Raw genomic sequence first — 72,089 nt, 5'->3', positions numbered from 1 at the left:
AGACTAACCTGGCAGAGTTCCTAGCAATGGAGTAGTTGGCATTCTGATTTCTCTCATGCTGAGCAGCACAAATTTCAGGAACTCTTGCCTGCTCTGGCTCTTTGCTGTGGGTGCTGCTGGTAAGGAGGTACCAGGCATGGAGATGAGGCTTAGCCAGATGAGATGGGCTGGGAATCTGGGACTGCTTGGGGGAGGAAAGGAGACAGTGACCAGGGAGAAGGGTTCGGACTCACAGTTCTACCACAAGGGTCCTTCTGCTGGGTCAGGAGTGGGAAGGACAGTAAGCAAACAAGATCTCTCTGCTAAGGGAAGGGGGCAAAGAAGTAAACAGGGAAAAAAGAAAAGGAAGAAGGATCTATTTGCTTAACAATAAGAGAGGAGAATAATATAAGCAGGACTTGGGCAGCTTTTAGTGGGATGAATGTCCTAGGTTATATCATCCTAGATATGATTTTCAATTAGTCCTCATACAGCACCTATGATAATTTGAGTTTGAGGCTCTCGGTCTGTCCGTTATCATTCTTTGCTTCGGTGCCTGATCAAGAAGAAATGGGAATATTCTAAGGCAGAACTGTGTTCTGTTGGGGTCCAAATTTGGGGGATAATCCACATACTTTGACTTTCTCTGTATATGCTGTTCTTTTATTCTCTCCTCCCCCTCCCCCCATTCTTGTGGAGAAGAACCTTTAATGAACTTCTTGCTCCAATTTTCGGCAGAAATATTCCTGTATAGCTGTGTCATTCTGTTATTTGCACTACGTTGAAGCTTGTCCTAACTTCTTTGTGTTCCATTTCCCTTGACTCAGTTTTTAAAAAGTATCTGTCCATCCATCCACCTGTGCATATATAAAGATCTTTCCTCTCGTACCCATGTGCCTGTTCAGTTATTTTATAAGCAGTCCTACTATTACAGAGGGTCAATGCGTATTTTAGAGTGGACCAATTTCAGCGTCTCCCTGCTGCCCACTTCACCCATTTTATTTGTGCTGTAAAAAAGCAGCAAAGTCTCCTATCAATGGCTTAGAATTATGCAGAGATTATTTGATTAGGGCAACCAGTATGAATGCTATTATCCTTCTGGAAGTGCTGGCATGGTATAGTGATTAGAGTGTTGGATTTAGATTGGGGAGGCCTAATTTCAGTTCTCAGTCCTGAGGCTTACTGGAAGATCTTGTGCTCCTCATTATCTTTCAGCCTAACCTTACTCCACAGGGCTGCTGTAAGAATGAAATTGATGTTAACCCTGAGTTCCAGTTGAAGAAGTATGGAGTATGGGTTTGAAAAATAATGGACAGATGTTTCTTCATACCATTTGCCCTTTGGCTTCTAATTATGCTCCAGCTTTTCTCTTTCCTTAGCAAATGTTGGATAAAATCAAGGAGGAACAAACACTCGCACTTCAAATCCTGAAGGAGGAAAAGGAGGAAATAGAGCAAGAAAATCAGGTGCAGACTTTGTCTTGCGGGGAGTGGGGAGAGAACCTACTGTTGGATTGTTGTGTGTTGGGCAGTATTGTGCAGTTAGGGACAGTTAGAAGTTGCTTGGGACAGCTTTTTCCAACCTAGTAGCCTCCTTGTAGCTAAGAATTCTGGAAGTTTTAATCCCCAAACATCTCAAAGACAGATTGGGAAGGCAATGTACTGATAATGCCAAAATTCCTAGTTAAAAGCAGAGGAGAGCTATCTTCATATCCTATCTGTGGATCTCCCAAAAGTATCTTCCTGCCTGCCTTCAATGGGCAGGGCACCTGTGTTTTCAAGAGAGCTGTATTTGGGGAGAATATTATTAACTGTAAATATTACTGCCCTTGAAGGAAAGCTTGTACATAGCTGCTCATCTGTTTATCCTGTGAGGTAAGAAATGTTTTAAAACAAGGAAACTGTTATAACCTGAAAGAGTATGGTATTATCTTCCAACTTGTCTGAAAACAAGAATTACTGTTGAACAGTAATTCTCACATTGTAATTCCAGAAAGCACAATAGTAATTCACAAACTATACAATTTCCCTGCCACAATTTCAATATTTCTCTCTGATGCTACTAATTGGCCTATTCTGGTATTAAAAACCTATGTTTCAAACAGTTTTTCATAAAATGTGTGTTGATAGAACATTATGCTCTGTGAACAGTCTGCAAGTGTACTGCATGCATTCTTAAAAAATAATTCAACCTTGAGCACCAAGCCAAATCAGCTGCCATTACAGCATTGTGTATATATTGCTGTGCAGATCTTTTTAAGGTGATTTGACTCATTGTCTTGACCTGCACTGGTTCTTCGAGTAGGGGTTTCTTGGAAATGTTGTTTGTGGCTGCACAGAATTCCTCACCCAAGGTGCTGCAAAGCATAGGATTATTGGTCAGGGCAATGTTGTTGAATGACCTCTTCAGAGTTTTACACAGCTCCTGCAACTTCACTGAGTGAAGTGAAGGATGGCCAGGTAGAGGCCACTGCAGACTGCCGGTGGGATGAGCAGACAAAACACCTGGCACCTGCAGTCAACCATCAGGTAGCACAATCAGCCTAGTGGCCAAGTCTGCATCCAGTGCCTTCACTTGTAGAATGAAGCCTCCCAGCAAACTGCACTTACTAGCTAGGCCTATCCCAAATCCAGAGTCTGAAGCAGTGTTCTTCAGGCTTGGCACCTAGCTTGCCCTTGGATAATTCTCACACACTTTTTTTTTAGGAAGCACTATTTTGCTTGGTGTTCTGTGGCCTTGAAAAAAATTAACAGACATTAGTTTGAACACGAGAACCAGATTAACAGCTTTCCCAGCCCACTTTTGCTTTTTCATAAAAGCTTTACACTCTGAATTGTCTTTCAAAAATACTTATTTTCTCATAGATTGATACAGATTTTCCAATCTTGGGCACTTCTATACCAGATGGATTTTATTCCCCAATCCCCCACAAAGCAGGCTGGAGTTGACCTGTGATTGTTCTCTATTCTGTAGATCTTGAACTGCTGAGAACACAGGGAACCCTATCAGCCAATCAGTGCTGAACAAAAGAGAGGTTAAAAAAAAAGGTTCCCTACCCTTGAGCTAACCCAGTTCCTGGACTAAGAAAAACCCCTATGTTGATTGAATGGTGGAACTGCCAATCAAAGGATGCAGGGTACCTCCTTTCAGGTTATTTTCTAGCAAGATAATAAAAGAAAACACTCCCATGACAAGGAGGGTATGTGACATCCTCACCACACAAAAGAGAAATAAAATCAGTTATTAGTGTCTGTACACATTTTCAATATGTGTTGTGTCCATTTGATAATTTGCAAACAAAACTAAGTGGTTGTTATAAGGGGAAGTTCCTTTAGTACAAAGTGCTATTCTATTGCATTTAAGAGTCGTGTGCAAACTGTAAAAGGTCCAGTGGCGTTCAGCACTTTTGTAGGCAGAGACTTTACTCATAGTTATAACCATGGTTGCATGTTGCTTCAGTGGCAAGTGCATACTAAATTTTACCTGTGTCCTAGGAATAGGACACTGATGCTATATGATGGGAGAGGAAAGAGAAAGTAATGTGAGCTTTGATGCCAGGAGATGGGGATCAGCAAAAGTTTCCAGTGATGGGTAAACAGCCTGCCTACAAGCTCTGCAGTATTGCAAGGGAGAGAGGCACCCCACTTTGATCAAGTTTCAAGTAAATCAGTACAGAGCCAGAAATAAACTTTCCCAGCTCTCTACATCAACAATATGAAGTGAGAAAAATCTACAGCTGCTTCTGAACTGTTGCAAAACCTTTGTGTGGAGGTTCCCACTGTGAAACTGTATTGTGGGACTGATGAGAAACCAGTTTCCATACACATGTAGGGAATTTGTTCCTATATTTCAGATGCAAGCAACTGTTTCAGGGCCCAGCTACCTATAAATGGTAACTTTCAAAGTTACTGATTTTGTATTTTACTTTTTTTTTTTAATAGAAATTATGGCAGGAGAATGAAGAGTTGAGGGCACGCCTCCCTGAAAGAGGCAGTTCATCTGCTGGAATCCTATCCCCATCACCACCTAATTCAGTCCTCCTGTCTGGAAATCCATATTCTGGTGAGTGAGTTAGGAGGTTCAAACTAGCAGCAAAAGTATGTTAATTGATATCTCAATGCTCAGTTGTTTAAAAGCACATAACTATAGCCATAGTTCCAGATTTTGTGGTTAGAAAGTGCTACTTCTGCTTGTAGGATTACAGAAATAAACAAATTGCTGTAGTGTTTTCAACAATATTCTCATAGCGCTTTGGGGAGGGGGTTAAATAGCAGAAAAGTGATGGAAAGAATGGAGAGGCTGATTGATTGAATGGCATGTTAATGCTTGGATAATATTATCACACAACAGTGATCACAGGTGTTTTTATTTGTCTATAACTCCACAAATGGGAGCTAATTGCATTCCCTCAGGAGGAAATACAGTGGGGCAAAAAAGTATTTAGTCAGCCACCAATTGTGCAAGTTCTCCCACTTAAAAAGATGAGAGAGGCCTGTAATTTTTATCATAGGTATACCTCAACTATGAGAGACAAAATGAGGGGAAAAAATCCAGAAAATCACATTGTCTGATTTTTAAAGAATTTATTTGCAAATCATGGTAGAAAATAAGTATTTGGTCACCTACAAACAAGCAAGATGTCTGGCTCTCACAGACCTGTAACTACTTCTTTAAGAGGCTCCTCTGTCCTCCACTCGTTACCTGTAGTAATGGCACCTGTTTGACCTTGCTATCAGTATAAAAGACACCTGTTCACAACCTCAAGCAGTCACACTCCAAACTTCACTATGGCCAAGACCAAAGAGCTGTTGAAGGACACCAGAAACAAAATTGTAGACCTGCACCAGGCTGGGAAGACTGAATCTGCAATAGGGAAGCAGCTTGGTGTGAAGAAATCAACTGTGGGAGCAATAATTAGAAAATGGAAGACATACAAGACCACTGATAATCTCCCTCGATCTGGGGCTCCATGCAAGATCTCACCCTGTGGGGTCAAAATGATCACAAGAACGGTGAGCAAAAATCCCAGAACCACATGGGGGGACCTAGTGAATGACCTGCAGAGAGCTGGGACCAAAGTAACAAAGGCTACCCTTTGTTTTACGTAGTAAATAATACTACGCTGCCAGGGACTCAAATCCTGCAGTGCCAGACGTGTCCCCCTGCTTAAGCCAGTACATGTCTGGGCCTGTCTGAAGTTTGCTAGAGAGCATTTGGATGATCCAGAAGAGGATTGGGAGAATGTCATATGGTCAGATGAAACCAAAGTAGAACATTTTGGTCTAAACTCAACTTGTCGTGTTTGGAGGAGAGAGAATGCTGAGTTGCATCCAAAGAACACCATGCCTACTGTGAAGCATGGGGGTGGAAACATCATGCTTTGGGGCTGTTTTTCTGCAAAGGGACCAGGATGACTGATCTGTGTAAAGGAAAGAATGAATAGGGCCATGTATTGTGAGATTTTGAGTGAACACCTCCTTCCATCAGCAAGGGCATTGAAGATGAAACGTGGCTGGGTCTTTCAGCATGACAATGATCCCAAACATACTGCCCGGGCAACGAAGGAGTGGCTTCGTAAGAAGCATTTCAAGGTCCTGGAGTGGCCTAGCCAGTCTCCAGATCTCAACCCCATGGAAAACCTTTGGAGGGAGTTGAAAGTCCTTGTTGCCCAGCGACAGCCCCAAAACATCACTGCTCTAGAGGAGATCTGCATGGAGGAATGGGCCAAAATACCAGCAACAGTGTGTGAAAACCTTGTGAAGACTTACAGAAAATGTTTGACCTCTGTCATTGCCAACAAAGGATATATAACAAAGTATTGAGATGAACTTTTGATATTGACCAAATACTTATTTTCCACCATGATTTGCAAATAAATTCTTTAAAAATCAGACAATGTGATTTTCTGGATTTTTCCCCCCATTTTGTCTCTCATAGTTGAGGTATACCTATGATGAAAATTACAGGCCTCTCTCATCTTTTTAAGTGGGAGAACTTGCACAATTGGTGGCTAACTAAATACTTCTTTGCCCCACTGTAGCATTATTAGGTTATCAGCCTAACAAAGCCCCTTTCCAGCATATGCATGTTTCACCAGATATACCTGTTTTGATATGCTATTTTTTTCACTGAGAAATATTTTAAGACTGGTACTGGCAGGTTCTATGAGTCGTGTGCCCAAATAAGATGCAACAGATTATGTGTTGGCAGATTTTACAAATATACTGTTCAGATATAGATTCTAATTGATTTCTGCCACCACTGTTCACTACCACCATGCAGTATTTTAAAGGGTTACTGATGCTATATATTAACTAATGTCAAAGTGTTTTATTTTTCTTGCTATGGTTTGTCTTACAGCATCGCCAAAGATTCTCGAGACGAACCTGGTGAGTTTTCTCTTTTAATGTCTTTATTATTTAGCACAATACAAAAACATTGAAATCACACAATAAAGACAGCACTGCAGTGAAGTCAGGGACAACAAGGAGAGGATGTGTGATTGTTAAAGCTACAAATATTTAGGCTTGGTTACAATCACTATCCTTCTGTAATGGCTCTTCGGTGCCTTAAACCAGCATTGTTTGGGATTGAGGGAAAGGCAGATTAGTGCTTTGGGGCCCTTAGTTCCTTAATATTTTGCACTTGTTGCTTTGAAGTATCCATCTCCTTTTCCTCTGCTAGCTGCACTTCCACTTCATCACTTGTCAGAATGATACAAAACCAAAGATCACCCATTTCCTGTAACAGAAATCTGTATTGTATAAAAATTTGGACATTTTTGCTGCGTTCTTTTCTCTTCAGGTCTCCATGAAAAAATGTCCCATGTGCCAGGAAGTCTTCCCTAATGACATTGGAGAACAACAGTATTTGGATCATGTGCAAGATCACATTCTTGACTGTCCATTTTGCGATAAAACCTTTGACAGCTCCAACAAGCAAGTGTATGATGATCATGTCTTTTGCCATCGTTTAGACCAAGCTTAAGCCTGCTTGCACCACCTAAGCTACTACACTAATGCCTTTTTCTTTCTTTCCTTTTTTCCATTTCTTTCCTTTGTATGATCTGGCAGGGATAGACACTTGATATACTAAACTTGACATAACAGGCTGAAACTTGCTGTTGGGCCTGCAGTACTGATCACTTTAATTTCTTCTGATAACATATCTGTTAAATGTGCACTGTACTTCTGCTTTAGAAGCAAGATTTTCCATATTTAAATCTTATAGGATATTTAAAAATAAGATGCTGTTTTCCTCCACCCTAAACCTTCCATTAATAACAAATCATGTTTGTAAAGGAAGCTAGAGATTTCTAGCCATATTTATAGTGAAGAATAGAAATTCTATCTTTGTTTGCTTTGTATCTATTTTATGCTAAAAGAAAGATAATTGTGAAGCAAACAGCAAGTATAGTAACAGCCCTATCAGGATCTACCTTTGTATTGTTTAGTTGTAAGATTTAAATCTATGGTATCCATTAGGGTTGTGCAGTGCTTCACATTCAAAAGCAAAATGGTGTTGTAGAAAATATGAGGACACATGTAGCACTGTCTGCAATTCTTCAGCTGCAGAGAATGGCCATGTGATCCCAGGAAAAGAAATAGTATTTAGGATTTGCAAACATGCACTTTGTAAGCATCAGATCCTGCCCAGAGTCGCTGGGAGTCAGGTGGCGTATACGTTTAATAATTATTATTCTCTCTCTGCACTCCGAAGCACCCTTTTTTCTTGGAATTCAAAGCCCTGCTATTATCACATCTTGCAGCAGCAACAAAAAGCCTTTGTTATGAACTGTGAGGGAGGATAATTTAAAACCTCACTGGCAGGCTCCTTTTTCCAAATGTTCCTCAGTAAATGATAATTATAATAGGCTGCTGCCAATCAGACTGAATGTCCTGACACATACTCAGCTGTTTAATTAGGGAGTTTTTGGCCCTCAAGAATACTCTTCCTTCAATCCATTTTTAGGAAAACACATGCTTTGGATCTTCCAGCCCAAAACTCAGATATAACCTTGTGTTTTGCATGTGGGAAGGGTTTAATGAGAAAGTCTTTTAAACTGATGATGCCAAATTTCAGGATATAAGGAAGAGTTCACTACTGTGAATAGTTGGAAAGATCATTTGGGAATAATAATGGGATGCTGTTAAGCAGGCCTTCCTTGCTTCTGTGTTTTGTTTGAGCATTATCTTCAGTTTTATAGAATGTGGAGGATAACTGAGAAGCAGCCGTTTAGGCATAGCAACAGTTGTTCTTCCCATAAAAAATGTTCCATGTCTGTTGTCAGGGAGTTAGCTAACTAATATATCAGAAAATGATCTGAAGGCTGAACCCAATTTCTTAATGATACTGTCACTGATCAAGGTATTAACAAGTTTTCACCAGTCCTGTCACTGTATGGAAAGGATTAAGCAAAAAAAAAAAAAAAAAGGCTTTTTTTGGAAACAAAAGATTAATACTTTTCAAGACTTGCAGCGTAGAGTCAATTTATTGGATGCTTTAGATTGCACTGTAGTGTCATACCTCCAAAAATAAGAAGTTGTCACAATCTTATAACCGGGATCCCTCTGTTAGGTGCTGAAATGTGCCGCTTTGTTGAAATTTCTCTAAATATATGGCTGCACTGTCAAAAAGCCATGTTCATTATATAATCAGGATTACGGTACAAGAAAGAACACGTGTTTTTCTTGAAACATATTTTTCTTGAAATACAAGAAAAACCACTATTTTACCTTTCCGTTTCTGTGATATTGACTGTGCACTTTTTCCTGTATAGGACTGAATGCTGTAATAAGAGATCAGCTGTTTACCGACAGATTTTATACCATGTATTAGCTAGCTACATGGTTAATACTATATGTAGCAGAATCTATTTTAGTAGCATTTTTCTCTTCCATGTTTGTCTCTTTAAAAAATCTTGGTGAAAATGTTTTCTAGTGCAGAAAACGTAAAATTGTAATGATGGACTACTTACAGATATTTAATAAATTTTGGTTTATCTTTTTCAAGCACTTATTGATTACTTATTGAAAATATATCAAATTCTTTTCAGAATGGAAATGCATATGTATCTGGTGAATCCTGTAAGGGTGTGGTGAATTTTAGGTATTTACAGTTATGTAGTGAATTCTAAATATTTGCTTTCTAGTAGAGAAGTTAGTCTTTGGAAATGATTCTAAACTGAGACCATTTTATCACCTTAATGTGTCAAATCAGATAATTAAGCATAGCAGAAAAAACAGGTTTAGGCTATTTTCCAGAGCTAGATTCCAGTTTGCACTCAGGAATCAATAAAAGACCCTGTCTTATCAGTTGTAAAAGTAGCTTCATCCTCTATATTTCTGTTTGTATTATGTGGCATCTGTTTCTTTTGAAGAAGCTCTGTAGCTGCCTTGCAAGTTTATTTTGGCCCTCTTTACACTTGGCTCACTGTTTTTACCAAAATAAAATGATTGTCTGGATGCTCTCCAATTGTTGGTCTTCCTTGGTGAGATTTCTACCACAGGAGCTGCATAAAGATTGTAACAGATGTGCTATATAAGGCTGCTTTATGATGTTTTGCTGCCTGAAGTAATGCCCAAGACTTTATTTCCCTTGTTTCACATACAGAAGCTGAATGGATTCGCAGTTGAATCTTTCCTGAGTGGTGCACAGATGTAAAGTGGTGCACTATGCACAGTGGTGCACAAATGTAAAGCAGTAGACCAGCTGCCCGACACACCCAGCTCCAATTTTTAGCAGCTGGCCACTGCTCCCTAGTTCCAGGGTCTGTCTACTGATAGAGCCAACACTGCGGCATCCTGTTAGAAAACCATACCATGGTTTTAGGGATGGAGAAGGATGTAGATGAAAAAGAGGCAGTTGAGTATTCTGAAAGCTAGAAGATTGTATTTCTCAGTTCTTTCAGTGTAAACTGGGTAAATTTAACAGCTTTATTAAGTTGGTTTGTTACTACTGTAATTCAGTCTGTGAAACTCTGTAGCTATTAATGTGTTTCATGCTGTGTTTCAACTGTGTAAAGAAGAGCGCTAATACTGTAAGCAAGAGGTTCTTTAAAATGATAATTATTCCAATGTTATTTCTTTCACATTTAATTTTCTATTAAAACTAAGAATATTTTTTAGAATATCAGAAATGACAAAATATAGTCTCTTCTTTTTCAAAGATAAAAATATAATTATTTGAAATGAAGAAGAAAGGGTACAAAGCAATTTTAAACCTAGGCAAGTTTTAAGATATTTGCAATGATTTCCCCCTGCCCCCACAGGGTCAGGTTAATGGCAATGGCACTTTTTCAACAAAAAATCAGGATAGTTCTGAGGTTTTATAACAATTTAAAAAATACAATATAATGCAAGTTAAGGCAGAAAAGGTCTGTTTTAACAGGAATGAAATACTAGCACATATTTACCAATGTGAGACCACATCTGTGAAATAATTTGACTTCAAGAGGACTGATGGCTATTGTTCCATTCCAACTAAATTCTCTATGTTAAAACTGTATATCCCAATATACACAAGTCTAATAATTGAATTATTCTATAAATCATTACTGAAAGAACAGGAAAACAGAGAAAAGAGAAAATGTGTTCCACCATTTTTGTGCTGATTAGTTAGAGGAATGAAAAGTGAGAGCTTCATGAGGTATGCAGATTATTGCTGCTTATTTGGTACTGAACTTAGACCAGTAGATGTTAGCAAGTCTCTGAACTTGTGCAGGTACACAATGAAGGTGGTGCCACTTCAGAGCAGGATGTTTAGAAAACCTTAGGAGCATGCTGTAAGTGAATTTTATTTCCAGATATAAAATTAGTTGATTCTTACAGTCTCTATATATCTACCCAGAAATAAGCTGCATTGAGTTTAGTCGGACTTCGATACTTATCTTGAGGTATTTTACTCAGGCTATCAGAAATGGAATATCAAATCATTTCATGCAGAATTTAAATTCTCTGGTGTAGCCAATCTGAGTGAAAACAAACAAAACCCAGAAAGGAGCATTCAGAGAATGAAGAAGGCAGCACCCGAGAGGGGTTTTGCTGGCAGTTGAAGAGTAAACATCACTGTGAGACTTTCTTCACTATTGAATTAAAGTGCTCTCCACCATCTTAGAATCCTAACCAATGCCAGCATAACATTTGTTGCCCCATTGCCAATCCCTACCTTGCCTCTGTTCAGAGTGACTGCCTAATAAAGCTGTCTTGATTTGTTAGCATGTCAGTTGGTATAGGCAGGAGTCTAGTAATGTAGCACTTCTTTTGATTTAACAAATTTTATTAAAAGATAGAAGTTTTCATGGGATGCAACTCACTTTATCTTTCATCTTTTATGAGTTTAATCTCATTTCATTTAGCTAACTGCAGCTCATGAAAGCTTATGCCTTTTAATAAAATGTTAGTTGGAAAAGGTGCTTTAAGACTCCTGTTTTTTTGCCACCATTGACTAATAGAACTCTTCTCCTAAAATTATTACAGGTAAGATAATCTGTTTTTCTTCTCTAAGATTTGCTACTGTTCCCTTTCAGCAAATGACCAGCCAGAGGGAGTTGGGAACATACAAACACACCCAAAAAATCACGGCACTGAGACAGGATTGCAGAAGGTTTGATTTTAGGACTCAACCTGTCTTTTCTTTCCTACTTTATCTATCCTTCTCCCCACATCTCATTTGGGCCTTTTCCAAGCTACAATGATGTGATATATGGGAATATACATAATTAACTTTCTGGGGAACACCAGATATAAATAGTTTCTTCCAGAGAAAGGCAGATCCTGCCATTATTGTGCAACTAGCTGAACCACTGGTTCCCAAACTCTGAGCTGGGGGTCCCCAGAGTTATTGCCAAGAGGTCTATAATATGTATCAAACAAGGAGAACAAAACAAGCCACATGGTTCTGCTGGCACAGACACTTCACTGTTTGAAGTGAGGTATAGGGAAGATAAATACTAAAATGTCTTAGGGGGTAGATTAGCAACTGATTTAGACTGGTTCCTTTCTTCCTGCTGGCTAAGAGTAGTTTTTCCAGCCTAGTTGCAATCATGAACTGCCCATAATTTTTTTTGTCCTATTACCAACAACATACAGTAACTATCACCTCTGATCTCTGTGTTCCATTGTTTTGCATTCCCTGCCCCAAGAGCTACCATTACCCCACCATTACCCATCCCACATGTCACAATCCCCTCTTCTGTTTTTCTCCTTCCATAAGCTGAGACACACACACACACACCTTAGCCCCTGGGCCATACCAATGGCTTCCTTTAAGTCTCATTGGAGCCCCAACCTCACCAATACCCACCTCCACCAAAATATTTCCTTTTGTAGACTGAGGAAACTCTTTCATGTATATATAATACTTCTATTTCAATTACAATGTATTTAATAAAATTACATTTACAGCATTATTCATTGTTATTAAATTCATACTAGGTTTACATTATTTTTTTATTTCAGTCAACAGATACTGAAAGTACTGCTAGTATCATCTGGGGTCCCACAAATGTTTAGACATTAAAAAGGGTTCTTCATACAATTTGGGGAACCATTGAGCTAGATTATGGAGCTGAAGAAGTAAAAACTAAAATTATACTGAAAGTTTTTGTCCCTACACACCCACACACAAATGTGGTATAGTGGTGAAGGTGCTAGACTAGGAAGAGAGGGACACAGGTTTTGGTCCATCCTCCACAACAAAATCTCCCTGAGGGATCTGGAACCAGTCACTCTCAGCCTAATTTTACCACAGGGATTTTCTGGGGAAAAATTGGAGGAGGGCCACTATGTATGTCACTTTGAGCTCCTAAATGAAAGGCAGATATAAATCTAAAGTTTCTATGATAAATATGTTTAGCAATGTTTCTGTAGTCAAGGTGATAGAGCACAAATTGTGATCTTCCAGATTTACTGAACTACATCTAGCATATCTGAAGTTGTGCTGTCTGTTGCTGTTGGCAGATGTCCTTCAAAAGATCTGGAGAGCTACCCAATGAGGAAGTCTCATTGAACTCACACAGCTTGCTAAGCCATTATTTGCCAACCCCTGCAGCAACTCAAACTTATATCAGTGTGTGCCCACAGGCACTGAATCACCCACAACATTCCCAAAGAATGCCTAGGACCTTCCCCATCCATCATTTAAAATGCAGTTTTAAAAAATGCCTGAAAACTCATAAATTGTCAAATTTTGCACAATTTCAATATTCCTACCTGAAATCTCAAAAGTGTAAGAGAACATTAATCACTTGATATTTTGTCTGAGATTGCTGAGATATGGGGCATTTTAAAAATGATTTATTATTTTATAACCTGCCACCACACAAAAACCACAGAGCAGCAGCAGATTGCCAGCCTTCAATCTACAGCAGCTGTGGATCCTAGCATGTTAGGACGTGTCATATACCACTGTCCCCACCAAAGGGAATAACAATACTAGATTACCTACAGGACTAGCATGGCTAGCAGTCTCTGAGCTACTATCCTAGTTTTTGTAACAGGTATAACAGTGATGGGCTGTATCCCCATGCATTGGCAGAGTAACTTAGTTTAGAAACTCAGAAAGTAACTTAAAAATAAAACCTGACTTAGAAATATTAACCTCCTGTCCTTGCTCCCATCTAGTATATTGGTATTTAATTACAGTTATACATAATCCTGGGTTTCTGAATTATTTTAATGAGGCAACAATTACTTTTCACTATGGAATAGGGTTTTTTAAAAAAAAGATAATCTCCTTTTCAGACAATGGCTGAGTTCACATACCTTTAATTTGGTTACTAAAACCATAGCACATTGAACCATAAATTAACTAAACAGGCTGGGATTCACACAACAGACTAAATCACACCAAGGAGCCATGGTTCATATGCAAGAATGCAATCATTAGAACTTTAACTGATCAGGCTAAGTGTGTTGTGTAAACAACCAGTATGTGTATCAATCATTGCAAGCAGAGTTCATTCACTGGCCGCAAAAAAACCCCCTTTGCTCTAAGTGTGCAGAACAGAGACATGCTTTCCTTTTAGTTTCCAGAAACTCTTGCTACCCCTTGTGGATGCCATTTGTGTAAAATAAGAAAAATGCACCATCATAGAGAAGTAGTTATATCTGTTGTACCAAAATCATTGTATTTTCTTGGGATATCTTTATTTATTGACATAAGTCAGCATTCTAGAATCATTAAATAAAAAGTGGTGGCTCAAAATGAGCAGCTACCATCTTTGCTTATTTCTTTGGTGGATCTCTTTCACATAAATGTCTACCCATCTGACTGAAACAGGGAAATAAAATGTGTTCTTACAGAAATGTATTGTGTTGTTAGAGCAAACATGAAATTAAAGTTTGATCTGGGAAAAGGAGTTGGGTTAGGCAACTAACTAAATTGATCACTGTTCCCTTTTGCATCTAGAGAGTAGGCAAGCACAAGATTAAGTATAAAGAAATTACATTTCAGCTCATCTTGTCTTGTGGCAGCTATTCTACATGAATGTTTGCCTGTTTTGGCAGAAGCAAGGAAAATGTGTTCCCAAATGCAAGTGCTCTTTCAAAAAACTGATCTGTTACTAGCTCATGCCGAATTCAAACAAATTCATTTGAACTGTATTAATAAGTTGCCTTATAAAAGCTTGCACGTTCATTAATCAAAAAAGCTTGGATAATAGGTGATATTAAATGCTCCCAATTTCTACTTATGCTTCAAAAAACACCAGGAAATTGGTGTGTAGTGTAAGCATAGATGTTTGCAGGAGGTACAAGGAGAGAGAAGCAATGAAATACACAGCATGATGCCCTTAAATACTTGTGTCAGATGTCAGGATAGCGTGTGCATCATAACATCACTGCATGTCTATCATTTTGATGCAATCTCAATTTGCTGCAGATGCCTATAAATATAAGGTATGTATTTTAGCATTTATGTAAAGTAAGTTGCAAAAACGTGATCCCCTCCCATGCTATGATGATGTTACCAGTCACCATCTGCCTACTCACACTTGGCCTTACACTTTCAGGCTAACTTTGGAACTTTAGAGCAACATGCCCAGGCAGACATTCAACAAATGTAGTTTCCCCATCACTTAATACAAGAATGTATCCCGGATGCATCTCTACATGGAATGCTTCCCCCAAATTCTATCTACAGAAGAAATTCATCAGAAATAAATGCAACAATTCTAACAATACACAGACACTTCCTATACATGTAACAGATTTCTGTCTAATGCTCTGTGACTTTAAAACTGGAATAGTATGCGCTACAATGCAAGTATAAAAACAAGATTAAAGACCTTTATAGTTGATCACTAATGCCTTACACCTGAACCCTTTCTCCATAATTTACTAGAACATAATGATTACTGAATATAATATACTATTTCAGACTCTGGTGCTTTCTTTTGTTACCATTGTTTTGAGGAAGAATCAGGAATGAGGCTACTGAACCTCTTGGATATAAAAGGTTGGGGGAAAAAAATATGCAACCTAGTGAAAGATGATACAGAGTGAGTGGGGTTTCTTTGCTGAAATGGTTCTACCATAGTCAGTGTTCAGCCAGCACTGTCTTTTTTTAAAAAATGCATACTGTTTATTAGGGCTGTGCACACTTCAAAAATGTTCCGGAGGAAGCCTTTGGACCTTGCACAAATGCAGCACCTCACTTCTACTAATCAATCAATTTTCTCAGGTTTCCATGTAAGCTTGAAAAAAAGATGCTGATCCTCTAAGGAACCCATTAGGTAATGCAACTCTTAAAGCAATGATACTTTTTTTCAAGCTCACATAGAAGCCTAAAAAGGGGGGGGCTACTTTAAAAAATAGCAGGGAGGTTAATAAATTTTATTAACCAGAATAAAATAATCCCCCCCATTCAAGATAATCAGCATCTTTCAAGAACTCATGAGCTAAGAGAGGTGAGATTCCTAAGACCAAAGGAGCATGAAATAGGAGATAAGCTTTTTTTTTTCCACAAAAGAAACTAAACCTGGTAGCACTGTTCTTGGAATGCTCCAGTGCTTAAGAAAAGTGGGGAATGAATAGTACATTTGATCCAAACTCTGAAGAAGAAATACCAATTTTAATAAGCAATTTCTTTATCATTACATAAGTTATTTTTATATGACATGAAGCAAGGCATGGAATTTCTTAATACAACTAGAATTATCAGCAATACAGCAGAAGAATTAACATATATTACTGATTCAAAATAAAACTGGCATCTGATAACTAAAGATCCAATGTTAATACTTGAGGTCTGATTTATTCAAGTCTTGGGATTCTCAACTTGGTCTAGTACGAAGATGAAGACGGCAAACTCCATTTTTTAAAAGTCTGTATCTAGTCCAATAGGGCTTTGTAGCCTGTTCTATGTTCAAAAAGCAGTCCCAATGTTAGAAAATTGTTTTTTCATATGGTCCATACAGAGAAGCAGGAATGAATAGGATCCAAGCAGCCTTCTACAAATATCTGCAGCAAATAGGAAAGAGTTAAGCAGAATACCTTGTGTTCTCCATCAAAGACTGAAGCCTTCATGTATTGAACTCAGATGTTCCCTCTAGCTTTGCGATACATCTTGACCATCTCTGATAACTTCTCCATAGCCTCAGGGATCCCCTCTCCACTCTGAGCAGAGCAACCCTGAACATGCCATTTGTGTCCTGATAATTTCCTCAGTCCCATCTTTTCTGCCACTTCTGTGGGAGGCCATGCTCCAGGTAAATCTTGTTTGTTGGCTAGCAGCACCAAAGGCACCCCTCGCAAATCTTCACTATCCAGTAATGCCTCCAACTCCAACCTGGCTTCTTCAAAACGATAACAGTCCACGCTGTCCACCATGAAGATCAATCCATCTGTGTTGGTATGGTAGTATTTCCATAGGGCCCTGATGCGCTGTTGTCCACCAACATCCCACATGGTGAAAGTGACGTTGTTGAAGGGTTGCACTGTCTCCACATTGAAGCCCACAGTGGGGATGGTTGAAATTGTTTCATTCAACTTCAGCTTATAGAGAAGAGTTGTTTTGCCAGCTGCATCCAGACCCAGAAGGAGAATACGAGCCTCTATCCCATAGAAACTCTGCAAAGCATTGTAAATCCGACTGAGTAAAAGCCCCATGGCTAGTTTAAGCGTAGACAGAGTGTAGAACGGAAAGGAAACGTTTTCAATCTTATACTCAGCCAACCTTTATTTCATTGGCTGAACTCTAGGGGGAGTGGTATGGAAATTCCTATTATAGTACTGTCTTGTTGGTATCTGACATGCTGGAAGTTTTGTTGGCTAGCTATTTGACGCAACAGTTTGCTGGTGGTTAAAGCCCAGCCAAGTTATGACATTACTGTATGAATTGTTGTTTAGACTTTATCAACAAAAATGCTTCATTGTGATTGTTAAGATGCATTGGGGAAATATTTGGCAATTTGATACTCTTCACAATTTTTCACTACTAATACCTATACTCACAGAGAGACATTTTATGGCATATTATTGTTATCTGAGGGGTGGGAGTTCTATTTGGTGAGATTTCTTTCTTTCTAAAGATTTTTTTTATACTTTTGCAAACTTTGTTCTCTAAAGACCAGTGTCATATTTCTCTTTTCCATATGAATGAAGCTATTTTGGCTTCATAAGGAAAAGTACTAGGAAACTGATACAATAGCTTATCTAATATAGAGGCAAAATTCACAATGTAGCAATGTAAATAAAATATGTTTTAGAACAAATTTAAATTGTGCTGTATTATATTTTAAAATATTGGTTATATCAATAGTGCAATATTCCTATTTAGAATTAAATCTGAATTTCAATTAGATTTACTTCCAGGTAAGTTCGTATAGTAAATATCTCTTTTCTAAAATAGTATTTTTTAAAAAATAATAACCTGCTGTAATTGAGATTTTAAAACAAGTTGGTGGTGGGGAGTTTGTCCAATATGTGACAGTGCCACAGTTTCCCAGTTCAGTCAGATAGAAGCAGAGATAGGCAATATGTAGGTCTACAAATATTGTTGGTCCATCAGCTCTAACTTATCATGGTCAAAGGGAAAAGCTGATGGGAATTGAGGCATTTCACTGGTCACTGCTCATAACAGGATACAGTTTCTATTAACAAACCTATTAAGGGCTTCCTGTTTCTAAAGGTACCATATATTCCCTGAAATTATCTGTGAATGTTTTTCTAAACCTCCCACGCTTTTGTTGAGGAGGCCTAACTTCATTTTGAAGGGTAGGATCTATTTAAAACACACACACAAACTAATGTCTGTGGGATTTTCATTGTGGAATTGACTCGATGCATTATAATTTGGTAGTGAGTATTACAGTGCTAAGCTTGAGTTTTAAAAAATTATGGCAAATTAAGCAGAAAACAGGTGAAAATGAGAACATTTATTCAAGGCATTTAAATCACAATGCTAATTCTTGACATCTCCCAAGCATGTGTCCTTAGCAATAATTGGTCTGATGCTAAGAACTATTCAGTTGCTCATTTCCATGCATAATAAGAACAATTAGCACGCCTGTTGTGTGGTGTCATGGACAGTGGAGAAAAAAAAATTTACTGAGCACATGCATCCCAATTCCTAGCTTTCAAAGGCTTTAAGGATACCAGGATTTGGTTTGTTAGAATGTTTAGCAAAGGTAACAGCATTTTACAATGGGAGGAGTAGAAACACCATCTGTTTTTTCTTCTATTACCAAAGATAGTATCATGAGGACATGATAGCGCCTGTAGAGCTACCAAACTGGGCTGCAAAACTCTAGTCCACCACTATGCAAATTAGCATTTTCTGAGCAATGTCGCTGTCATTGTCATGGCTGGCTGGGGAATTGTGGGAGTTGAAGTCCACACATCTTAAAGATTCCAAGGTTGAGAAACACTGGTCTGGACATTTCCAGCCTAGATCTCATAAACCTATCACTAGTGAAGCAGAAATGCTTTCTCATCCATTACACGTCATCAAAGGTTTTAAGTCCTGGGTGCACTGTAAATTTCTGCAGTTGTGCCTTGTACACCTTCCCTCATTTCCATCACACTTTACTCCATGTGGAGCATGCCTCTACAACAAGTAGCAGACAATATAATTAGTAGGACACAGAGCAATATGGGTGGGAAGAGGGTCTTAGATATTGAAACAGCAATGGGAAAACTGCTGTTTATTACACCCTTCTTTACTTCAACCACCAAGGGGAATTTTAAAGAAAATAAAATTATCACAAGGATTGATGCAGAACTACTAATCTGCACTGTCACATTTCTGAAGGCTTTTCAACCCTTGCAACCACTTAGCTTTTTATACCAGAATTATTTAAGCGTTTCTCCTTTGCCCCGTCATATAAACATTGATGTTGTTTTCCAAGGCGCCTTTCTGATGGCTAAATGATGAGATATTACTATAATGACCAAAATGCAAAAGGCCTCAGGGGTCTACACGAGTTTGGACTATTGAGTGAGGGATCTGTTAAAATGCACGTTCAACTTGTTTTTCCTTTTCAACAGTAGACTCATCCGTCGAGTCATCAACTGATTTTAACTCCCCTCCGTTTCAAAAGAGTCAAAGTAAGTTGCTTACTTCTATGAGTAATATATCATTCTAAGCTGGGGCTGTTTTAAGTTAAGGAAATGACAAAACTACAGTACCAGCAGATTGTATTCCTCTCTCTCGGCGCCCGTGGGGACGTTGAGAATTTACAAATATTCAAATTAGCCAGTTCTCTGGTAGCCCTGATTGGCTACGTTTCCAACTGTGACTTGCTGAAAAGGGAAGAGAGGAGGCAACCGTTCGTCTCGCGCTAATTTTCTGCACGGGGAGGATGGGTAGGAAAAAACATTGGAGCAGATTCGGTTGGAACCACAAGTACGCATGTGCGGGATTGGGAACAGGGGCTTGATTGAGGGACTGATGGGAGTGAGAAAGCGAAAGACATAGAATGCGCGCGCCGCCGCGTTTGCTCTCGGGATTTGTATTCCCTACGGCAGCTCGAACCATCTCCATGACAACCCTCTCTGCTCCAGCCACCTTTCTCTCCGCATCCGCATTTCCGCTTTGATGTCACCTAATTAAAGCCAAGAAGGAAAGGCATCCCGGGATTTAATCTGGACCAATGAGAAAGCAGGATGTTTTGTTCCCCTCAAATGAATTTAAGCAGGCGGAGTTTTTCAGGCCTCGGATACAGTTAATCTCCTGGTTGAGTTGGAGCAGATAATAAGTAATAAATTCGGTTGCTTATGACTGGAATCGGTACAAATTGGGTTGAGATAGGGGAAAGAGAGGTGAAGGGGAGTCGGGGGCCGCGCGTAGAAATGGGCGGATACAAGAGTGGGCCTGGAGGTCACGCCCTTTATTGATCCAGACCATGCCTCTTTTGCACTCCCTCCGCCGTCCCCCCAGCAAAGGGCGCGGAAGGGCCTCGCTTCTGCCGCTTTAACTGGAGGCGGCTGCTCTCGCCGCAGCATATGGAAAGTCACCGGTTTTTGGTTCTTCATTGTATTCTCGACTCCTACCTCGTTTGCTCCCACAGACCCTGGAGTAGGTTACAATGAACATCAAGTACGCATTCACAAAGTGCTAAATAAGAAATCCTGTACTATGCACGCGTAGGCAACAGTGAGCTCATTCGTTTCTACCGGTCTACAGCCTGTAGTAATCAATTCATCCCAGGCTGTTCTCAGATGATAGAAATGCTCGCTCTTTGCAGACAACGTAATTTTTGGCCAGGCTGGCTGGGAATGGCGAGAGTTGTGGTCTCTTCCATCCAGAGTGCACCGGGATGGAGGAAACTGCTGTTTCCAGCTGCAAGTCTAAGCCTTTACCCCTTTTTCTTCTCCATTTCCACTGTCTTTCTTCAGTCCCCAAAGCAAAGTATTCTGCAACTGTTATTACTTAGTCCCTGCCAACAGAGTTGGTCTTTACTCATATTTCTTAGGCTTCTACTGAGAACAAGGGGCTTTCCCTTCATACAGCTTTCCACATAAGTAAACATACCACCTTTTCTGTCCCTAACTCACATACAGTATTTCTCTTTTACTGGGGATGAAATTGTATCATTTCCCAACAGTGTTTTCAGTGGGCTCACACTGAATTGTAGCTTAGCTAACCGCATTTTAGCCTAGCCTGCACAGAGCCCCATCATACAGCTGGTTTATGATTTGATCTATTATGCAAACTCTGGGAATAGATTAATTCAGTAAACCATATTTCAGTTAATCAAGGGTTAGTGTGCAGTGTAAACACTACTGTTCACTGCTCCTTAGCAACTTGGATTAAAAACTCCTCCTGATATTGTTTTCTTTATTCATTTTGCCAGTTCATGTTCATTCTTTCCAACGCAGCAACCCTTTATACTCTTTAATTTCCTACCAACATTCAGCATCAGTTTTCTTGAACAAAGTTGATTACAACCACTCTTCCCATTGTTGGAAAGCAGGGCATAAGAAAAACTCATTACACAAAATAACAAAAAAAAAGGTGGCTGATGTGATTACTGCTTTATCTAGAGCCAACATTATTACCATTGTTGCTTGCTGACATGAATTCATTTATTTAGTTGTATAGGTAACTATAGTTAACTATGTTTTAAATAATTAATTTATGTTCTGGAAATGTGCAGGGAAGTCTGTAAATATGAAGCAGCTGCAGAAACCATTCTAGCCTTTTTTTTGGCATTTGTGCATGGACAATACACCTCATAAGAGATGTTAAAACTTTTTATCAGTCCCCAAATCAATGTCAGATTTCTTATTTATTTTTTCATTAAAATTGTGAAATTAAACATCTGGTTTTGTACAACAGGTACACTTCACTTTAAAATTTTTGCATGGACAACCCTGGCATATTCTGTTAAAGGAACAGAATGTATTTGTTTATGTATTTACTAGGCTTATATGTCACTCCAGTCGTTGATGTCTCAGAGTGGCATGCCTATCTGACATACATGATGAAAAAAAAAAAATTACACAAAAATTGAAGTATACGCACACACACACCAGGAATGTCACTTACATTATACAAATACTCAAAAGACTAGGAAATAACATAAAAACTTTCCAACCTCCAAGGCCTGCTGGAACAGCTAAAAAACAATAGGGAGGAGCCATTCAAATTTCTGGAAGGATGCTGTTATACAGAAGGGGGCAGGAGAAGGCTGTGGATGACATTCTGCGAGAAGAGATACCAAAGGAATCTACACTAAAGCAAAAAGTAAATAAAGGATGAATGACTATAAGAAGAGCCTTCTGTTCCAGGAGGAGTCATAATTGGTACACAGGATGGAGCTGTGTCCTCCTAGCCAGCTCTTAGCCTAGAGGGAGCTATGAGTTAAGGAGGACTCTCAAATTACAAGTCAATTCCATACCAGAATCAAATATGGAGTCTCCTTGAAATTAGATGACCTTTGAATCCAAACCCTTTCATCTTGCTGGGATTGAGCCTAAACCTGTTCTTCGCATTCAGACAGGCACCAGAACAAAATTACTGTTCAACCTCAGGTTGAGATGTAAAGCTGAATATCATCTGCATGCTAGCAGTATTACTATGCAGGTCATCTGTCCATGTTGGTGGATGACCTTGCCTAAAGACTTCATTTAGATGTTAAATTGGAACCAAGAGTGTGGAGGCTTGCACCTTGCTGCAGAGGAAGAACCTGGGTCTTGATCTCCCCCACTGGAACTACCCATTTAGGAAGGAGAACCACTGCAAAACAATGTCCCCGATTCCCAACCTTTGTTGGTGATCCAACAGGATACCATGTTTAATGGTATCAAAGGCTGCTAAGAGGACAAGCAATACCAGGAGAGTCACATTTCCTCTATCCTGACCTTGCCAGAAGTCATCCACAAGAACTATCTAACTGGCATTGGATCAGATAGTCCATTTCATCTAGGGCTCTCTAACTGCAATCCCACAGCCTTCTCAAAAACTTAAATCTCTGTTGCAGGTGAGATCTTCTTGTGTATACTCCATCCTACCTGAGCTATGCTAACGCAACTCTCAGTGTGCCATGTTATGCCTCTAATGTGACAATGCACATTTGGTTAGTCACTCTCCTATATCATGTTCATTTGCCAATAGTGCAATCAGCTTAATGGAAATTACTAGGAAATGGCACAATCCATGTTAGAGAAAAAAATAACAGTTAAATAATCCAAAATCCCATTGTGTTTTTTGTAAGGTTACTGTAATAGTGAAGCCAAGAGCTCAGGTCACTCTTTTTAAAAAAAAAATTGGTGAGTGTCCATGTTTTGGGAGAGTTCACATTATAGAGTAGAATTAATGAATGTTAAATGTATACAATTTTTTCATTGTTATTTTAACTGTTTCATGCATTTATTTTTATAATATGGCAGCATTGGTGGAAAACCCACTACAAAAAAAATATGAATACACCTAAATTTTAAATTAAAAGCATATTTCTACTAAAGTATAATATACTTCAGGACTCAGGCTTTTAAAAAAAACTCTCCACATTTTTATCATTTGTAATTGTGTACACATACATAGAAAGACATGTTCAGACAACTGTGAATGAAACAAACAAACCTTTCCCTAGTAACAGAAAAACTGATTCCTTGTCATAACAGACTGTACTGATAATTACTCCAAAGTAACTTCTGATTTGTTCAAGAATCTGCTATGATTTTAATCCTATGGTGTAAATAGATCAAGTGTTTGAAGCATAGTTTAACATCTCTTCAGCTGAGATTTCACTGCACTGTGTTTGTTTCTTATTCTGCTTAGAGATCCCAAGATGACAACCACAACATACTCCTTCCATTACGAAGAGATCTGGGAAGAGCCTAAAAATCATTCTAAAGAATGGAGCCAGAATATCAGGTCAGTTTTAATAAATATAAAAATTAAATATACAAGAGAGGGCCCCAGAACTATATACAAAATATTTTTCTCTTTTTAAAATTAGAATTATATATTCTTAGGTGTTAAAAATGTCAGGGCTCTTTAAAATGGATTCTAAGGTTTCAGAAATCCAAATTAGTGTACCACTTCAATTATGAGTTCTTTAATTGTATACTTACTGTATATAGTGAGATACACATGCACAGACTCACATACACAACTGTATGTTTTTCTCAGTTTTTTTACTCTAACTTTTCTAAATGCCCTCTCAAAGTTGTCTTGATTTCACTGGCATTTGCTTCCAGGTAATTATGTCTTGGGTTCCATTCTGTATATGACTACTTAGAAGTAATTTCATCTGAGCCCAACAGGGTATTCTTCTGAGTGGAATGTAAAAGATTACATTGTGAGGTTGCCATTCTAAACATAAATACTTAAAAGTAAGCTGCACTGAACACAGTGGAGAATTGATTTTCTGGAATGTTTTCAGATGAGGGAAAACCTGTAAAGGACGCAGGGAGATTGCACAATAAAAATCTAATCTGGAAGCACCCTTGGAAGATGTGGGTTTTTAAAATGCAGTTAAATAAGCATTGCTTTCTCATCTAAAGCAAAACCCTATTGTTCCTACATAAAGCTCATTTGAGACACCTGTATATGTAGCTAATATTAATATAGTTTCTCAATAGATAGGGAGATACTGAATGCAAATATATTTATTTGTATTTAGTTCTTTCTGGCTTTTTTCCAGCAATTTTATTATTCAAACATTTATTAGAAAGTTCTTGTTAGTTAACTTGGATTCTACTTTTTTAATTCAATAGGGTCTAACTTTGTATCATGAGATAATATTTGATGGGTTTTAACAGATGTTAACCCATCTCAGGAAATGCAGAGACCACATATAAACATTTCTTTTATCTTAACTTTCCCTTCAACTGCATACTTACAGGAAAACCTGAGCCTTTTAGATTCAAGTTTCAATCCAAGTTCTCTCATTCTGCTTATCAGGTATCAGTACTGATATGGTATTCAAGAAAGGAGCATGTTCTTTTTGGGTATAGCTTTGTATTCCAGAATTTAAGGAGGGATAAACTATAAAAGAAGCACTACCTGTATAGAAATAGATACTTAAAGTTTAGATGTCCACAATGGATTAAATTTACAATATATTGACGTTAATAAAAGGATTGAGAATCAAAAGTGTTTTTCCCTTAGCAGAGGAGGATATCTGATCACTTAGATATAATTATTAATGAAAAGCGACTTTACAGATGGTGGCAATCCTTCTGACAGATGAAAAGAACTTGGAGAAATACATCCAATTAATAAGTTAGCAAAGGGGGAAGGCAGGTTATTTCATTTTGTAAGTTATTTAGTAAATTAATGCTCAGACTCACAGATAGATGGATATGAATATTCACAAATGGTGGATGAAATTTGCTTTCTTTTTCTGACAGAATGAGGGTATCAGATGAAACTCAAAGATACCCATTTCACAAAAAAAGACAAGAGCTGGAAGAGTTGGGTGAGAAGGATGTGTCTGAGCTGGACTTCTTTCCAGGTGGGCTGGAAATGGAGGAAAGTGCACTGGATGCCACTGACCAGGAAGCGGTGATGTATGAAGAAAAAAGTGGAACAGACTCCTGTCCCAGTGCTATTGCCAAGAAAAAGAAGAGGAAAAAGAGGTTAGAAATAAGCTCTGAAAGGCTTATAAAATCTGGTTTTATTTATTAAAAGAGGAAGAGAAAAGAGTGAGACTGATAATAAGCACTGAGAGGAAATTGTTGAACTAAATAGCTGATATTTCTAATCTCCCTTTCACTCTCCAACGTCCTCTTAATGTCTCCAACAGACAGGATACATCTCAATATATCCTGAATGTCTTTTTTTTTTTTTAATGTTTACTCTGAAATACATAGTTAGGATGAAAGATAGCAGATGGTTCACACACTATACTAAAACAGAATGTGTGATCTGTTTGTTTTGGCTTAGCATAACCAGTTGTTCTTTATAGAACCAACCACAGTTAAACAAGCATGGTTAATGCAGTGTGTGAACTGAGTCACTAACTTCACAGGACTTCCCTGTGAGATTCCTGGCAATTGAACATAAGAATTTAACATAAGTAGACCCGGGCAGAATCAGATAAAATGCCTATCTAGTCCAGCACTTTCTGCCTTCAACTAGGTCACAAGCAGACTATGAGGGCTATGGCCTTCTCCTGTCACTACTTTCCAGCACCTGGTATTCTGCATGCTTCTTTTGATTCTGGAGGTGTACTTTGGCACAGCATAATAAAAATTCAGCTGTTTTTCATCATTTTTATAAGCGTAGAACAAATATAAGCTATTGTGCACATAAGACAGCAATTTCTATTCTGCCTGGGATTGACGGTTGGCAATCTTGCTGCATGCCTTAAAGCCAGGCAGGTTCTGTGTCTCTCTCTGTCCAGTGAAGCATATTGTTTGCGGTCTAACTGACACCTCATCCAAAGCCACGAGAGTCTCACGCTCATTTTTCCTCTTGCTGATTCGCCAGCATGCACATTTGAAAGTTTCCTTGAACACGATATTCTTTTCAGCGATGGTAGATGAACCAAGCCATGATGCTGTACCTGTGCAGGAATGCAGAAGCATGGGACAAAAGACTGAATCTTGTTTAAGAGCAAGAGCAATGTTCTCAGTCTCTGAAAACATTTAATTCATTTCTGAATTTGGTTTTAAACCTCCTGAAGGTGCTATTCTTACTAAAATATCATAGATTTATGCTGCCCTTCCTTGAGTTCCATACAAAGTAAAGTGAAAATAAAATCTCTGTATTAACTTAAAACATGGCAGGATCCATATCCAAATGCTGATTTAATGTGTGATTTGTGTTGCTTAGAATTGAATTTTGGTTATTTTTTTCCAAATTACTTCTACTTATTACTGCTTTTGATTACACATTTTTTGCTAAAGAATCAGAACAAACTCAGATTAGGATTTGTATCTCTCACAATCTCTCTATATCCCCACCCTGGTGCCACCAAATAGTTTCTGCTTCTGTCATTGACCTGGGACCCTAATCATCAAATCATTAAACCTATGTAATGTCCAAACATGTTTGATTTTGTAGATATTAAATAATTAATAATATCTGTTAAATAATTATTTCTACCCCATTTATGTAGGGTAGGCTATCATTGTGTCTTGCACTTTAGGTAGCATGATGTGGCAGGGCCCTGTTTCCTATGAACTTATAATTTGAAACAATTTTCATGTATTAGAACTCCTATTAATGATTTATAGCAATTGCAGAATGTTAAATTCAGAATCCTAAACACATTGTAAATGTAGTCTCTCATTATTATAGCTAAAGATAATCAAAGCATGGATGATGAGTTTAATGCAGCTGCAGAGAACATATAAATACGAGTAGCATTAAACAAAGAAGTACTTAGTATGCATGTATACTGGAGCACAGCATTGTTTGGAGCATTAGTATGTGCTTTAGCCTATGAGTCATTCCTCCTGAACAAGCCCCTATTCAGCAACAAGGTGTAAAATTACCTCAATCTGTAAAGGATTCAGACAGGAGCTTGTAAAAAATTTACAGCTTTCAAACAGGAGACTGGTCTACTCATAACCAAAGATATCAGGACATATTCATTAGATTCTGATGTCACTTGTGAAGCTACATTGCATATTAGAACACATTTCTAATCAATGTCTTAAATTGGATATACTGTATCATTTTCTCAGTTGCAGACTATGCACCAGCAAGCTTATTTGTATGCTCCTTTTCCAGGTGCTTCTCAAAGGCATCTGAAAAGAAAAATCCATAAATTGTCAATATATAGGTATAACAAAATACACAGAATCATACCATATGAGTTTCAGCATAATGATATTGTATCTGTATTACATGCTAAAAAGACATTTAAAGCATTCAAATTTCAATAAACCCATCCATTTGATTGTTATATCAATGACTCCCATAGGATTCATGGCAATTTGTAGTGTGTATTAAAGCAATCCAACAGTAACAATAAAAAAATAAAGTAACACATTAAAATTACCACAGAATACCCCCTCCCATTACATGGTGTCTCCTCACCATGGTTCTGAGGAGCTTGATACAATAATTTGATCTTTACTATGTTCCTAAATATCAGGAGATACAAAACCACATTTCTTTCATAAACAATTATTACATAAATATCTTAGTTCACAACAATAAAAAAATTGACTAATTAAAATAATTGATCACCTTCCCCACCATGGCGTACTTCAGATGTGTTGAGATCATCTCCCATACTCCTGCAGTCTGACCTGATCTCTCAGGAAAGCAGAATAAGGTATGATAAAGGGATCTGGTGGGAAGTACCAAAATACAAATGAGAATTATTTAGAATAAATGAGTAATATCAGAAGAAAATCAATGGCTTGAATTAATCTGACACTGAAAAATGCATCAAGGTTTTTATATATGAAGGTTTCAGTAGTTTTGCTGACTGGATAACTTTATATGTTATGATCAATCTCATGTTTCTTTTACAACATATGGAAATGAAAGAGCATTTGGAGGGGAAGAAGTATTTACAAAGGTAGGCACAGGGTATGGGAAAAAGGGTTCAGAGGAAAGGGTGCAGATGAGAATCAGGAGCCATGGAAGAGACTAATCAGATCTTTTGCTTGCTGGTTTCCCCTTACAAATATTCTACCACATCTTTGTATTCCTGAACAAGTATAGGCTTGGGAATGTATACTAGCCCTCTTCAAAGTACAATTTAAAAAAGCATAATTATTATGCATAATTTAGGTAGTGTTTAATACTGATTTGGTAATCATTTTCTTGAGGTTGTATTATAAACTGAGATTCAGTCCTGGAAGCCCATAGCCAAGGTGGGATTTCAGTGAGCTCTCTCAGTTCTCCACAATAACACTCCATCCACAGTTGGAAGAGACGCAAAAACCAGAAAGTTCTTAAATGCTTTGCAGTAAACTATGAATTGGTTTTGCCTGTCTGCCTCTGTCTTTCTTCTTCTTTTTATGTTTTCCAGATGACCAGTGATAAATCTGACCAACTGTAAATATGAGAGTGGTAAGTGTAATCTACAGTTATGAGGCTGAGTGTATTTCTCAGTTGGTTCAGTGGGGAAAAAGCCCACAATTTTTATTAAAAAAGCAACTTCCAAATAACTCTAATGAGATTTTGAGAAGGCCAGCTTTTGTTTAAAAACATTCAAAAGATTTTTTTGAATGAACAATTGAAAGTATTGTTTGGAATCTAACATTCAACTTCAGTATTCACACATTCATCTCAGGTTTTTCTTTATTATAATTCCTAAATGTATGTGTTGGTGCTTTTCCAAAGCTGTCTTATATTATCCAATGTGAGAGTAGCAATTTAAAGATAAGATTGTAGAGGAATTCTAACAGGTTCACCAACAGGAGTTTGGCACATGCTCATTTTAAGCCAACAATAATCTGGTATATTTTTCCATATAATTAAAATACATAGCTTAGTTATTATAATTAACTTATGATGTATCCCTCTGAATGGAACCCGCTCCTCCATTTCCTCTCCCTAGTATTTCTACATGAAACTGATGCGATCATCTCTCTTCCTATCACACAGTACGTCGGGCTGCCAAGATGTGTGGGCTTCGGGAAGGAACTGAAATTGATGACTGGACCTTGTATTGGACGGATTATTCTGTCTCTCTGGATCGGGTAATGGAGATGAAAAGTTACCAGGTATTTACTGTCACCCCAAGATGGTGCTAAAGGATATGTGTTTTTATTTGTGTAAAAGATGTAAAGATTTAGGTTGCACTGAAGATTTACCTTTGATCTTGTTTTCTAGAAAATAAATCATTTCCCTGGGATGACAGAAATCTGTAGGAAGGACCTTCTAGCCAGGAATATGGGCAGAATGCTAAAGCTTTTTCCCAAGGAATTTAACTTCTTTCCCAGGACCTGGTGTCTTCCTGCTGAGTGAGTCTTCATAATACTCATATCCCATACTTTTCTTTTATTTAGCTTCTCTTTTTCATCACAAAGGTTTAGAAGATGAACATGGACATATGCAAATAAATTTGGGCCAAATGTTTTTAAAAAGTATACAAGTCTCTGAGAATCCCAGCCACTCTGTTATGGGCCCTAATTATTTTAAAACTTATCAGTTTTCTGTGACTTTCTGAGAATATTTTCCCCCACCCCCAGTGGAGTTGACTTTGAATATTAACCCTTATTAGATTTCAGTTCTCATAATTCCCTGGCACATAGCAAGATGTCTGATGGTTTTAGGGCTATTAGCCTGGCGTATTCTTAGGCTATTGTACATCTTTTAAATAACCTGTTTCTGCTTTCTTCTTTATTGTTCCCAGCTATGGTGAATTGCAGGCCTTTGGTAGAGCAAAAAAACATAAAACCTACATCTGTAAACCAGACTCTGGTTGTCAAGGCAAAGGCATTTTCATCACAAGAACTGTAAGAGATATCAAACCTGGAGAGGATATGATCTGCCAGCTCTATATCTCAAAGGTGATCCTCTTGTATTGAAACAGGCTGCCTGTGTTGCTGTGAGTCTTTCTAGCCATTTTTAACTAAAACTTGCAGATATTCAAAAGCAGTCTATTACTGAGGAATAAGATCAGTGTATCAAAAATCACTGACAATCAGTGAAGCTGTTCCATAAGAGAGAAGTACATGGACTAAAGTGTGGGAACTCCTAAACAGCATCTAGACATAGGAAGAACTTCATGCTGTCTGTGTGAAAGCATCTAGAAATCATGGGAAGGTGGGGAAGGAGGTGGGGAAATTTACTGGGTTTAGAGACACAAGAATGAAGACAGTTAAAGGGAGCCCAGTTAGGCAACAGACTGAGAGGGGCAGAATCCTGAAGGAAATCGGCCAAGACTTTGGTTACAAAGTTCCAGTCTAAATTAACTAGCAGATCATTAAAATACAAGCTGCATTATAAATCAGGTAAATTTAAAGCTCTTTAGAAAATTGGATTCAGATTGAATTCTTCATCAAGTACAAGTACCACTATCGTATCTTACAAACTAGAGTAACCACGGCTGAATTTGTATTATTTAAAATTTTAATCAATTACTTAGATGGAATTGTATATGTCATAATTTGGAGAAAAATAAGTAATACTTCCCAAGTAGGAAAATATTTAAAATTATTTTGATACAATAGAGAGTTACTAAAAGAAAATGAAAAAAGCAAATCACAGGTTACAAACAAAAAAACATGCATACATAGAAGAGGATGGGTTTTAGCCTGTTAGTAGTATATTTGAAAAGGATCTTAAGTTTTCAGTCTGTCACAGTCCAAACATGAGTTAATATAATGATGTGACTGGAAAAAAAAAGATGAATGAAATGTTAGATTGCAATAACAGAATCAGAGTTTCTGTATCATGTATCATTCAACTTTATTCCTTGTATATCCGATTATATCTGGAATGCTGTGCCTAGTCCTGGGCAGCGTAGCTTAAGAAGGGGACATAGATAAATTGGAATGTGTTCAGAGGAAGACAGTGAAGATGATCAGGGGAATGGACCACATGACAAGGAAATATATCAAATCTTTAAAAAATTGTGCATCAGATGCAGAAGATAATACCATCTCCAAGCTGTGCCTAGCTTTTTGCTCAAAAGATCCAGTTCTTGAGGAACTTAGATAAAGAATTTTAAAATTTTGGTGCAAGTCAATCATGACTGGAATATGTTCATGTATTTTTGCCTATTGCCCCCCACAATCACACAATGGAGAAAGTAGGAGTAACTTCAGTGTATTGGACACCCAACCCACATGAGCTCCCTGGTTGTCCAACATGAATAAAGCTCTGTCAGGGTGATATCACTCTGGTATGCTGGTGGCCTTTGGAACTTGGGGGGGTTCCATGAAGGAAAGGCAGAGTGGGGCTAGGAGTTGTTGGGGGTGATTTGAGCACAGTACAGACTGTGGTATGGCAGTGAATATTTGGCCTGGAGGAGTGAATATTTAGAGGGGTCATAAAGGTACTATTCAAATATCTGTTTGCTGCTACCCAGAAGTCAAATTTTAATTTAATGGACTTAAGTTACAGGAGATGGATTTTAATGAAACAATAAGAAGAACTTCATGTTGGCAAAGGCAAATCAACAATGGAAACTTCACTAAAGCAAGGGTGGGCAACTTTCTCTTTTAACTGAATGTTGCATATCCTTAGAAACAATCTCAAGGGGGCATCTTGTAGTCAGCTGAAATGAGTGGGTGGGGCCCAAGCTAAACATAGCTGAAGACACCTTTCTGTTTCTGGCACACTCTTTTTTTTCTTTCTGATACCATTTTCTTTTTCTCCAAAGCAATAGGCTATTGGGAAGGACAATATACCTTGTTGAATGAAATCTTGCAGACAGTTTCTGAAATTAAGCCAATGGCCTCATGCAGTCTTATGGCCATGGACTGTCCTCCCCAACTCAGAAGAATGGTAGGCCCTCTCTAACTCAAGGTCTTAAAGCACTGGTTTAGATAGCAATCGGTTGGGTATGCAGTTAAGGTTTATTATGCGCAGCATCATTCAAGAGGTTTGATTAGATGGCTTAAAAGGCCCTCTCTAGCTCTATGAATCTATGACTATTTAGCAGCCCCCACCCCCCAAGTTCTTCTGCTGTGCTTCTAGAAAAAACACAAAGAAGCTTTAATTAATATCAACAGAAGGAGCTTTTAAAGTTTAGGACAGTGTTTCTCAACCTTGGCAACTTAAAGATGTGTGGACTTCAAGCTGCCAAGGTTGAGAAGCACTGATTTAGGAAATCACTGAGAATGACCTTACATGTGTCCTTTTGAATACATATTGGTACTCAGTCCCATTACATGAATGGGACTGAGTACTAGACATTCTTAGTAATTTCACATAATAAAGAGCTTTTTGGCCTCTTTTGATCAAAAAATGCATGTGGATTAGTTTTCACTTGACTATAAGGAGTTAACAAAAACACAGAAGTATGTATAATGCCTGGTGTATGGTTTTCTAGAGGAAGTTGCATTTGTAGATATTTAATTGAAAATTAATCTTCTTTTCTCAAGCCATTTATTATTGATGGTTTCAAGTTTGATCTTCGGATTTATGTCTTGGTGACATCATGTGATCCACTACGGGTATTTGTTTATAAGGAGGGCCTTGCACGTTTTGCAACATCCATGTATTCAGACCCATCACAAAGCAATTTGGTAAGTCAAAAGGCAGAATTCTGTTGACATAAGTAGTCATACTAAAACATCAATGGATTTCAATTCAAGCCCCATCATTTTTTTAGTTTTCTCAATATTTCTCAATATTTTCCCAAAATTAATATTTAAATCTCACTAGATCAGAGGAACCTTTACTACTGAATTACACTGATATATGATTTTTCTCACACTGGTGTATTGACAAGTGTTGGCAATAGTCCCCTTAAATAAGAATGAGCTATACTTCTATTTTGAATGAAGATTAAATCTGCTGATTTCAGATGCACACACACCGCAATTGTCAACCATTTTTTCATGCTGCTATGTAAAGGGGCATCCAGACAGAGGGAGTGTCACCAGTGTTAAACTGTCAGGTGCAATGAGCAATTGAAACTGCTACTTTTTATATGTGTGCAATGCATGTGATGCATATTAAAATGGGACAGAGTTTTGATCACCCAGTCATGCCCACCATTTTGTATGCTGTTGTACCCCCTTGCAGATGCTTTTGACTGTGTGGTCCTCCATTTGTCCTCACCTTCCCCACCTGGAATAGCAAGTACTCTCTCTAGTTGTCCAGAGAAGAGGCATTGAAAACATCAGCTAGCTGGTGGTTCACCCCATCCTTGTTCTTACCTGGCCATATTTGCTTTTTGTGGTCATGATGATGATGATGATGATTAGCCAATGTGTGGGAGCACAGCAAAGCTGCCCTTCATAACAGCAAACAAACAAGTGGGAAAATTAGTGCCAAGCTGTTTTCATGTCTTTGTTGCAGGAGGGCAGGGGAAGCCCTCGGAGCCAACAGAAGGGACAAGGTAGAGATTCCCATCAATGGAGAGTGTGTCTTTGCTGTGCTTCTCTTGAACAGCAGCTGAGGAGCTAAAAGCCTGCAAAGTCATGGTCACATGCCATGGTGGTGCCAGTACTGATTAGCACAGCCATTGTGTATCAAAAGGCCTGTAATTTACTTGGCACTTTCTGCTTTTGAGCCTAGATAGCAATCTCTGTCTCAGGACTGATTTTTGTAAAAAAACAAACACTTGGGTAGGTTCAACTTAGAAGAGAGAAGCAATGCAGGGGAGATTGCTACCTGCAGATAAGGTAAGGCTGCAGAACATGTAACTCTTCAGATATCCCTGAACAACTACTCTCAATAACCTTTACTGTTGGCCAGGCTGCTGGAAACTGTAGTTCGCCAATACTTGGAGAATCACACAGGGTTAATAAAGCGTTTTATCTCCCTTTATTCATTTTGGTACAGACTATGGAATAGTCCAGAGTTAATAGTTATAGTTAACTATTAAATATAGTTAATATATATTTCTCATTTGTTTTAGTTGTGCTCTGAGTGTCTCACAAAAGTGCCTAGGTAGATTTAGGCTTATTTCAGATCTATGGTTATACAGACTTTTCCTAAACAATTCATTTTGATCAAGGAATTTAGAGCACAGAAGTTTCAGCTTCTTGCCACATACTCCAAAAGTAAAAGGGATTTCATTTTTATGTTCCTGAAATCCCATCATCAAAATAAATTAAGGAAAACTATGTAAGATAAATATAATTGCACATCTGAAAGGGGATTAAAGGCCAGGCACTTTAAGCTTCACTAGCATCTCACAAAGTATGGGTGTTTCACACACCATCCTCTGCCCCTCCAGTCCTGAGAAAAGAACATAATGAGAATTAAAATCTCTCTAGCCTCATAACCTGCTTGTTGTTTAATTATTTACAGGACAATGTCTGTATGCACCTGACTAATTATTCAATTAACAAGCACAGCGTTAATTTTGTACGAGATGAAGACTCTGGTAGTAAGAGGTACAGAACGTTTTCTAAAATAATCATTGCTGGGGGGATGCTGGGGGGGGGTCGCTCTCATGAATCTTTACAGCCATTTCAGACTTGTTTAGGAAACAGTTCTCCAAATTCAGCTGGCACGCGGCTCATTTTCTGTCATTAGGTGATGTAAATCATTTAAAAAGCTCAGATGAATAACAGTGGGAGTCTGGAGGAGGCGAGAGGAGCATGGATTTATCTCCCCTGAAGGAAGTACAAATGAATTTGTTGAAATGGAATTGCTGGGTTGCTGCCCCCTGTTTTATTATTTTTCCCTCTAAATCTTACACAGAACAGGTCAGTCTGATCTCATTATTGCCACCTCCATTTTTTTCTCCCCTTCTCCCATTGCTCCCAGGGTGGTTCTTGGATTTTCAGTTGATCACTAGCAACATTTTAGTCTGCTGGCTCCTATTCTTCTGTAGTGTTCTACCCACTGCGGCAAAAACGTGGCTTGCTTTGCATAGTTTTCCATAGTATCCTCATGATTTTCCAGTAATCGGGTCAAATACCAGCAGTGCAGTGCTGACTTCTGCAGTGCAGTGCTGCTGTCCAAAACTAGGATCTGCAGTGTGTCAGATCAGTAAACAAGAAGAGCAGATGTTCCTGTAACTCTAAGGCCAAGAAATCATTTCTAACTCCATATCCAAGAAGTTATTTGATTCTCAGTCAGATTAACAACCAGGCCAGAGAGTAGAAGAAGTTCCTGGCTTAGGAAAAAGGGAATGTTAAATTTGAACTATCAAACTTTTAGATCAGATATATGCAATGTATTTTTAAGGTAATGCCTGTTGGATTGGCATTCATCATCCAAAAGTGGAGGAAGGAATTAGGGGATCATCTATGCTGGACCTAATACTTATTAACAGGAAAAAATGGGTGAGGCAGTGGCAATTGGAGGAATTGCGACAGAGAGTGACCATGTAATCCTAGAATTTACCACATTGTTCTGCATTTCAAGAGTGCTGACTTCAATAAGCTAAGGAAAAAATTAGGAAAGATTCCATGGATGAAAATCCTAAAAGGAAAAACAGGAAGCTTGGGAAATTCTGAAAAATTAGATAACTAAGGCCAAAACAAATAATACCAAAGAGAAGGAAAAATGGGAAATGAAACCAGTGTGGTTGTATAAAAAACTTTCTGATAAAATTAGGAGAAAAAAAGGACATATTTTAAAAATGGAAAGAGGGGCATATAACAAAAGCAAAATATTAGGAAATACTACAAATCTGTAAGGGTGGAATGAGGAAGGCCAAGGCTCAGAATGAGCTGAGGCTTGCAGCGAATGCCAGAAATAACAAAAAAGGATTCTTTAGGTATATGAAGAACAGAAGCAAAGTCCAATAAATGTTTGGTCTAGTGGTGAAGGCCCCAGGCTAGAAAGCAGAAGACTATGAGTTCTAGTCCTGCCTTAGGCATGGAAGCTGTTTGGGTGACTTTCAGCCAGTCTCTCTCTCAGCCCAACTCACCTCACCGGGTGGTTGTTGTGGGGAAAAGAGGAGGAGGAAGGAGTATTAGGCATGTTTGCAGCCTTCAGTTATTTATAAAAATAATGAAGGCAAAATCAAGGCAGGCAGGCAGGCAAGCGGGCCCAGTGGTTGGAGAAGACAGCAAAATGGTGATAGACAACAGGGAGAAGGAAGAACTAATTAATTCCTATTTTGCATCTGTCTTTTCACAAAACGAAAAAGCCAAACCTGTCAAAAGCTACACCCTGGGTGGCAAAAGAGAAATGCAGGTAAAAATAGGCAAGGAAGTGGTGAGAGAACACCTAGCTGATTTGAATGAATTCAGATTGCCAGAGCCAGGTGGATTACATCGCAGGGTGCTAAAGAAACTGACAGATGTGATCTCAGAACCACTCATTATAATCTTTAAGAATTTCTGGAGTGCAGGGGAAATGTCAGAAGTTTGGAGAAGAGCTAACGTTCCAATATTTAAAAAAGGAAAAAAGTGGACCCAGGTAACTATAGACCAATCAACTTCATATCAATACCTGGGAAAATCCTAGGAAAGATAATCAAACAATGGGTTTGCAAGCACTTAGAAAGGAAAAAGGTGATTACTAGAAGCCAGCATGGATGTGTTAAAAATAGGTTGTGCCAGAAATCTTACTGCTTTTTTTTTTTTTTTTAAGCAAAGAGACTAGATTAATAGACTGCTGTGGGAGCGCTGTGGATGTAATGTATCTAGGCTTCAGAACTGCAGAATAGCGGAGATGGCGAAATTGACTACCTTGATTAAAGAAAAGACACTGATTGGCTTTGTTTCTGTTTGGAAACCACTTTTGGACTTTTTGCTTGAAACGGAAAGAAATGAAACTTTAATTTTGGGGTTTGATGACTGATACATTTTATAATTATAGAAATACTTTATTTTAGTTTTTTATAGCTTTTATTGATATAGATTTATTTTGTATCATTTTAAACATTAGAGCAAGAGGTGAATGTATTATACGTCTATGCCTGTACCAAACAAAGTTGGAAGTTATCTCTTTTTTTTCTCTTTCTACTTTTTCTTTTCTTGTATCTCTTTTCTGATCTCTTTTTCTGTTCTTTTCATTCTCTTAATTTTCTTATATTTTATTCTCTATTGAAATTTAATAAAGTTTATTTAAAAAAAGAATGGCATTTGATAAAGTTGACCATAGCCGCCTCCTTGATAAAATTGAATGATGTAGGGTGGATAATCCTATTGCTATATGGATTTGCTATTGGTTGAACAACCATACTCAACATGTGGTCCTTAATGGATCTATTTGATAGACTTGAACACTGGGCCTTTTCCAACAAAATGCAGTTTAGTGGCAAGAAATGTACCATTCTGCACTTAGATAGGAAAAATCAGATGTACAGGTACAAAATAGATGATACCTGGCTCAGCAATGGTATTTAAGAGAAGGATCTGGATGTCCTGGTAGACCATAGGCTAAGCATGAGCTAGCAGTGTGTTGTAGCTGCCAAAAGAGCTAATGTAATATTGGAGTGCATCAACCGAAGTATAATACAGAAGTCATGGGAATGTTAGTTCCTCTCTACAATGCACTGGTCAGACTGCACCAAGAATACTGTGCCCAGTTTTGGCTGCCGCAATACAAGAAGGATGCTGAGCAACTAGAAAGAATACAGAGATGAGCAATAAAGATGGTGAGAGGCTTGGAGACTAAATCCTGTGAAGAATGATTGAAAGAGCTGAGTATGGTGAGCCTAAAGAAGAGCAGACTATGGGGAGACATGATAGCAGGGCTGTCACAGGGAAAAGGGTCTGGATTTATTCTCTATAGTGCTTGAGGGTTGGGCAAGAACTACTGGGCAGAAGCTTTACAGAGAGAAATCCAAACTCAAAATAAAGAGAAATGGAGCATCCTGCCTCATGGAGTCAGGGGTGCTCCATCACTATAAGTTAAAATCACCAGAAGAAGAAAATCAAAGATTTTACAGATATTTGTCTGGGATAGTCTGAGAATTCCTTCTCTGAGCAGGGGATTGGATTAGAAGACCTCCAAGATCCCTTCTAACCCTATGATTCTAGGCTCTATCTCATCCATCTAATTTGTAATTTCAGCTGTGGGGTTGGTTTATATGCCAGACTACTCCTGAGGTTATGCTTAGCACTAAGCCATAATGTGGCTTGCTTGGTTTTAGTGTATAATCTGAATTCAGCCAAGTTATTCAGGAAACCATGGGTCATACAATATGTGAATCAGGTCATTTCTAAGTGTTAATTTGTATTTGTTTTATGTGAAATAAAAGAGTTTGCATGTGGTTTAGCAGATGGAGTTAATATGTGGCTGATTAAAAAGTGCAAGAGAGAAGTAAATCTCTCAAATACATTGTCTCGCTTGTGTTCCCATTCCACCCCTCTCCCCTTTTTTTAAGGAAGCTGTCCACCTTTAATAAGTACATGGAGCAAAATGGTTATGATACAGGACAGATATGGAAGGATATTGAAGATGTTGTTATTAAAACACTGATATCAGCCCATCCTATCATCAAGCATAATTATCTCACTTGCTTTCCCAACCACACCATGTGGAGTGCTTGTTTTGAGATCCTGGGATTTGATATCTTGCTAGATCGAAAACTCAAACCATGGTTGCTTGAGGTACGTTTCTTCCTTCAAAACAAATAGGTCTATCTTTGGCTGCTTCCCCAGAAAGCTTTTATTAAACAATTGCCCTGCCTTATTCATGGGATTTATGAAAATATTTGCAACTCTCTATTTTTTCCACCACTTCTGCTTAATTTTTCTTACAGTATTGTGAACTCTGCCTGTGCTTTCTCATTGGTAACTCCAAGAACTGTCCACTGGAAGGACTCTTGGATTCAGAATCTCTACCCCTCTTTCTCTCCTTTGGAGTTAAGACAACTGCTTTCTCCCATGCCTTTCTCAAGCTGTATTCTAACACCTTCTCTTAGCTTCAACAATGGGTGCCTTGTGGCAATACTTCCAATCACATGGATTACCAGCAGAGGGCATTAGACAACCGAGAATGTTGCTTTAAAATTAAATAACACTCTTGCATTTGGGAATCACCAGTTGGGAAGACTCAATTGGTTGCACAAGAAATCTACTAGAAGAATTAGGGTTATAGCAATAGTTTAGCTAACTATCTTTTTTTTTATCTTCTCATAGTGTAACCCGTCATATTCTACTGAGAGTTTCATATGCCAGTCTTGGTGGTGATAGCTAACAATTACTTTTAATGCTCAGTACTTGGTAATTTGGGGGAAAAAACCTGCTTCTTGAAATATAAATTATACTATTAGTTGTTTGGATCTGCCTAAATGTCCTGTGGTGGGATTTTCACAGACTGGTTACACTTTGTGCACTGAAGTATTTCACTTTATTTTAAACCTGTTGCTTATCAAGTGTAGTAATATAATATATATTTCTTGTGTTTTATATATTTAACTTTCTAACCTGTCAGTAGGAACTGGAGTGATGTCAATATTAAAAACTAATAAAATAAAGACAAGAAAATAATACTATGTATTACGCATACAAATACTATACAATTAAGTAACACTGTGCCAAGTAAGCAACATTAAGTAACACTATGCCAAAACTGAGAGCAATACCAAACATTTTACATCATGAATTCAAATATAAAGGTAATTATGAAGGCATTATTATTATCTAATATCCCTTCCAAACATGTAAACATTTTATTTAGATCATGGCCCCAGACTTTTATATTAAAATTGTATTATCCTATACCTATTTAGAAATTTAATTACAAAAGGATATACTGGATATTCTTCACAAAAGTCCCAGCAAAGACGGTTACATTTCCAGTTCAGAATTCCTCAGTGTTGGCTTAATTTTACTCATAATGAGCAAAGGCCACAGAGAAAGATCCTGCAACCCTCCTTAGGCTCTTTGGAGGACAGAACATGTAGTAAGTGAACTCAGCACTTGGGAAAAAATATTTATTAATATTTGAATCTCTACATGCCCAGGTATGCAATATGATGATTATCATAGTTGATAATTGCAAACATCTAACTGGACTTGGAAGGTCATAGCAACTCAGTTCCTAGTCATCAACTCTAGAAGTTTTTCTTTTTCCTCTGTTCTCCCCAGAACGCTTGCTTTTTATTGCAAAACTGTAGCAACTACAAATACATTCAATTTCTGTGATTGTAGGTGAATCATTCTCCAAGCTTCAGTACCGATTCATGGTTGGACAAAGAAGTGAAAGACCAACTATTATATGACACTCTAATATTGATCAACTTGGGAGCATGTGATAAGCGCAAAATCTTGGAAGTAGAGAAACGGAGAGGGAAAGAAAGGCTTCTCAAGCAGTGCCGTAATCGCGAAGCCAGGTCTGAACTTTTTAATCCACTTTCTGGGACAGTGGCAATGAACATTTATAATCCACTTGCAAAGCATTTCTGAATACTAAAAATTTGCATCTCTCTGGCTTTCCGAATATGAAATTACGATATTTATATGCAATTTTCCATTTAAATGCTAGCTCTTGTTAAACAGATATCACAGATAAAAAAGTAGGTTTAAACTGTGGGCCAGAATTGGACACTGTGCTATATACATGTCTGTTGCCAATAAAGCAAGCTCCTCTACCCACCTCTGTATTGTCTGATACAGCTTAGATATATTTTGTGACAACACATTATGCGTTTCTTCACTAAGCTCAGCATTGCTGGCTGGGTTTTTTCTTTTCTTTTTTTTTTTTTTGGCTTCAGCTGCAAATATATATAATCTGGTGAGCATGAATTAGCAAGATAGAGGAAAGGGTAGGAGACTGAAAGCAAGTTACAGTAGTTTTGTTTTTTTTAAAGGAAGAATATAAGAAGAAATTCATTCATATATGTTTTGGGGAGAGTATGTCAGTCACACCCTTAACAGCACAGCCAGGCAAGAATTGTTGTTGTGCTTCAATTTTAGATGAGGTTATAAAATATACAGGTGTGATTAAAAACAACTACACATTGCAACTGAAGATGTTAGTATTTAACTATCAAGCAACAACCCAGCCTTTTGTACTGTACTGCCATATGAATAGGCAGGCAGTGATGTCTCCTTTGTTAGCCATTCAGATATAATTTGTGCAAGTACATTCCCCTTTCTGTGCCTATCCTAGTTTTCTGTGGAATCCAAGAGAGCTTTGCAGTACCCATAAAGGTAGAAAGGTAGTCCCTACAGCTGCAGCTTCAGTGTAAAACATGCCATCTAACTGTAGCTTTCAATGTGGCAGAAGAACATGATTAAGTACATGGAAAATAATAATGTTAATTGTACTGAATCAAATTAGAATTAAATCATACTGTATTTAGTTTTGTTCTGGCCCCACCTCTCTCTAGGCATACTTCCCCTCAGTATGCTACTCAATGCTCAAGTGCGGCCTTTGGCCTGAGCAAGACTGGAGGAAACTCGCTTTTTCTGTAAGGTCTGCAACATGAGTTCAGAATAGACCAGAATCAATTTGTACAGAACTGTGCACACTACAGCTCCTTTTATTTATATATTGCTTTAATATATGAAAAAAGAAAGGAGGAAAGAGGGAAAAAAGCAGATAAAAAAGAACACAACAAAAATATTTTATGTATAGGAAATCATTCAACATAATTTTTAAATACATTCAAACTTGATCAACCAAAATAATATTAGTCTTTTCATTGTATCAATAGAGAGGCAGTTCATAAACAGAAAGCAAATGCATACTGGTGATCCAAATCTGTAAATCTGCAGTCTCATTGTCTTTCCAGCATTGAAAAGTAATATTTTTTGCTACCTCTATGCTCAAACACACACACCACAATTCTTCATATAATCATAAATTCCAAGTTTTTGGACCTAATTCAGAAGTGCATTTACACAGTTAAACTCTTGATCACTGCAATAACATATTAGCAAAGCTACAAGTATAAAATAAAAACAGCAATAGTGTAACAAGCTTGTATCATAAAAGTAAGTGTCTCTCATTCATTTTACACTTCTAAAATAATAGCCAATCCTATATGTCCATTAATTCAGTAAATATGGGGGGGGGGAAATCTTTTATTGAATTAATCTCATTTTAAGATTTTAATAAATATATTTACCATACATTAATATTTTAGCCATTGATTTCTTAATATGGGATATTGAATTATTTCTTTCAAAGTCCTTGCAGGTAATAATATTAATGTTAGTTCCTTAATTGTTTATTTTAACTGTACACTTACAACCATCCAAAGCACATTCTGAAATTACTATCAAGTTTGGAATTTTAAAAATTAAATAACATATTTTAGATGCTATCAATGCACCTGGGCCAAATTATGAAATCAGTAAAAGTGTTAAAAGGAATCAAACTCAAGATAAATGCTCACTGATAAAGCTAAAAGTCAAGGAAGTCACACACAACCCCACCATTATATGACAGCCATAATTCAGATAAAGAACATCTAGGCAATTGTCCTTTCCATTAATTCTTAATACCTTACCTTCTCATCAAAAATACTGTATTCAAATTTTGAGCATAATCAAATATACATTTGCATTCATCTTTTTTTTTTTTAGCAATCTGGACTGTGTAAAAATGACATGCTTATAAATTTGTGTGGCATGTACATAAAATGTACTTGGGGTTTCTGCTTACTAAAAAATAAAAGATAAAAAATACTTTATTTGTGCTAAGGTCTCCCTTAGGGCTTAGAAAGAACAAACAACAAACAATGGTGTAAATTTCTGCCACAGACCAGCAGCATTCAGTTTTCCTTTTATCCATCCTACCTTTTACTGTGGAAGAAATAAGGGACAAACAGATTAAATTCCCGTCTTGTGGAGGGACTTGCTAAGTTAGGCCTTTCCTACCTCCTGGCCTTGTTTTCCCCTGGAAGGAGAAAGGTAGAGAGGGTGAGGCTAACTATCTATCTCTGTGACTCTGAAATCTCTGTCTAGTAAACAAGACCAAAAAGATCAGAGCAGGATATTTTACATGATATTTACATGCTTAAAAGCTAAGTGAAAACATTTTATTCCAGCACACATAGAGCTAATTTGATATGATTTGGGCAGCAGAAAATCAAAATGGAAAAATTCCCACACTGAAGTTTAACTGTTTTATTTGGGTGGTTTTTTCAGAGCCGAGGAATTCAAGAATTGTCAGGCTGTGTGGCTCCAAGAAGCAGAGATATATGAAGAAGAAAATACGGGAGGCTATCGCCGAATATATCCCCGTTCTGATTCTGTCAGATATGATAAGTTTTTCCAACACAATAATTCGCTTTTCCAGGAAACAGCAGCTTCCAGAGCTCGTGAAGAGTATGCAAGGTAAGAAAAAGCATTTCTTGATCTATTTTGTCTTAAATAAAATTACAGAGCCTTGTTTTTAAAGGGAAAAAAATGTTATTAAGTTTAATGCTTCATTTTGTGTTTTAACAATGTTAAGTCAACTGGCAAGAGTCCTGTGGCAGGTATAAGCAAGTAGGTATGAGAGAGAAAATGAACATTTTTTTCCTTTTCTTAAAATGATCTTTTACTTTTCTTCAGAGATTCGAGTGCTGAACTGTACTTTGTAGCAATATATTATTTATTTTTTTTTAACAATCCAGTCCTGTCCTTCTAATGCGTTTAGGCCACACAGGGAAATTCACAGCAATGAAAAACAATACTAAATCGAAATCAGTAAAAGGAAAGAAGGAACTAGACAGGAAAAAAAATCAAATAAAAGCTGGCAAGTACAGCGGATAATGTATTCAGGTAACATCTGCACTGCCTTGGGAACGTCTTTCTAAACAGGAAAATCTTAACCGGTCAGCAAAAGACTATGGAAGTCAACTTGGAGCCCTGAGGCAGGGAGTGCCATAGTTTAGGAACAGCCCTTGAGAAGGTCCTTATTATTTAATCAACATTATCTTTGCTTGCGCCCGTGTGTCATCACTCTGCCCAAGCTGCATTGGTTGCCAATTGGCTTCCAGGTGCAATTCAAGGTGCTGGTTGTCACCTATAAAGCCCTTTATGGCATGAGGCCAGGTTATTTGAAGGACCACCTCTTTCTGGTGGTTTCTCTCCATCTAGTAAGATCTGGGTCCTGTCAGTTAAACAATGCTATCTACTGGGACCACAGAAACGCACTTTGTCTGTCGTGGTGCCCGCTGTCTGGAACAGCATCCCCCTAGAGATACGCACAGCTCTCACCCTATAAGTTCTCCATAAGTCTTTGAAAATGTGGCTTGCCTCCCAGGCCTTGGATTAGGTTGTCTTTTGAGGTCCTGGTGGGTTGGGATTGGGGATTGTTTTGGTACTGTAAGATACATTTTTGTCCTGGTCCACAAGTTCTTTTCCTTTAAAATTGTTTTTCTTTTGCTTTAATTATGTAAGGCTCCCTGAGTCATTCGGAAGTAATGACTAAATCTACATAAATAAGTAAATAAAATGTTTTATCTGCCTCAGATGCAGAGTATAGTTCTGAAAAAAATTACACCCATACGTACAATTATTTTGAGATAGGAGAAGAAGGGAAGGGGAAGAATGGAGGAAAGTTTGCTGAGAAACTAAATGATTAGTATTCATTTATCAAGTAGGCTTGACACTTTTACATTAAATAGCTGGTCTCTGTTTAATCTGCAAGAAATTCTTTAAATCTTCTGATGAATAAGCAACTACCATATTCAGAGACACTTCACACCAGCATTGCTTTTAGCTGATCATGTTACAGTTGATTGCCCTTTATTCAATTCTTCACTATCCCTTTAAACATTAATTAAAATTATTTGTATCCTGCCTTTCAGGATAACAGTCCTCCAAAAGTGGCTTACAACCAATTTAAACAAATGTAAATAAAAATGCCATAACAAGTACTGGAAAAATGATAGGACTGTTGGTGGCCATGGACCAGGTAGGAGGGAGGGGAGCACATTCACCACTACACCAAACTTGCTCTCTTAGTACCTATAGTACAAAGATCACAAATGCAAACTGATTCTGTTTCAGTTGCCTTCCAGTTTTTACCTTTGTTTCTTCCAGTCCAAGGAAGGCCAGGAACGTATAGTTACTGCTCTGCAAGGGTTTTCTCTTGCTGCATAAAGCCTGATCATGAAAGGCAGTATATTCTATATATGCGTTTTTTATTCACTAAATACTGATATGTTAAAAACCAAACAAACATAGTGGGCCTGAGGGGCTGCTTCAAGCTCAGCTCAGAGATCCATTTGCCATCTTTCTAACTGCTGGAATTGCTAACTTGGCCTGCTTATTTGATCAAACCGTTTACTCCAACATTGCCTGATTTTTCCTGCAAAGTTGAAACAGGTGCCGAGTGTTGCATTAAAAAAGGAAATCTGCTATCTCTGATAATAGATTTGGTGTAGGGGCAAGATCTGTCCTTTCTTATCCCGACTCTGAGCACCATGGCCTGTTTTGGATGTTTGAGAAGCCATCGGCAGAAAATTTAATTATCATAAATTGACAGTCAACGATGTTTGGTATTCAGCCTTCCTTCCTAGTGCAATCGTTATAATCTTTTTTGTGAATTGATATCAACAGGCATCAACTGCAGGAGCTGCGTCTCAAGCAAGAACAAAAAATGGTTACATTGAAAGAAAAGAAGGCTGAGTTCCCCGGAGAGTCCAGTGGAGAAAAAATAAAAATTCCTAGGCCAAAGATGCTGAATAGATCAACTATACTACCAGTCTCTGTCCAGGTATGAATAATAGAGAAACATTTTAGCTGCTAAATTCTTTTTCTGCACAGGAACTTCTGGTAAATGAGAAAACAAATGGGGGAAAAAGGCTTTAACTCTGTGATTTAGTTTTTAATAAATCAGTTGCAATGAACAAAATGCAAAATAAAAAGAGATGTTATTCTCACATTAAGTGACATCTTATAGCCAATGAAATTTGCTGGCAATCCTGAATGAATTCAGTGAGGCTTGATCAGTGCTTGTTTTCATAAAACAGTGACGATGAAAGCCAGCTTGCCCATTATTTAGTGCAGTAGGTGGTCCCTCCACTTTCCAGTAGTGGTAGGAATCATTCTCCCCACTTTACATGCTGCTAAAATCCTCATCAGTTGTTTAGCATGTTGCTTATTTAGCATTTAATAAGTGTTCTTCCCTCAGGGAGCTCAAGATAACATAGATGAAGTGCCTGCAGGCTTCATCATTAGTTTCTTAATTCAGTGTATAAATATTTGTTTTGTACTTCACAAGCTCAGCTGCTGTTGGCCGCCTATAGAATAAGATTAGAATACTATATACAAAATGCATATAATGGCATGTATAGGAGTTTTCTGTTTTGTGCAAACTTCTTCTACAAAGTCCCATATCTAATAAATAGCATATAGGACCTGAAAAACTTTCTGTTTGAATCTTGGGAGAGAGTCACTGAGATTAATACCAACATTAATTGGTCAGCACCTGATTTGACATAAGGCAACTTCCTATATTCATAGCTTTACATTGGCTTAAAACAGGTTATATCCTAAACTGCTGATGCTAAAGGAGTCTGTTTGGTCTGCATTTTTAAATGAACTTGTTCAGTTTGCACTTCCTGGGCTAAACGCAGTTATTCCACCAAATTTTGTGAAATGGTTCTCAGTTAAAAGCGTATTCTTCATATTTACATATCCATCACATTATTCCCTTTTGGGATAAACAGTATTATACAAAGTTCAGAAAAGAAGTAAGAAATAGTAATTAAAAGAAATTGAGGAGAGAAGAGGACGTAAATCTAGTTTATACCGTTACCATTCACTGTATTTCTCCATATTTTTCTATGCTTGCAGCAGTTCTTGCTTCCACTGTATCTGTACACTGATTTATATACCACCCTGTAAATATTTCACCTCTCCGTTTTTCAGGATCTCATTAACATCATCTGACCACAATTTTCCTGGTATTCCCCTTCCTCTTGACCCATTCACTCTTTCTTCATATATTTGTTTTATGATTTAGTCCTTATTTGGTCTATTTAACCAAACTACCTCAATGTATTACCTTTCTATCAACATTTGCTCATCTTAAAAACTCTCCCTCTGTTTGTCCATCTTTGCCAAACATTCTACCAAGATATACAGATTTATCTACATGCTCTAATTTTTCAGCATTTATTTATTATTTGCAGTCATTCACTTTATTTTCTTTGTGAAACACAACAGGTAGTCCTTGGGTTAAGAATGTCCAGGTTACAGATGACCAATAGTTAAGAACAGAGCCTACTATAGCAAAATTCAAGTTAAATACACAATGGTTTGAGTTCATTATACAATACTACTTATATAGTATTATACAATAATACTCTTCTGGCTTACAAACAAATTCGACTTAAGGTCAGGCCTTAAGAACTCATTCTTAAACTGGGGACTACCTGTACCTTAGTGTTCATTGATAACAGTAATTTTCAGGTTCATACCTTCCATATCACTTCTCAGCCAACAATATGGTTTTGTCTGCATACAAAAAACACACATACTGTATATTCAGTCCCTGACCAACACACTTCTAACAAGTATTCTTTATACATATATCCATAAATACCTTAAGCAATCAAGAGGACATCACACATCTTTTGTCTTACTATCTGCCAGTATTGAACCATTTGCTAAGCATTTCATTCTCACATATGCTTTATTTCCATGCAGTCTATATATTCACTTTTGCTACACTTCCCTTTGAATAGGGCAGCAGTATCAGCATTCTTCCAGTTGTCATGTGGAGTCTTCATACATACATTGTCACACAGACACTCCCTAATGAACCACATTTCTATTTTAATAGTTTTCCAGTTACTTTATTTATTTATTTATTTATTTATTTATTTATTTATTATTGTTTATTTATTATTAGATTTATATGCTGCCCATCTCCCCCAGAGGGTGACATTAGCTACCGTCTCACAATTTTTCAAGATTATCACAGTATTTATTACTTCCTTTTCATCAATTATTTTCTTTGACACTAATGTTTATAGCTTTTATTTCAGTTCCACTGTTAGGCATATTGCTATCATTCCCATAATAATCTCTAAACTCTCCTTCCAGTATTCCTTTATTTTGATTTCCTTCAAATAATTTCATCACTGTTATTTTTAATTCCATTCTCTCTGCTAGGAGCTCTTAATTAGCCCCTTTCATCCTCTTTCAAAAGAAATTGCTATTTCCATCAAGATTATTTTGTATTTGCTCTGTTTCTTGGCTGTAATATTCTTTGCTCTTTTTGAAGATTCAAATAATACAATCTTTAATTGTAGATTAAAGATTCAAAGAAACTATCTTCTTCTCTCTATGCACATTATACAATATATTTTTCTCATCTTCCTTTTTTGCAGCAATCATTGTTATACAATATGTGTTTTTCCCCTCATCCAAAACCTCTTTCACCTCAGTGTCTTTTTTCATCCTTCCCATTAGCATTACTCCACATACCTTTGTAGCACTTCATAACATAATTGTTTTCAGGTGAATAAACTTATTTTTAAACTACATATTTGAACCATAAATTTTATATATTTTGGCAAGATAGATAGAGTCATATGGCACTCACATGCAGCATCTCTGGTAATGGTAAGCACATTTACCAGATATTTTTTGCACATTTTGACCAGTTTGCCACGTGTGTAACCAAAACTTTTTCTTATATTTTGTGGAAGCTAGGCTCTCCAAACCAGAGATTACCTGGTAAAACAACATAGTGTTGCCCCATCTCACCACCTAGAAGTTATGTAGCACATTGATAGATCCTCAGGATACAACATAAGATCTTTGCATTTTTAAATAAATCCTGAAGCTCATCATCAAAAGGATACAACAGCTACGCACACATCAAAGCTCAACAAAGCAGCCAAATCAGCTTTTGTACTTGTACTTTTTTCAGTTACATAACTCCAACAGCATTAGCAAAGGTGTAAAACACAATATTGCATTATATACACCTACCATTGTATTGCTTGCCTGCCTGCTTTCAAAACAAACAAAGCGAAGAGTCACTTTTTGACAAGATGGGCAGTGACAAATTTGATATATAAATAAACCCACCCATATAGCAAAGAATTTTTAAAAACAGCAGTATTTTACGAGGCAGGCAGACATGTTACAATCACAAGCCACAAAGTAGCCCAGTAGCAACTGTTGGAATGCAAATCATCACTGTTTTTGAAACAGCCAATTTCTGAGGCATACATATTTATTTCAAGCTTGGAACACTCAAAACAGCTGTTTTATGATAGAGCATCAAGGCATATGATTAGCAGTATCAGCCCTTCTTCCCCTTGGGAGATAAACCAATCTCACAGGAAATAAACAAAATTAATCTTGAACAGGTTTAACGATTAAGAAGTCAACAAGGAAATCAGAGCAAAGCTTTTTAAATTTACATATTAAAATGCAAGCAATCAATGCTGGAAAATATCGATTACAGATTGTTCCAATTTAGTTTTATCTTTTTATTCCCCAGAAAAGTAGCAGGGTGTGGGAACCTTATCTCTTTTACACACACTGAGGTTAGGGGAATGATGTCAGATGAGGTACCCCTTAGAAGATAAGTGGTATCAGTAAGAATACTAAGCTATACTCCTAGGGGCAAGAGATGAGGCCAGGGTATGAGGACCCAGGAAACTTCTGGGAGAGGAGTTTGAGAGTGCTATCTTTCTGCCCTATGGGCTCAGTTGTGCTGTTAGTTTCGTAACAACATAGATTTTGAGGAGGACTCTTGACCTTGAACTTAAATTGTACAATCTCTAATCAAGAATTATATGATCTTGATAGTTTTCACAGCCTCTTGCACTTTAGTTAGTGCCTTCTAGACATAAAATAATAATAGCATTAAAGTTAGGTATAGTAAAGGTTCAATCTGTAGTATGTCAGGGTTTGGGGAATGTTCATTCTATCTTAATCCATACTCGACCTTTTTCTTTTGAATGCAATCTAGTCAATTCATAATAGGACTGGAGTTTATTGTATGTCTGAAAGATTAAGATCATTGGAGAAATGGAGTGATTTTCTGACATATTTTTGTGAGAAGGGGAAGCTGTGTGTAGTATTCCAAAAGCTGCTTGGGAAGTAATTTGAGATCAGAGAAGAGATACAAGAGTGAGAGAGAGAAAGCAGATTGCAATTGAAGGCCGAGTGCATAAAGTCTTCCCTTCACAGCCAGTTAAATCTCATGAAGAGCTATTGCTTTTTTCCTGCAAAAATGAGCAAATGTGGCCATCCAGATGTTGCTGAGGTCCATCAAACTATACCATTGGTCAGGCTGGCTGGAGCTGAAGCATCTAAAGAGCTTCAGCAAGTAAGATTAGGCTTTTCACTACTTTTGACCCTTATACTGACCTGCCTAGTGTACCTTCCTTGAACTTGGGATTCAGGATGGTGATTTTTGTTTTAAGCAATGAACAAAAATAAAGTTATGTGGCAAATTCTCATTCTTTTTTCCAAAGTATGCAAAACAAAAAGTGTTTTGTAGCCTCTATTTTTACATACTGTTTAAAAAAATAAGTTAGAAAGCTTCTTTGTTTTTTTATTGTTTGGGATAATCACCCTTTTCAAGTGGCTACGGTGATGAGAACAATATTCAAGCAATTGCATCTTTGTAATTTAGCAGCACTTGTAATATTTTTGAAAACATAACTTCATGCTTTTTCTGTTGTTTTAATGTATAAATTTCTGCATATTGTTGATGATATTGAGAACCCCAATGAAATTCAACCTAACCAAGCAGACATGACTCTCTCACATGCGTACGTGCACACTCATTGCCCTGAATTTATGGACCATTGATTGATATCATAACTTAATATTGTTTGGGGCTGCTTTTTCCTCTTTACACAGCCTCAGATCTGTTCAGAGTCTGGACCTGGGACTGCTCTCCTGCTTGAACATTTTTCAGATGATCAAGAGCCCAAGAAAGAAGTGATTTGTGAATCTTCAACTATTTCCCCACACAACAGCTTTGAAACAGACAGTCTAGAGAGGCCTATAAAGCAACCGGTGAGGCCTTACAGCTCTGTGCCTGATTTGACATGGCAGAATTCATCCAGCACTCCAGAGCAATCTAATTCCAGTCCAGAAATGAGGGATACCATTAATAGTCACCATTCTGCAACGAACGTGAACATTACAACAAAAGTAAGTAACAAAGCCCCAGGCTTTGCAGCATTATTGCTCATTGTTTCTCAGATCTCAGGGTCACACCAGGCAACAAACACAGAGCAAGTTTTTGAGCCATGAATTATTCAGGATCTTTGTCCTGTCTTGGCTTTATGTTGTGAAAGCAATAAAGTTGGAAAATACCCTCATCAAATATAAGAGGGCTATACACATTTCACTTTGGTTCTAGGCTGACCCTTTTTTGTTAACTGTCTGTGGTATGGATGAATACTAATATTTAGTAGAGTGGTAATAGCCACCTTGATTTAATCACTGAGATAAAGCTTAGTCTAGTTTCATTATACGTTTAAAGTAAACATGGGCAACTTATGGGCCATAGACAACCTTCAAAAAGGGTGGAGTACTGTTGTTGCATCTCTCTGTCCATGATTATACCACCAAAATTGATGGCCCCAGAGTTACAGATTTTTAAAAAAGAAATAATAAAATAATGTATCAAACCTTCAGTACATTTGACAGACTTATTTTACTTAAATCCTACATGCATCCCAAAAGTGGGGGGGGGAACAGTACCAAAAAATGTGGGCCTGATCCTGTGATGTTGTGTCTTTACTGGGCATTCCGAATCTCTTGGAGACTCCACTTCTCAAAAAGCGTGGCCCCAACTGAAAAGAAGTTGCCTATACTTATTCAAATTTACCACATTCTCTGGATCTCTAACAGCTGGGTTATCAATGAGGTTATGAAGCAAGTGTATCCCTGACCATCCTTCTCTTTCTTACCAGCATCAACCACCAAATGAGCTTGCAAAAGCATACAGTAAACAAAGCCCGTGTCCTCCTGACAAACATTTTCCAGCAATGACCAAACATCATGTGAGGAACAGAACTGCAAAAGACATGGGTGTCTGTGAAAGTCCAGCTATTCAAAATTTCCACCCATTTAGTGAAGTGTCTTTCCAGTTTCATGTTGGAGAAAAAGCAGTTTCATCACGCTCAGCTGGTCAGGCAACGAAAATGAAATTTCCTGAGAATGGAAAAGGAAGAGGAACTATCCTTGTCTCAGAATTTTTCAGCAAAATGAATTTTACAGCATCTGAGAAGCATTTCCAGCTTCTCTCCCAACAACAGCCTCAACACCTCACCAATCGAGCACGTGAGAGCCATTTTCTTGGCTATTCTATTAATTAATCAATTTTGGCATCTGTAAAAAAGTGGGGGGTTGATTACAGCATTTGTATATATTTTGATCCAGACATATAAGCTCTTTCTTGGGCTTTGAGAATGCCACTTCTGATTTAATACTTTCAGTCCATTATATTTAGATGTATTAAGTTCTTCAACAGTATTACCTGCTGTAGTCCGCAAGAAAGGATATGGCATAAAACAAATACAAATTGTGAATTTTTGTCTGCAGAAGTCTCCCAAGGGAACAGACTTTTACTTCCCCTGGTTTTAGGGTCCTAAGAATAGTCATCAATTGAGCAGCTGACTTTTGAGGACTATTATTAGGGCCATCAATTAATTATTTATTAGGGACTTCTCAGATAAAATGGAAAGCATATTGAGGTTTAGACTTGCAGGTTCCCACTCCTTCTCTGTCAGAAAAATAAGGAAATTACATTATTTTTAAAAACTAAGTAGCATTTCCAGTTTTTCTAATTGCTGGCACACTGTTCAGTGAATTGCCTAAATAAGCTAGGATCAAATAGATAGTTAAGATTTTATAAAGTTTAGACATCGTGGAGATACTTTTGATTTCTGATAGTCTGATATTATAGCACAGCTGCAGAAGGAGAAGATTGAGGGAGAATGTGTGAGCCAAGGTTTTTGCTTATAACATTAAAACATGGTTAATGTTCCATCTGAATTGCATGAGATTTTGGGCACACAAAAATCTTAAGAGATTTTAGGTGAGTATGCTAAATTCTTGCAAGATTTCAGGCAAAAATGACATTTGGTGAGATTTTGGACTGAGAAGGCTGAAATTATGCAAATTTTGGCAATGTTTTGAGATTTCAGCCATTTTTATTTTATTTTATGTTATTTTATTGATGGCTGCGTCATCACAGATGATGATGCTTGCCACCTGGAAAGGTTGTTGACAGCTGCTGTAAAATCAAGCTTGATTCTAAACCAGCCTTCCTCAATCAGGCAGTTCAGATTCCCATCACTCTTCAACTTTCGTGGCTCTGATGGTAGATAGATTATAGAAGCCATAGCATACACATCTGGAATGTACCAGGTTTGGGAAAATTGTACCAAATTTTTCTTATCACAGTGCTTTTTGCAAGGAGAAGGAGGAGCTTGGGACATAGGCTTGTATTTTTTAGTCTATTGTTTTCAGGGACATATATTCTCTCTTTTTCTTTGGAACAGTGCTGAGATTGAGGAGGCACACCAAATATCTTTTATCTGGTGCCAGTCTCACAGATTATTTTAGGGAGGAAAGGAAATGAGATAGGCTGGTAATAATGAAGTTAAATGCTGTATTGATTCTTGCCCTAGCATATGAATGATGAGGCATCCAGAACAGAGAGTTCACATGCTTCCACAGGCCTTGCAGCAGTAGCCCCTCTTACCTCCTTGCCAGTTCATTCTTCTTGACTCCTGCTGGAATCCAAGAAAAATGGGCTGGCATCCTGCTGAATGTGATCCATCACAACATATGCTTTTTTTCTTTTTCATTATATTACACAGAAAGTGCTTCCCTCCCAAGAGAAATCCTAGGGAGCAGAAGTGCTTCTTGCAGGAAGTCAGCAAAATACTATAATGTTCACCTCACCATGCAGAAGCCAATCAATCAGCAACACAGCTTGCAAGATTTGCTGGTGATCTCACAGATGAACAGCCAGACTAAAAGAGCCAATGACCCAAGAGTAAGAGGTAGTCCTGTGAGCAGGTAAAGAGGGTGGCTATCTGGTAATCTGTGGTGGAAATTCAACATTCTACATGCTGGGAGGGACTGGAGATTTAAGAAAAGAGGACCTCATTACATCAATCTTTAGGCTCTGTCTCTGTTGCATTATTTTAAAAACATATGCACCAGGGCAAGGAAGATTGGAGTTTACATTCCTTCACCTACTTAGCGATGTTTCTTTCTTTCTTCTTTCCACGGGGAAGAGGCAAGGGCCTTCCAGGTGTTATTAAACTACAACTTCCAGCATTTGATCATTCAGCCTGGCAGCAGTGAGTTCTAGTTCAGAAACATCTGGAGGGTCACAGGTCCCTACCCTAGACAATAAACATTCTGTTCAGCTCTGACTTCACCATCATTAATTTCAACAGCCTGTATCATATATTTCTACATTTTCAGGTACTAAAGAACTGAAACTTGTGATTTTCTGAATATCAAATTGAAATCATTCAGGTGATGCAGTATCTGTCCCCAGGGTTGTGCTTTGGAATAATTCCTTTATAATACTAGGAATGTAACTATTCTAAAGGTTTAACAAGTAGGGCAACTAGGCCTGAAATCAGATTGGATCTACATAATCAAATACAAGAGACCCTACAATTACTTGGTGACTGCACATAAGTACCAGTGCAAATGTCCAATAGCTACTACAGAGGTTAACCTTTGTTTTGTGGGTTTGCCAAACTGAAAAGCAGGGCATAAATGTAGTAAATAAGTAGGATATTTTAAAGTAGATAAATATATAATTTCCTTCTTTTTCTTTCAGGGTCTAAGTGAATCTTTCACAAGCACTGGATAATGCTGGAGCTCGGAAGGAGCTCCTTTCTATTAAAGAGCACCCTGAATTATTTGAACTATTCAGTTGTACGTTTTCCCAGCATACTCCCATGTAAAGGAATTTCCGTGTGGCTAATGAAATTTGACCTATAAAGCGATAGGGTCTTTTTAGAGTAAGTGGGTCTTGAGATAGTAGACGCTCCTGATTTTTCTGTTCCCTGAAGAAATATGCAGAAAGTCCTTTCCTATAAATTTCTAAGAAAATGAGTGCTGCATTAAGTGAGTGTCAGATATAGAGACGTGATCTTCTGTACTATTCCCAGTCATGTATTACTGTACATCTGCATGGAGTCTTTTACTGTGTGCTGCAGACTGAATCCTAAGGACTGAACTTGATCCGACATACAGTGGCATGTCTTTTTTTCCGGGTTTTTTTTTTTTTTAATGAAAAACAGTCTTGGAGATTTTGGCGGGGAACTGAAGGGCTGCTTAACCCTTCCCCTCCAGTTACTTGTGCATTCAAACATTTTCCCATTCTATTATTTTATCTATGGTGGAAAACATACAGGACTCATATATTTATCCCCATGGTGAAAAATACAGCTTAAGAGGAAGAATTTTGAGCTACAGGTCAGCAGTAGCTCCTGTTCCACCTACCTTCTGTTTCCTATTGCAGCTCCCAAAGCTGCTTTTCATTTTTTAAAAAAAAATCAGGGGGAAGAGCTATGTGACAGTTCATGGATCTAAATAAAATTTTTAAAATGGCAAAGTTTCACGTGCAAAGGAATTTTGTGTTTCCCAGTGGAATAAAACTGAATCCCAGTGGAATAAATCCTGAATCTCTATATATGCAGTCACTTTAATTGTGCATCATTCACTATGGTCCTTATGCTTTTTCCACTGCATTTTTCATTTTGGTCATATATTTTTGCTGTCAGTATAATTTACCTTCTTTCTCATCTTTTGCTTTTTTTTCATTCTTCCTACTGTTTAGCAGGAGAAAGGGATAGTGGAATGGATATCAACTATCCATGGGCCCTGTGTCACTTATAAGCCATAAAAATGCTGTGATATTTTTAATATGAAATATGAAAGATTGGAACAAGCAGTGTTGCGACTATACAGTAGATATTTTGATATTATGAGTAAGGGATAATATTCAGTCAAAAAGAGTATGGTAATAAATCACTGTTTTTCCATGCAGTAACTAGAACCTTTTATCTTTTTATCTTGTAAATGCCACTGCAAATGTGTCAAAGTAAATATAACATTATCCTAACATATTATATAGCAATATGTGTAGTAAATTTCAAGCATGGAGGTCACATCATCTCTGTTGAATTAGGAATCTTTACTCAGGAAGATAGATCAGATCCACCTACAATATATTCTAATTTATAGGAGGCAGTAATACATAACTTCCTGTCTGATGTCTGAAATTTCCACAGTATTTGCTTTCTAATCAACTATGTATCTATTTCTATTTGTATCCTGTCTTTCAATTGCTCGTCATGCTAATAGTGATTAACAGACCTGTGTGAAAAAACTTTTATTTGTTTCAGCAAGGTGCTTTGTGCCAGAGAGCTCCTGTGAGTTGCCTCATCAAGGCAAAATAGTAATGTGCCTTGCCTTCATGCGGCACTTTGCATTTCTTTGAAATCTCTTCTTAGTCTCCTTTGGCATATACAAGTGTTGGAAGAGATTGCAGAGGAAAGCCGAGTTTCATTCATCTACAGTCTTAGAAGGGATCGCATTGCTTTTCAAAGTAGATTTGAGCGAATTTGCTTGAACTATTGAAGTAAAGCACTCCCTTGCCTCACAGGTCTGCACAGTGACAATTGGTTAAAATGCTTTTAAAATGTAAACCTTATAAAATTTAAAAAACAGATAAAACATTAGCTTAAATAATAATTAGTCCACCTATAATCACCAATCCATCTCATAAGGCTTAGCTGAAGAAAGTTTTTACTCCTTTCCCTAAAGTGGAAAGAGTGAGGACTAAACGTAAATCCTGATAGAATATGTTCTAAAGTTTGGGAACAATGCATATGAATATATGTCCCATTCTGTGTTCTATTTCGCCCTTCCCCCAGAGCAGTACTTGTTCAAACCAAAAACAATTCTGCCCCAGAACTGAGAAGAAAACAATTGTGAGTTTGGCTTGATGGATGATAATATAATCTGGTTGTAGAACTTGAAGTATCCAGATTACAGAAATTGCCTTCCACTCCTCAGCAGTCTATAATTATTGGCCAATATATTTTTCATTTCAATTGGAAGGATATGGTAGAATGTTCATATAGTTGTCAGTATTTCCAGAAAGATATTGGCAGATTAGAACAGAGGTGGGCAACAAAGTTGATACAGGGTCTTTAGAATATGCCCTATCAGGATATTGAAGGAACTTGGAATTTTAATCTGGAGAAAAGACTGAAAGGAGACATGTCTACACATCTTAAAGTTGCCAAGTTTGAAAAACACTGGACTAGGTGATTCTGGTGCTCCTTTCCAACACCATAATTCCATGAATCTGATTTTATGAAGCAGGCAACATGGGGCATTGGACTTAGCAGGTAGAATTTCACTGAATAATCTTTCTCTTCAGTAACATCTGTTTCAGTGCTCAGACAAATATTTCTCAACAGAACTACCTATTGTCAAAGTATGGTTTGCTTTTGTTGTTCTGTTGGATCTCAGTTTCCTATGTTCTCCATCATACCCCACAGCAGTGAAATATATACCAACTCAGAACCTGATATCAATGTATTCCCCTTCCCCCCCCCCCCCCGGCCCCATTGCATGCAGTGGAAAGGGATCTTCTTCAAATAATAGGGCCCTGAATACCATATTCAGTTTAATATTATATCAATACAGAGTCATTGGAGTACTCCATCAGAGTGTTCTAATGAGCATAATATTGCTTTGCCAATTTTCACTTATCAGTAAAATAAATGCAGCAGTTAAACTACCTCCATCACAGGATAAGAATAAAGGCTGGGAAATTAAAATGTGTTTGCCTAACTCCAGAATAAATAATCAGACTACAAACCAAATTAGTCTAAATAGGATGAGGACTTCATAAGTGGGCTGCTGTAAGTGAAAAAGACTATTTCTCCAGTAGTTGCCTGGCTCAGCTAAGATGGAATTTAGAAGAGGGCCTCCAAATATGGTAAGTATTCAAGCAGGCTATGTTGATATAGGTGGACTCCGCTGCAAGAAATCTGTTGCCTCCCAGCCTGGGGCTACAAAAGAGTACAGGTAGTCCCCAGTTTAAGAACAAGTTCCATTCCCAAGGTCTGCCCTTAAGTCGAATTTCTATGTAAGCCAGAACAGTATTATCATATACTGTATAAGTAGTATTGTGTAATTAACTCAAATCATTGTGAATTTAACTCAAATTTTGCTGCAAAAAGCTCCATTCTTAACTATGGGTTCTCTATATCTGTAGCTGAAAGAGAGAATCATCAAGCTAAAAGAATTAACTCTCCTTCCTAATGCTTAACATTGAGGAATGGAGTCAGAACACCAAATGTGACTTCCTGTCTGAATAAGCTCCAGCAACTCTTAATAAATACAGTTGGGGGCTTGGAAACACACCAAGGAAGAATATTCAGGAAATGATGGCTGCTGTTGCATTTTTAGAGGACAGAGAATTCTGTTCATGCTCCGGTGTCACATCACCACAAAATGGAGGAAGCATCAAATGCCAACGATGCTCCATTTTCAATGTTTTAAGTAGAAAAAAATCGGGCATTATGGTCTTGGGTCTTTTCTTTTTCTAAGACTTCATGCTGAGATTAACAGAACGGCTGTCATCTATCCGTCTTTGATCTGTGTATTTTAAAAGTTTTCTGAACTAAAGGCTTTCAACCTTTACTTTCATATGACCAATGGCTCTGCTTGCCTGTCAACCAGCCTTTATCCCTATTATGTAGTTGTTTCTAATAACTCCTGTTGGATTGTTCTGAACTAAGAGAGGAAGTAGAGTGTATTTGTGATGTTTATGTTCTGCAGTAGTCAGTATTATGAGGCAGGTAGGCGCACGCTTGGAATAAACTTGTGAGTGTTCCCACAAAATGGCTTGCCAGGATGGATGTAAGTACACATTTATCAGAAGACAAACTGGCAAGATTGCTCCCCAGCCACCCTTCCCCAGTCTTGTCTTATATTTCTGAGTCTATTGACAAATTTTTAAACAAAATACTGCAGTTATGACTCTTTTTTATTTTCAAAAAAATGCATTTCGGGTCCAGAGACATTTTTTGTAAATAAATGGTATTAAGAGCTGGTGCTTTACTCTGCAGCATTCCAGCCAATCAATCAATCAGTCAATCAATCAATCTCTCTCTTTCTCTCTCTCTCTAACATTTTTAAAAAGACTAGTTGAAGCAGTGCAGGTATCTGTTGACATATTGATGCCTGTGGATTGTATAGGACTTAACCTTGACATACTAAGTAGGCTGACATGGAGCTTACCCAGGCTGAGTGCTAAATCTGAAGGCTTCTAAATCCAGGGGCAGAAACTGAGACTCTCGCCATGCATGTGCCCACCAGAGATTTTGTGCATAGCTCTCAAAGCTCCTAAAGTTTGCCAGATAAACCTTTTTAATACAATAGGGTAAAAGTATTACATTTGTAGAGAATAACTATTATTAACTGGACTTCATTAATTTCATTAATTCTACTAGGCTTAAAATTTAAATGTAGTTTTTTAACATCTAATTCACTATATCTAATTCACAGAGTTAAAAGTATAGATACCTGCAAAAGTATTAACTATATAATGTAAACCCAAAATTAATAACCATAAAAATTATAAAAGGTCAAAGAAAAGATTTGAAAAATTATGTTATGAGCAGAACTCAAAAAAATTGACAATATTGCTTGAAAGTTTTCCTTACCCTATTGTTAGGAAAAAAACTAATCCAAATACTAAGAAATTTCACATATCAACAATTGTTGCAAATCAGGTATAGATTTCTCTTTCCGGTGTATTCCTATAGTCAGTCCCAACAATTAACAATTGTTCATGTCTTTAAAAATTTTAAATGCTAGGAATATAACCAAAAGCATAGGTGTCAGCAACAGTGGGAAAATGACAAAATGTACAAATGGTTTACATATTTCCATCCCACATTAGGATGGGATACAAAAGGCTGTGATTTGCATCACAATGTCTTAACACACTTTCCCCCCCATTGTTTAGATTCCTGTGGCCAAGAAGAACATATGGAATGCACAATGATCCGTTTAGAGTAACCTTAACAGTCTTTAAAAGTTGTTTTAGTGAAATTGTAGATATAATAGTTCATTTAGAAAGACTAATGAGACATTTTCTTCCAGCAACCCAATTCTAATTTAGCAGCACCAGACCAGGATGGCCCCAACTTTTTATACTTCACATAAACATCTCATTCTATCTCATAGTGGAGCTGACTTTGTAGCAACCTGCCATTCAGTGGCCAGTCCTTCTATGCTTGGAAAAGAACAGCAATGAAACAAAGGTGCCGGTATCCCTACTGCCTGAAGTCATGCCATACAAGGAACCACCACCCTTAACAGGGAGTTAGAAGATGCCATTTTACCAGCAGTTTAAAACTCCCTTTGCATAGCAATGTCCTTGGCTCTGTTTCTATAATAAAAATGGTGCTTGAGTCATAAATGTAAAGATGTGTTCCAGTAAAGTTTTGGGCAACATCTATACTTGGAAACATCTTTGAACTGACTCAGAAATACACATGTTGAGACCCTAGGTTTGGAAGGCAGTATGGAAACTCTTCTTTGGTATTTAATGCAGAGGTTCTGAAATGCTTTTTGCTGACTAGCCATGATCCATAAACTCCAGAACTTTATAAGCTGTGAAAGTCCAATAAATTCAGTGGAGTTTGTACCCTCAAGTATAAGCCTAAAGTCCATAAAATCCATGTTTATTATTTAAACTTATTTGTGTTGTTATTTTGATTGTATTTTAAGATGTACAATACTGCACAGTAATTATTTAATTTAGCTCACTTTCTGCTAATAATATCTTAAGAATTTGGAATAGAAAAGCATATTATTTATATAACATCATTGTCTTATAAATTGTGCCTCTATGTTTGGGCATAATTGCTTGGAATACAGACCAATCCATCTCAGTGAAACTTGTTTCTAGTTGCAAATTCCCTTGTCCATCATGAGGATGCATGTCTACTGATTTCCAAATAAATGAGATTTTAGCCTGGCATAAACTAATACTTCCACTTCATTATGATATTGGGGATCTGTCTATCCTCCCTGCCCTCTGAACATATTTTAGCCTTAGTTGGAATGCAACCCAGAAAAGAAACTAGTAGCTGTGCTGACCATGAGAAGAAAAAAACAATCTATAAGTCCTAATAAGTAAATACCTGTATTATGCCAGCACAACATTTACAAAATAGTATGCAAATTTTGAATGCAAATTAAAATTTTCACCCAGAAAATTTTCAGAACGTTTCATCAAGCATGATGATCGTAAAGTAGGAGTTTGGCAGAATACTGTGGGTGGTGGTCAAATTGTATCAGCATTAGGGCCAAATTTCCACGTGTATTTAACTGTGGTACCATTTTTTGACAACAGAAACTTCCCCCCTTGACTCCACAACATTCCCTTTGTCTCCGCAGCCCATGAATGAGGTAGGTTTATGTAATCCATAGCTTTAGTGTTAAAGTTCTAATTTTCTCCTTATTCCTACACCAACCACTGGCAGTCTCGAGATGTATAAAATCAGGGGGGCAAAGTCAGGTGTTTACTAGTGGGAATGATCAGAAAGCTACCTGTTGAGTATTTCAGACTGATGAGGGCACATTCCTGGTTCCCCAGCCTGCCCTACTACTGTTTGCTATTTACTCTCTAAAGAACTAGGTGCAAGAGCCAGTGAAATGTAGAACAACAACAACAAAACCCCACCTACTTGGCATATAGTGTTGCCAGGGTCTGAAACAGAGGAAATACTATGCTTCCAGCACACAACACAGAAGAATCCAAGATCTGCAATGAGTGATTTTATAGAAAAAGGAAAGCAGAGACACAATCCCAAATAAAAGTAGGTTTCCTAAAGAACTGCTGCTAGCAACTCAGTTCTCTTCACAATTCAAAAATGTTTTTTTCAACACTTTATTCCACATTATGACAGAATGCTGTCTAGGAAAAAGGGCATACTCTTCACCAGGGCAACACTGTTTGGTAATCACTTGGAACAGACACAATAGATGCAGACTATGTATCTGCATGGGAGGAGGCACATTTCATATCATTATAGTTTTCTACCAAGCCAAGGATGGGTGGATTGCACTTTAACTCGGCAATGGGGAAGGCCCTTGGTTACAGCCTTAGGGCTCATCCTCATCCCCCCTAACCAGGACATGAGCATGCCCAGATCACCATTTTTTATATTCCATGTCCTCATGGCACTGCATTCACCTCATCCCCAGCCCACAACTAAGGTAGCTTAAAATCATCTTTAGATACTCCTGTTTTCCCTCTTTTCCTGACGCACGTTTTGTCTTGGACACAGTCTAGCACACTTCATCAATATTTGGGAGAGCACTAGATCTGATTGTTAAACATGGATCAACTGAAACCAGGGAAGAGCGTAGGTTCTATCACCGATGATTGCATTACATTTTTCCACTGCTTCTGCCACAATCTGTTTTGTGCAGTTGCTCTCCTTATTGTTTTTATTACTTTATTTCTTGGAGGTGGTGGGGAATCACCATTTTTGCCTACTCAGTGGGTTACTTCCAGGTGCCATCAGCAGTGGACACTTCCGGTTAGCACCTGCTACTTTTTTGCAGCATTTGTCAAGGACAGAGCTTGCTTGTTACCTATTGCTCCCGCCCACTTCAGCCTTCCCCATGCAGGTCAGCCCAACTGACTGGTCAAAGGGCAGAAGCAGCACCCCAATACTTTTTGCAAACCCTCCTCCACACCTCTGGTTGATTGCACCCTCCTGTCTCATTCCATAGCTCTCCTTTGCACCTGTGACCTGTCAGTGGGGATGTATTTGGACATGGGTTTAATATTCTTTCGAAAGAGCTCTAGACTCAAAAATAGCAAATTGACAGATCACAGGCATGGAGCATTCCACGTCTGTGGCCAGTTAGGGAACTTCACAGGAAGCTAAACATGCTGATCAAAGTATTAATTTTGACCAGGTCACTCCACCATACATTAAGGAGAGTGACTTATCTGTGTGTGTGTGTGTGTGTTTTGGCACTTGGAGGAAACAAAGCCAAGAGAATCCACCAACCACGTTTCTTAACTCGTCCCAAAGTACGGGCAGCTTCACTTATCAGCTTCATTCCTGAGGCAGAATTGGACTCAGCCAGTGGGGCAGCATCTTACACCAGGTCAAGAGCTGATGGATTGTCTTTTAAAGTGGCAGTCCAGCAGTGCTCTTAGATATAGTTTCCAGACATGCACAAGGAATCCTGTCCTGTACAGAGGTGATATTAGCTGGCCCCATAGACTCTCCCATGGCTGGGTGGTAAGAAGAAATCAGAAAATAATTGTTCTGTATATTTTGGAAAATATCCAACTTGGGGAAGTTTTGATAGAACATGGTTCATAAACAATGCTAAGGAAGACCATATATGTTTTTGTTTTGTTTTGCAGCAGTGATCCTTCTTTTGATAATCCAGCTAAAAGGGGTCAGTTAATATGTAAATAAATCGATGTGGATGTGGAATCCACATCGATTTATTTACATATTAATAAGATAAGTCAATGCTGTTTAAGTCACATTTGAGAGATTTCAATGGTCTATTATAAATGTAAGGGAGTCAGGATTCAATCTAAATCAACTTATTGTGACCATAGATTAGAGGGGGCATTTCCCCTGTACATGGGACTAATCCCTGATGTCTTTCTAAATTAATTAAAGGGTCTTTAGGTTGATTGCCAGTATAAAACTTACCTGGCAAAAATGCATATTCCCTTGTAGACAAGGCTTTTCTTCCACTCTTTGTGCCAGCTCCCATTAATCTCTGACACAGCTAAAAAGAGCCATTTTAAGATATTCTGATTTTGATATTTTTTCTGAGAAGGTGAATGCTTGGAGGAGACTTTGGCTCATAGGATTCATGTGTCGGTACATGTCTGCTTCCTGTATCTCATTGCCTGCTTCTGGACTCGGATTTCACATTAGGAAACTGTCTCACATTTTACAAGTGCAGGAGGGGCAAGGGATTTTTCCTAAAACTGTTTACAACGAGGCATCAAGCCAAATGAAATACCAGTCTAAACTATTCAGCTTGGCCAAATGTTCCCATACTTTTTTTCTAAAGTAGAGATTATTCTGCATTGTGAGCATCATCCTGAAACGAGCAGTTTACAGTGAGGTGAAAGCATTTCATAAAATGCAGAAGTCACTTCAGATCATTAAACTGAATCCATAACAATAAGACAAAAGTCTTGCCAGAGGTTCCATCAAAATTGGTTTTCAGAGTTGATGTATAGCTTCCTAAATATATCAAGCAATATTTGAACAGAAGAACATGCTTCAGGTGTATGCAGAACATATTTCACTACGACCAACTTCTATCCTTTCTATCCTTCATTTCAACACATCTGTGATTAGGGGAAGAAAGCATTTCTGGGGCAGAGAAGCAACCTTGAACACCAGCATCTTTATTGGATTTAGGTATTTCTGAATAAGATAGTTCAAAAACACAAGGTCCTGGCTCTTGAAACTTTAATTACACCAGGTTAAATTTGAGGAATTTTTCTATAAAATTAACTGACCCTTCTGTTATAAAATTTCTATGAAGCAGGGATACGGGATGCTTCACACCGCAGGCTGCATTTGATTTTTTTAAAAATCCATTTATATTTTAAGAGGGTTTTCAACTCCACCTTTCTTCTGTAACAAACAGCACACAAGGTGAATAAACATTACCACTTTTTAAAAAAGTAATGTTAAGAACAAAGTCAAAAGTAACCTAAATCACTTATGCTTAAGTAGGACGCCTGATTGTCATTAGAAGCGTGTTTGCCTAAAATTAATACTGGAATCATGAACGTGAAAAACTAAAGGTGTTACACTACAGCCCAAATTAAGTGCTTCTGCTTCAGTCCACTTTGGCTCGTTTTAAAACCCTCCGAACGATGATTTCCTTCTGAGAAGAAACTCCTGTTGGTCGGTATTGCAAATCCGTGTTACCTCTGAATCCCGAACACATGGCATTTGGGAAAAAGAAGCGAAAAAAGGGAGGGATCTTTTTTGACGTGCCGTGAACCGCTCCATGAACAAAACGCATTAAAAAATGTACATATATAAGGTAAGGCTGCATGAAATCGAAATTCGTTTCTTTCTTCAAGTTCACGGAATCATTTGCGAATTGTTAAATACGGTTTTAATAGTTTCGGGTTGGTTTTTATAGTAGCCTGACTCAGCTATACTGGAAAGAACACAGATATTATATGTATATGTATATGTATATGTATATGTATATGTATATGTATATGTATATGTATGTGTATGTGTATGTGTATGTGTATGTGTATGTGTGTGTGTGTGTGTGTGTGTGTGTGTGTGTGCGTATGTAATTTTATTTTATTTAAAGCGTGATTTAGATAGCAAGTTGGCGGAAGGGAGTTAAACAGAAAGAAGCGCCTGTTCTCAAAACCCACCGCCAACCCACCCGTCTTTCCTCCTTCTTCCCCAACCCTCCGACGTTTCCTGGCGGCTCGCAGAGGAAGCGGCCGTGAGACTTGCGCCGGATTTCAGGTTTCAGGCACGGGGGAGAAATGTTCCCCAACGCATCGGAAAAGCCGAGGCTGCTGCTGGGCGCTGTGGACTAAAAGAGAGATCAGCGGCGTGGAGGAGAATTATATCGACGGCAGCCCAGTGAGCAGGATATCAAGGATATGAATTCTTATCAGAGGATAAGCATTAAACAAGAAGTCAAGGGGCTAGAATACATTTGGTCAGAAGATGCTATGGAAAACACATACTGTACTCGCGAACCGTCATGGGGGAGTAATTTAACTGTATTAAAAAGAAACTAAACCTAAACCAGCAGCAGTAACACTTCCGTCTGGAAAGTCAGTGGGAAAACTTGAGCATCCTGGGTGGGTGGATTGGATAAAGAAAAGCGAATTTTTCGTCCCGGTCGAGTCTCTGCTGGAGAAAAGCAAATCGTTTTACAAAGTCCTTCTCGGCCAGAGCAGGAACGGCTCGAGCGGCTCGAGCTGCTTTCGTTCTTTTCGGTCGGGACCTGAGTCAGCTTCCGAGGCACCAGCGGAGGCCCTTTGCAAGAATTATTATTATTATTATTATTATTATTATTATTATTATTATTGTTGTTGTTGTTGTTGTTGTTGTTGTTGTTGTTGTTGTTATTATTGCAAATGAGGAGAGAAATGCAACGACTCGCTCTCAGGAAGAAAAAAAGAAGGAATTTTCTTCAAAGCCCTGCTGGTAGATATTGATTGTAGCTGGGAGTTTTTTAAACGGCAGCTCTCTTACTTTTCAAGTCACGGTTAAGGCAAAGCGCCCGGAATTTTTCCTTGCTCTGCAGTAAATACTTGAGGCAGGAGACTTTGAAATGCGGGGGGGCGGGGGGGTATTTTATTCGCTCGATGGCGATTCCGTTTGCAGTAAGACAGGCTCCGGGGTCTGCCACAATCACCCCGTGCATTCCAGCCTCTTCGTTTAAAGGGGAAGCGGTATACAAAGATTTTAAACAAATACAACTAAAGATGTACTTATCACAGCACCCACCTATCGTTAATTCTTTTAAAAATAGGGGTAACAGTAGGTGTGATTTAGTACAGAGTCGTTTTCAGAGGGGAATCCTTTATTTTTTCACTCACCATAAATATGAATAAGTTAGTTGCATAACACTCAGAGCACACACCTACACAAAAAAGTCCCGAGAAAACGGTTAAGGATTCCTGCTACCCCTTAATTTATTGAGAAACTGTTAAGTGGAAAGACACCTTTTTCAAGGATTTCTTTTCCTCCTTTTTTTAAATCTAGGAAATCATTTGTTATCCTCAGGTCCTTTCTCCCTCAGCTTCTTTATTTGTCAGAGACAGCTCCGGACCCAATTCAAATAAATTATCCTCCACGGGAACCCTGGAAATTAAAGAGAATGGCAAAAGAACTCTGACTGCATTGCCTTTAGGTCTTCCCCCCCCCCCCCGCCCCAAGCCTTTCATCCCAGTGGCATTGAGTTTGAACAGGAGAACTTCCTGATACCTGCTGCTCCCTATCTTTTATTGCAAAGTGTGTTTGAACCTGAGACATTTCTCTACTATGCCAATGTTTCTCAATCTTAGCAACTTTAAGATGTGTGGATTTCAACTCCCAGAATTCCCCAGGGAAATTCTGGGAGTTGAAGTCCACACATCTTAAAGTTGCTGAGGTTGAGAAACACTGCTCTAGGCTGCAAAACTCCAAGGGGATCCTTTGCGATAGAAAAGAAGGCAAAGAGGAGAAAAGAAGAGGAAAAGATTGAGTCTCTCCAAATGTCAAAATCTTCACTTATACAAATTCTACAATTTTCAGCATAAAAAAGGAAGTTTCCCCTGAAGAAAGAATACTTATAACCAGGCTAGCCTAGTTCAGAAGCAAAGGACCCCACCTAACAGAAAACATCCTGAAATCTGAACCTGCTGCTTGCCAGCTCCAAGAGTTTCCTATGATCTTTCCCCACTTGCACGCAACCATGGTCCAACACGTGCCCTGGCAACATCTTTTTTTCTGATGTGTCCCTAGAACTGTCTCCCCAGCCTGAGACAGACAGGTTTCAGTGGGCATCATTCAACAGCAGCCACTGGGTGTGTAAGATCTGCTAGGCTGGGTCATCCATGACCTTGGAGGTGACTTGAAATAAAGGCAGCAGTGTCAGGATAGAGGTCAGCAGTGGGGAAATAAATGTCATGGCAGTATAGATGGCATTTCAGCTTAGTAATGGGGGAGACTCCTTAGAAGAGCTACCATGCGGTTACTTCTTTGCTGGAACCTCAAAATCCACCAGTTGGAACCAAATGGAGCCAAATGCAGAAAAGTAGGACAGATCAGAGGACATAGACTAGTTATAGGGGATGTCCACAGGCTGTGGTCAAAAAAGTCAAGGTGGCAGCTGTGATGGGCACAATCGAACTTCTGCCTGTTTTTATATGCATCACATGTGTGATTCACAAAAAAAAATAGGTGGACCTTCTATCACACCATCTTGACATTTTTGGCAACACCCTGCAGACACCCCTCCAAAATATAATGAAACAGTATGAAAGACTGCTCAGCCTGGGAACGTGATGAGCACCACAGTCAAACACACTTGTTTTTCCATGCAAAGTTTATTTCTGGCCTTATGCTTCCAGCTCAACCAAATTGTTCGTGATGGGAAGCTCTTTAATTTTATTGTCAGCTTTATTGATGGTGTAATTCTGTGCACACCTGCATATGGCTGATCAAGCTGAATGGAGCTTATTTCCAGGTGTTTATAGATTTGCAGTCTTGAGGTTAATAAATGTTGTTAAAATGTTCATATTGATTTTAAATAGGTTTTAAAATGGAGATAGAGATGCCCTCGAACACAAGCTTGGCTCCTTGTGATCTCATGAACAGATCCATGCAGTTTTCTTGGCAGTACTGGAGAAGAATTTGGCTGCTTCTGAAATAATTTCTTTTACTTCCCATCTAATCTACAGCCCTGGAATTCCCTGATGATCTCCCATCCAAGTATTAATAAGAACTGATCCTGTGGGCCATAGTAGGCTTGATGCCACTTGCTAAAGCTTTAAATGTCCAGCCGGCATACTTGAGAATGACACTAGTCCCCCACTAATGTCAGTCAAAGCCATGAGATGCTTGCTCTAGCAACCGAGAAAGCTTCAGGTACTTCATAAAAGCAACAGGGCAGCACAAGACATCTCTGGTAGTCCCAGTACTCTTTTCCAGGCTAAAATGTTTCTGCAGAATTGATCAGCTTTTTATCTTTAAGATCTACAAGCTATAAAAATATCTGGAGATTCTAAAGCTATTTTCTCTTTTCACTCCACTTCTCTCTCCACATTGTGACAGTGACTAGGTTCACATACCACACTAACTTATGGTTCGCTTAACCATGCTTTTTTGAATAAGCCCTAATTGACTTGGGGTATACTAAGCCATAAACAAGGCTTTTGAAGCTGCAATTTCTGGGTTTTCTATAAGGCAGAGGGTGGATTAGAATTAGTCTCCCAACTCCCAGCCCAGCCTTTAATCTACTGGATGTGAGGGACTACAATATTCCTCTTCCCCAGCCAGCACAACCAGCTGCAGTGCATGATGACAATAGCTCCCCAGTTCAAATGAAGGGCCCAGATTGGGGAAGGCTACAAAGCAACACTGCTACATTTTTACATTATTTGCAAAATATAACACATGTTTGTTTGACAGTAAATCCTGGCATTTAAAGTTTCATTGTTGGTGGGGATCCTCCAACTTTAGCACATTTCTAAGGAGAGATATATAGTCAACTTTCACTACTTCACAGTCCCAATAAAAGAAGGAAAAGATGCTCTCGATTCAAGCTTGATGCCTGGTAATCATATGGACATATCCATGCATTTTTGGCGGGGCGGGCGGGGGGGGGGGGAGGGCAACAAGATTAAAATTTTTGCTATTGTTTTCTTCTGGGATGTTTGTCAACTCCCACCCTCCCATTCTGAGATTCGCTGGTGATCTCTTGTCCAAGTATTAACCAGGCCCAGCCCTTCATATATTCTGAGACCAGAGGAGGACAGCCTGGTGCTGCCACCTGCTGAGACTCTCATTGCAATAGATGCCCTCAGTGGTAAATACTTTAGTGAGACGTAGCACTGTAGCACTAGTTCTTGACCCAAACTCTTAACTGGACCCTGGAGAAATACTTCTGTACTTTTAGTTATTTGTGACCTTGAGTCATATTATCAATCACATCACTGAGCTTGTAAGTTTCTGTGTAACGTTTTCTCTATGATAATGTATAAATTATATTAGAATTTGAATATTCTTTTGTGTATTGACAACAACTGGGCTACAGGGGGAAAAAAAAAAACCAGACATAAACTTTTCCCCCCACCTTCTTCCTGGCTTTACATTCTCCTTTTTATGGCAAGGGACTAAAAGGATAAAATTCCAGTCAGGCTAGTAAAATTTAGGCCACCTGGCAATTTTAGGTGAAGATTGCCTTGCTTCATCAATAAATAATCACAAACAACTCATTAAGGATTAGGGGGAACATTAGGGCGGAGGGAAGGGGTTCCTGGAAGGGCCTTCTATTAGAACAGTCTTTCTCAACCTCAGCTACTTTAGGATGTGTGGACTTCAACTCCCACAATTCCCCAGCCAGCATGAGACCCCTCCGAAAACTTTTCTCTGATGAGATAAATCATTATGAAAGTGGATGCCAACTCTGAAAAGATCGGTAGGTTTTTTCCCCCTGCAACTGTCTAGTATGGTTATCCCTCAAGAAAAAATGAAATAACAACATGGCAATAAAGCAATAATGCAGGTCAGATAAAATAGAAGACCAGCAGCTTAATGAACGTTCTTGCATCCCAGCACCAAAGATACAAGAATGTGAAGGTCTCAAAGTGCTGAAAAGTACCTAGGAAAAGAAAAGGCTATTCTTCAGGAATAGAGAGGTAGACAGACAGAGTGTTAGGCCAGTCTCTGTTGGGGGTCCACAGGGGAATCTTCCCTAGACTTGTGCTCTCAGAATTCTTTGTGCTGGAATAATGGATCTTACATGGTTTCTTCTCTTTAAATGAATTTTGTAATTTTTCTTTTTAATTATTTCAGAAACTTACACAGGTTTGTGCCTTGTTCATAGCCTGTTGGCTATTTGGCAGAACTGCAAGTACAGTATAGGTCTAACATGAGGTTAGCGGTGATGGGGTGAGGTGGCAGCAGCGTTTTTCCACTGCTGTCTACTCCTTTAAGAAATTTGCTTGCATTTAAGGTGGCTGTTAAAATAGAAGGCATTTCTACAGAGCTTTTGCCAATACAGTATTTATAGACATCAGGTTGGGATTGTTGAGTTTTATTGTTCATGTTTTTAGGTGTTATTTTAAGCCACTCCATTTAAATCTGCAGCAGTTGCCTGCAGCGCAGCGGTATGGAAAAATTGTGAAGAAATAAATGAATAAATAAATAACCAATGTGAAAAGCACATGTTGGAAAAAACTGGCAAAGGGACTAACAATCTTGCTGCCTCCCAAATAGCTATAACTACATTGAGCCAAAGCATCCTAGTTATAATTGGTTTGGCATCACACTAAGCCATGGTTTGCTTAAACTTGCTGAATAAGTTACAGTTGGCTGGTTTCACACAAAGGCTGTTATAAGCACTGGTTTTTAAACCAAAATGGCTAGAATCATACAATATGCTAAGCCAAAGCCCAAAGAAAACTGCATTGTGGCTTAGCACAATTGGTGAACTCAATCTGTGTAACATTCTGTGTCAATCACATTTCAAACCTGTCCATAGGGGGCAAGTGATATAATTTGTATCATGATTTAATCATGCAAATAATACAAATTGTATAATTTGTTTCATTTGCACAATGACTTCATGTTAGTCCAAAGTTTCCTTTTGATTTTAGTTGCACACAAAGGTGATTGTGCACATTCCCATGTAGACATGGATGTGGAACTCTTCTCACCTCTTGTAAAGTCCAGGAGCTTTAAGGCATAACATAACTCAAATATGTAATAAGCACATGAATAAGATTACATATTCATCATCATCTCACAGAGAAAGCACCACAACGCCTTGCAATTCCTTGGAGATCTTCAGCTTCAGGAAATGGTGTTCCACATCTTTATTATTATAAGAGAACATACCAGTCCTGATCCTGGCTCCCCGTCCTAGATAACTAGGTGTGAATTTTGACTTAGGAACTTCTAAACAACTTGGCCTTCATGTATTTAAGAAAACATAGTCTTCCTTATAGTTCGTTACAATATC

At 38.1% G+C, this 72,089-nt stretch overlaps 3 protein-coding genes across 5 annotated transcripts in view; 2 read left to right on the top strand and 1 right to left on the bottom strand.

The window, feature by feature from the left end:
- Window positions 1–10,060, top strand: part of CALCOCO2 (calcium binding and coiled-coil domain 2) — a 34,969-nt gene extending 24,909 nt beyond the window's left edge. For all 3 annotated transcript variants that reach the window (XM_007428488.3, XM_025166822.2, XM_007428487.4), the window contains 4 exons: window positions 1,359–1,445; window positions 3,921–4,041; window positions 6,340–6,368; window positions 6,784–10,060. In XM_007428488.3, coding sequence (XP_007428550.1) covers window positions 1,359–1,445; window positions 3,921–4,041; window positions 6,340–6,368; window positions 6,784–6,966 — 420 coding nt within the window. In that variant the 3' untranslated portion in view covers window positions 6,967–10,060. The remainder of the gene's footprint in view (window positions 1–1,358; window positions 1,446–3,920; window positions 4,042–6,339; window positions 6,369–6,783) is intronic.
- A 5,958-nt stretch (window positions 10,061–16,018) lies between these two features.
- LOC103063261 (uncharacterized) lies at window positions 16,019–17,601 on the bottom strand. Its single transcript, XM_007428499.3, has one exon. It carries the CDS (start codon window positions 17,085–17,087, stop codon window positions 16,515–16,517), a length of 573 nt encoding a protein of 190 aa, XP_007428561.1. The 5' UTR covers window positions 17,088–17,601; the 3' UTR covers window positions 16,019–16,514.
- Window positions 17,602–25,567: 7,966 nt separating this feature from the next.
- Window positions 25,568–54,333, top strand: TTLL6 (tubulin tyrosine ligase like 6). The gene is made up of 13 exons (XM_088143482.1): window positions 25,568–28,905; window positions 29,443–29,561; window positions 29,671–29,801; window positions 30,194–30,350; window positions 32,892–33,035; window positions 34,771–34,856; window positions 38,753–38,978; window positions 40,524–40,705; window positions 43,470–43,658; window positions 45,873–46,029; window positions 51,150–51,446; window positions 52,214–52,583; window positions 54,128–54,333. Exons 2-13 carry the CDS (start codon window positions 29,460–29,462, stop codon window positions 54,331–54,333), a joined length of 2,247 nt encoding a protein of 748 aa, XP_087999608.1. The 5' UTR covers window positions 25,568–28,905; window positions 29,443–29,459.
- Window positions 54,334–72,089: the final 17,756 nt, after the last annotated feature.

The sequence above is a fragment of the Python bivittatus genome, unplaced genomic scaffold (assembly GCF_059951505.1).
Source record: "Python bivittatus isolate LINGU-HERP-01145 unplaced genomic scaffold, Pbiv_v1 ctg000410_np1212, whole genome shotgun sequence".
Lineage (NCBI taxonomy): Eukaryota > Metazoa > Chordata > Lepidosauria > Squamata > Pythonidae > Python > Python bivittatus.
The sequence above is the reverse complement of the archived record's forward strand: the minus strand, read 5'-3'. Positions and strand labels throughout refer to the sequence as shown.

Coding starts and splice junctions, on each gene's coding strand:
- LOC103063261 (XM_007428499.3), bottom strand. CDS start 17,087: ATGGGGCTTTTACTCAGTCGGATTTACAATGCTTTGCAGAGTTTCTAT.
- TTLL6 (XM_088143482.1), top strand. CDS start 29,460: ATGTGTGGGCTTCGGGAAGGAACTGAAATTGATGACTGGACCTTGTAT. Junction 38,979..40,523: donor TCAAACCATGGTTGCTTGAG/GTACGTTTCTTC, acceptor CTGTGATTGTAG/GTGAATCATTCTCCAAGCTT. Junction 52,584..54,127: donor ACACCTCACCAATCGAGCAC/GTGAGAGCCATT, acceptor TATATTACACAG/AAAGTGCTTCCCTCCCAAGA.